The sequence below is a fragment of the Salmo salar genome, chromosome 14, assembly GCF_965601325.2.
Source record: "Salmo salar chromosome 14, fSalSal1, whole genome shotgun sequence".
NCBI classification, from domain to species: Eukaryota; Metazoa; Chordata; class Actinopteri; order Salmoniformes; family Salmonidae; genus Salmo; species Salmo salar.
Window position 1 is genome coordinate 73,692,071 of NC_138304.1, and position 62,371 is coordinate 73,754,441.

The window sequence follows — 62,371 nt, forward strand, 5'->3', positions numbered from 1 at the left end:
TTATTATTTTTTTGTATTGGCCCCCCTTGGGAATCGAACCCACAACCCTGGTGTTGCACACACCATGCTGGCGTTGCAAACACCATGCTCTACCAACTGAGCCACAGGGAAGGCCGCTTCATACTCGTCGCCAAACCCACTGGCTCCAGGTCATCTACAAGACTCTGCTAGGTAAAGTCCCCCCTTATCTCAGCTCGCTGGTCACCATAGCAGCACCCACCTGTAGCACGCGCTCCAGCAGGTATATCTCACTGGTCACCCCCAAAGCCAATTCCTCCTTCGGCCGCCTCTCCTTCCAGTTCTCTGCTGCCAATGACTGGAACGAACTACAAAAATCTCTGAAACTGGAAACACTTATCTCCCTCACTAGCTTTAAGCACCAGCTGTCAGAGCAGCTCACAGATTACTGCACCTGTACATAGCACATCTATAATTTAGCCCAAACAACTACCCCTTCCCCTACTGTATTTATTTATTTATTTTGCTCCTTTGCATCCCATTATTTCTATTTCTACTTTGCACTTATTTTTCTACTGTGTTATTGACTGTATGTTTGTTTTACTCCATGTATAACTCTGTGTTGTTGTATGTGTCAAACTGCTTTGCTTTATCTTGGCCAGGTCTCAATTGTAAATGAGAACTTGTTCTCAACTTGCCTACCTGGTTAAATAAAGGTGAAATAAAAAAAATCAGATGATGAGTTCAAGGATATTATTTGAGAGAACAGTTCCCTTCACTTTGCCTCGTAGGCAAGCACCAAATAGTTTTTCACAGTGGTCTATGGGAAAAATAAGGTGAAGACATCTCAGATAATTTGTATACTAGTGATTTTTTCCAACTCTGTCAACAAGAAACACTGCACCTAAATACTGCACAGAATTGGCAGTTTTGTACACAGTACACTATCTAGAACCCAAAAGGGTTATTTGGCTGTCCCCATACGAGAACCCTTTGAAGAAACCTTTTTGGTTCCATGTAGAACTCTTTTGGTTCCAAGAGAATCCTTTTGTGATCCATGTAGGACCCTTTCCACAAAGGGATCTACATGGAGCCAAAAAGGGTTCTCCCTGGAACCAAACAGGGTTCCCTCATATGGGGAGAGCCGAAGAACCCTTTTGTAACCCTTTTTTCTACGAGTGTAGGCTATCCATCTCTCATACACTCTTACTTATGGACTACAATAAAATAGATGCGAGAACACAACACACTGTGATCCAAGTTTATTTACAGACATGTTCATTCACATAGTCATACATGACTTTATACATAGATTGTCCTGTGGCTAGAAAAAGTTTTGATTGTCTGGTGGTCACAAGAAAAAGTAGAACTTCTGGGAACCACCATTGTACAGCTGAACAGCACAACTACATTGGTATACCACTTGTCCATTGTCACAGAGAAACAAGAGAAATACAGTGAGCTCCAAAAGTATTGGGACAGTGATACATTTTTTGTTTTGGCTCTGTACTCCAGCACTTTAACTATGAGGTTAAAGTGCAGACTGTCAGCTTTAATTTGATACTATTTTCATCCATATTGGGTGATCCCAGAAATTACAGTACTGTTTATACATAGTCCCCCCCATTTTAGGGGACCAAAAGTATTGGGACAAATTCACTTATTTGTGTAATAAAGTAGTCAAAAGTTTAGAATTTGGTCCCATATTCCTAGCACGCAATGACTACATCAAGCTTGTGACTCTACTCACTTGTTGGATGCATTTGCTGTTTGTTTTGGTTGTGTTTCAGATTATTTTGTGCCAAATAAAAATGAATGGTAAATAACATTGTGTCATTTTAAGAATAGATAATAATAAGAATAGAAGATGTTTCTGCTCGTCGAACATCTCATTCCAAAATCATGGGAATTCAAGGTGCTATTAGGAGCAACATGGAGTCACATTAAATCCCTCACGAAGTCTCTTTGGGCGCGATCCAAACATGTTCGAATCAATATAGTTATAGTCAATATAGTTCTATATAGTTATGAAGGAGCTCTGCAACAACGTTCAATGGAGGTCCTGAAGAAAGCATCCATTGGTAGGGTCATGGGTTACGGCATTATTCACCATCTAGCTGTGTGTATGCATACATTACAGTGAGGGAAAAAAGTATTTGCCCACTGACAAAGAAATGATCAGTCTATAATTGTAATGCTAGGTTTATTTGAACAGTGAGAGACAGAATAACAACAAAAAAAGCAGCTTGGTGAGAAGGTGAGAACAGTTGGTGCGATTATCCGCAAATGGAAGAAACACAAAAGAACTGTAAATCTCCCTCAGCCTGGGGCTCCATGCAAGATCTCACCTTGTGGAGTTGCAATGATCATGAGAACGGTGAGGAATCAGTCCAGAACTACACAGGAGGATCTTGTCAATGATCTAAAGGCAGCCAGGACCATAGTCACCAAGAAAACAATTGGTAACACACTACGCCGTGAAGGACTGAAATCCTGCAGCGCCTGCAAGGTCCCCCTGCTCAAGAAAGCACATATACATGCCCGTCTGAAGTTTGCCAATGAACATCTGAATGATTCAGAGGACAACTGGGTGAAAGTGTTGTGGTCAGATGAGACCAAAATGGAGCTCTTTGGCATCAACTCAACTCGCTGTGTTTGGAGGAGGAGGAATGCTGACTATGACCCCAAGAACACCATCCCCACCGTCAAACATGGAGGTGGAAACATTATGCTTTGGGGGTGTTTTTCTGCTAAGGGGACAGGACAACTTCACCGCATCAAAGGGACGATGGACGGGGTCATGTACCGTCAAATCTTGGGTGAGAACCTCCTTCCCTCAGCCAGGGCATTGAAAATGGGTCGTAGATGGGTATTCCAGTATGACAATGACCCAAAACACACGGCCAAGGCAACAAAGGAGTGGCTCAAGAAGCACATTAAGGTCCTGGAGTGGCCTAGCCAGTCTCCAGACCTTAATCTCATAGAAAATCTGTGGAGGGAGCTTAAGGTTCGAGTTGCCAAACGTCAACCTCGAAACCTTAATGACTTGGAGAAGGTCTGCAAAGAGGAGTGGGACAAAATCCCTCCTGAGATGAGTGCAAACCTGGTGGCCAAGTACAAGAAACGTCTGACCTCTGTGATTGCCAACAAGGGTTTTGCCACCAAGTACTAAGTCATGTTTTGCAGAGGGGTCAAATACTTATTTCCCTCATTAAAATGCAAATCAATGTATAACATTGTTGACATGCGGTTGTCTGGATTTTTTTGTTGTTATTCTGTCTCTCACTGTTCAAATAAACCTACCATTAAAATTATAGACTGATAATTTCTTTGTCAGTGGGCAAACGTTCAAAATCAGCAGGGGATCAAATACCTTTTTCCCCTCACTGTATGCAGAGAGTTCTCATCCTTTTAAAGGTAAACTCCAATTTTGGTATTTGTTTCATTAGTTCATTGTTTATATAGTCCCAAAATGTTTTGCATGTTTAGAAATTTAAGATATCTAACTTTCCAAATACAGCCGGTATGATGCATCATATGATTCAAAATGCATCACACCGACAGTATTTCTGTATTTTGAAATGTATATATCTTGACAACTTGATTGCTGACATGCAAAACATTTTGGGACTATATCAACAATGGACTAATGAAACAAATACCAAAAGATCATCTTTGGGTGGAATTTCCCTTTAACACAGATGTGAACAGGGGTTACAGCAGAAGGCAGAAATGACCTGCAATAGAAGCATCGATTACACAGGTTATTGTTGTGTAACCCGCATGGTGTTACAATCAAAAGCAGTTCCCATAAAAGAGTTTGCATTTATTTGATGCTTAAAAATAGTCCATACACTTCTTTTGTAATAAAAAAAAATCAAAAACAATTATACAAAACCATCCTACATTATTCATTACACAAATCCATTCTTGTGGCAAGTTCAACGTTCCTTATCTTCTCAAAATTTTCAAGAGGAAAGTCCCTAATAGTGTTCTGTTTATTTCAAATTGGGGTCTGCTGTGATGTCTGTTATCACAAAAACACTGCTTTACTGTATCCCAATAGAGAGATCTAGTAAGAATTCTGGATCAGGTATATTCTATTATAATATGCTTTGGTGAGATGCTTTATGATAAAAGTCAGACGATTAAACATTTTGAGGCTTCACAAGAGGTAACTTCACTGCAGTGCCATGAGCAGCAGTGTAACATTGCAAATCCAAAACAGTTGGAGATCTTGGCATGCACGCATCAAATGAGGGAAGTTGAAGGAAAATGACCCCGCCTAAAACTATCTGTGGTATTTGTTTCATCAGTCCATTGTTGATAGAAATACCAAAAAGGTAGTTTGAGTTGCGTTTTCCTTTAAAATGTGGCTGGGCCTTTGAACCCAAGATCCACATCGCTTGAGCTTGTATTTTATTTTCAATTATGTTATCGCGATAGAAAGTACAAATGCCATCTTACATAAATGACAACTTGCCATAGCGATAAGGGAGTTAGAAAATAAGTATTTAATAAAGCTTCAATATCACTGTGGGATACTCTACAGTTGTTCCACATTCTGTATTAGTAGCAAAACAACAGGATTGAGGGAAAGAAATATAGATATATGATCCCTGTTCAATTTCATGTCACAGACCTCAGTCTGTTAAAGTGTAGTGCCACCTGCTGGTCAACATATGGAATAATGCATAAACACGGAAATTGTACTGAGCCACGAGTTCTCCATCTCTGAGAAGACTGAGGTTATCCAACACACACGGTAAAGCACGTGGCAGATACCGGTTTAATCAAAGCAATCAATGTACACACAGTCATTCATGGCTCGGTCAAGTGGCCGCAACTGTGAGAGCAGTGGCGAAACGACAGGTAAAGCTACAACAGTCAAATCATGGTAAATATGATTATTTCATCAAATTGGTGCATTCTAAACATGTTCAACGATACAATCTGGCAAAGAGATGCTAAACGAAAGATGTGCTTATATTTCATATATAGGCAGTTTCACATCCCATAGCATTCAGATACACTTAAAAAAATACAATTTTATATGTACATAAGAAAAAGGCTTGCGGAGAGCTTATAAAATATAACTATTAGTCATGAAGAATATTGACTTCTGAATAAAGGAAGAGACAGGTCTTTGTTTACAATGGGTGAGTGGAGAGCAGAGGAACGGTATTCCAGCAAAACAGCAGGGCTAAAACAGCAGGCCTCTTCCTCCAATAACTTCAAAAGGGGCAGGAGAGGTATTGGGGCTGGTAAGTAAAGGGGTTATCTGAGGGGGTTTCAATTCTGAAACCAAAAATTCAGTGGTGTATTTCGTCCGCCCAGTTAGTCATGGTGAGAAATCAATTATACAAGATGCACGCTCCTCTCAAAAACTGACCAAGGATCAGAGTACATAAACATTTTAATGCTAAGAATTTGTGTACACACACACTACCAAAAGTATGTGGACACCTGCCTGTCGAACAGCTCATTCCAAAATCATGGGCATTAATATGGAGTTGGTCTACCCCTTTGCTACAAAGTTGGAAACACAGAATCATCTAGAATGTCACTGTAGCGTTAAGATTTCCCTTCACTGGAACTAAGGGGCCCAGTCCATCCGAGACTATTATTCCTCCTCCACCAAATTTGACAGTTGACACTATGCTGTCGGGCAGGTAGAGTCCTCCTGGCATCCGCCAAACCCAGACTGCCAGATCGTGAAGTGTGATTCATCACACCAGAGAACGCATTTCCACTGCTCCAGAGTCCAATGGCGGCGAGCTTTACACCACTCCAGCCAACGCTTGGCATTGTGCATGGTGATCTTAGGCTTGCTTGTGCGTGGCTGCTCGGCCATGGAAACCCATTTCATGAAGCTCCCGACGAACAGTTCTTGTGCTGACGTTGCTTCCAGAGGTAGTTTGGAACTCGGTAGTGAGTGCTGCAAGAGAGGACAGGCGATTTTTACACGCTACAGCACTCGGCAGTCCCGTTTTGTGAGCTTGTGTGGCCTACCACTTCACGGCTAAGCTGTTGTTGCTCCTAGATATTTTCACTTCACAATAACAGCACCTACAGTTGACCGGGACAGCTTTAGCAGGGCAGAAACTTGATGAACTGACTTGTTAAGGTGGCATCCTATGACAGTGAAGCTTTGAAAGCCACTGAGCTCTTCAGTAAGGCCATTCTACTGCCGATGTTTGTCTATGGAGACTGCATGTCTGTGTGCTCAATGTTATATCCTGTCAGCAACGGGTGTGGCTGAAGTAGCCAAATCCACTCATTTGAAGTGGCGTGCACATACTTTTGTACATAGTGTATCAACATCGTTACATTTTATGAGTTTGTTGTTTCAATAAACAAACAAAATTTTAGTGGGTCTAATGAAAAACGTACACCTGGGGAAAAGGACCTGATACACTATGGACATATCAGAACTTGATATCCACAAGCATAACCTTAATTTCCAAGTTTACATTTGGCCCTTACTGAATAGCGTGCAGAGATTACATTCCTCTCACCCGAGTGATAAACGTTAACCCAGACGTTGTCCAAGGTATGTCCATCACATTCTCATTCAGCTTGGGAGAACACTACAAAGTGTCACGGAACAGTGATAGAAACAAGTGTCGGGACATGAGAAGCAGTAATTGTCAGAAGGACACAGTCCCCTAATCTGACACCCTTATTCCTGTCCATCTCTGGGGAGTGGGGCTACTAGTGATTAAAGCCACGGGGGCATTAAAACGACGGGAAGTTCATCTTTGTATCAACATTAGCGGGAGGAGAGTTGTGGCTTGTGCAACAGTAAACCTACAATCACTACCGCACTATGGAAGTGGCAACGACGACAACTAGAGGACAAAGCTTAACGTGGTGCCGTGAAAGTCAAAACACTGCCATTCACAACTTTGAAACAATTCATTATTACACTGTGAATGATGAGCCCAATACATGCTGAGAATGACTGTTGCCAACTACATGCGCTGTCATTTGTCATGTAAGAGGATTATTTTGAAATGGGCATGCTTAAGTACCATTCCCATTGCCCATGGTGGTGGGTGGTTGGATGGAAGACTGAGGCAGACTTGAGAACTGAAGGAGTTGAACAAAACCGTGTTCTCTCCACAGACCTGTCCTCTGGTTCTATGGATGGACATGTCTATTAAACTTTGGATTTGCATCTTGGGCACCTTAGGACATGCTGTTGGAACCATGAAAAATGTATTTCCCCACACACCATTGACATGTCTCAGACACCATAGATATCCGAGACGGAGTGCCCGAGGCCCCGTTTTTCCCAGGGAGCATAGACGTTCTTCAGCTAGGCAACCTTACTGAGTCACAGGCTGAGCAGGTCCCGTTCCTGCTCCTCAAATCAATATATTCAGCTCCTCGCTTCGCTATTTGTAAAACATATAAACACAATTGAGGAAAATAAAACAGCAGAAAAAGTAAATATTGTACAAAAACAAAACATAGCAGGAAAATAATGAACAAAAGAGCTATGAAAACCCCAAAAGGCTGGCCTGTCGCCTGAGTCCACGTGTCCATTTCTCCTTCAGTCAGTGACATCAGTCTGTCTGACATTATGAGATGACCTCGGTGTGGGAGGGCGCCGAGTCCACCAGCGTCACCTGCTCCTCGACCGAGTCCAGCTCCTCCGTCTTGATGATAATGTCTCCCTCCTGGAGCATCACCTCCTCCTGCACCTCCTCCTCCTCACCCCCAACCACCTCCTCCTGCTCCGAGGTGCCGTTGGTATGGCTGTGCGACATTGCCTCCAGCTTCATGCGGTACTGCTCTGCTTCCTGCTCCTTGCACATCAGCTGCTGCCGGTACTCCTGGGCCTTCCGGTTGGCCTCCTGCAGCTGCCTCTGTAACTGCTCCTGGATAGAGGGATGGATGGATAGAGAAAAGGAGACCGAAATGTCAGACTGCAGGTCACACACACACACACACCCCCCACTTGTGCCAACTGCACAGTATCAAAGTACCAAAATAATCTAAGGGTTTCGTATAATCTATGCAAAAACATTTTCACAGCAGATTCTAGAATCTCTAGAGCAATATTAAATAAAACTGGTTAAATCAGTTAAAATGGCAAAAGCATATCAGTTCAATGTATTGCACAAGAGAAAAAAATATCTAAGTAAGATGTGGTCCGCCCCTGACCGTGTCGCCAGACTCCATGTGGTTGGCCGAGGCCTCCAGTTTCCTCTTGCGGGAGGGCGGGGGCTGGGGTTCCTCATCAACCACCTCTGTCACCTGATTGGCTGGCATCGCCAACACTGCAAATCAACAGACAACAGTTCAGAGCCTGGAGGATCATATAGTCTCAAAAGTGACTATAGGTCACTTATTAAACTAGTGCATTCGGAAAGTATTCAGACCCCTTGACCTTTACCACATTTTGTTACATTACAGCCTTATTCTAAAATGTATGCAATAATTTTTTCCCCTCAATCTACACACAATAACCCATAATGACAAAGCAAAAAATAGGTTTTTACAAATGCTTAAAAAATAAATAAAAAATAATCACATTGACACAAGTATTCAGACCCTTTACTCAGTACTTTGTTGAAGCACCTTTGGCAGCCATTACAGCCTGCAGTCTTCTTGGGTATGACGCTACAAGCTTGGCACACCTGAATTTGGGGAGTCTCTCCCATTCTTTTCTGCAGATCCTCTCCAGCTCTGTCAGGTTGGATTGGGAGCGTTGCTGCACGGCTATTTTCAGGTCTCTCCAGAGATGTTCAAATCGGGTTCAAGTCCGAGCTCTGGCTGGGCCACTCAAGGACATTCAGAGACTTGTCCCGAAGCCACTCTTGCGTTGTCTTGGCTGTGTGCTTAGGGTCGTTATCCTGTTGGAAGGGGAACCGTCGCCCCAGTCTGAGGTCCTGAGCGCTTTGGAGCAGGATCTCTCTGTACTTTGCTCCGTTCATCTTTCCCCTCGATCCTGACTAGTCTCCCAGTCCCTGCTGCTGAAAAAACACCCCCACAGCATGATGCTGCCACCATCATGCAGGCCAAATAGTTCAATCTTGGTTTCAACAGTCCAGAATCTATTTTTTACATGGTCTGAGAGTCCTTTAGGTGCCTTTTGGCAAACTCCAAGCGGGCTGTCATGTGCCTTTTACTGAGGAGTGGCTTCCGTCTGACCACTCTACCATAAAGGCCTGATTGATGGAGTCCTGCAGAGATGGTTGTCCTTCTGGAAGGAACTCTGGAGCTCTGTCAGAGTGACCATCGGGTTCTTGGTCACTTCCCTGACCAAGGCCCGTCCCCCCGATTGCTCAGTTTGGCCGGGCGGCCAGCTCTAGGAAGAGTCTTGGTGGTTCCAAACTTATTCCATTTAAGAATGGAGGCCACTGTGTTCAGGTACCCTTCCCCAGGTCTGTGCCTTGACACAATCCTGTCTCGGGGCTCTACAGACAATTCCTTCAACCTCATGGCTTGGTTTTTGCTCTGATATGCACTGCCAACTGTGGGACCTTATATAGACAGGTGCCTTCCCAAATTATGTTCAATCAATTGAATTTACCACAGGTGGACTCCAATCAAGATGTATAAACATCTCAAGGATGATCAATGGAAACAAGATGCACCTGAGCTCAATTTCGAGTCTCATAGCAAAGGGTCTGCATACTTATGTAAATAAGGTATGCTTATTTATTTATACATTTTCCCCAAAAAATCTAAAACCCTTTTCTTGCTTTGTCATTATGGGATATTGTGTGTAGATTGAATAAATAAAACATTTTCCTCATCAATTTTAGAATAAAGCTGTAACATAAAATGTGGAAAAAGGGAAGGGGTCTGAATACTTTCCGATTGCACGGTACATTAAATGATGAAGTAGAACAAAGTTCTACAAAGCAACTTGCACAGAACAACCTGCCAGAAAGCTAAAAACTGTTGTCGACAATGTGCGATATTCGTATTTGTAGACAACAATAAGGTTTCTTGTAGGTTAAGTGGACATTCCACCATATTGCTAAACTTACCGACTACTTTAATGTTGCGTTCATAACCAAGTGAGAAGGGGGTAATTACCAGTTGAGAAATCATAAATACCAGTTGGATGCATTCACGTTCTTTGAACTCGTTGAGAAACACAGATTGGCTAATGACCAACAAGCAGCGTCAACCATATTAATAGATTGCTTTTTATAAATAATGTTTTGTTGTATTTAACAGCCGAAAATGCTGTTCGAGGTAATTTCTTTAGTAGGTGACCTCAGAGGTCAGCATATGGGAGAAGTCGGTGCTCAGGGATGATGGATGAGTTTCCCATTAGTAATAGTAGTACCAGTTGGAGGGGCGATAGCGGATTCTTCCCAGTCATATGTGGTAAATACCACCTTCCCATTTGGTTATGAACACAGCATTAGAACACCAAGTGCAGGTTTCCTAGACCCAGAGAAAGCCACTGAGTGTGCTTTTTATTCCAGGAGTAGGATCTGGGAAACTGTTCCCAAATGGATAAGGGCTATGGGAAGTGGCTACAGGCTGAAATGGAACAGGGTCACTGTTAAGTGACCAAAAGGGAGACGTTCTCTTACTCTGTTGTCCGTGCTGCATGGTGACAAAGAATGGCTGACCAAGCCCTCCAGTCTGCAGGTTACCGTGTTGGTCGGTCACTATGGTGATAACCCTTTGACCTTGCTCGTTCACCATGTGCTGGATGCTGCCGGGGTCCAAAGAATTGGCTGCTATGGCTTCCTCAGATTCACCTGCTGTCAGACAAGGGGTCAGAGGGAGAGAGGAGGGAAAAGTTAAAGTTAACTGTCGACTACAGCTCTTGTATTAGGAAATAGTTCATAAGCCTATATACACTGTAGTTTGTGGCAGTCAACTCAATATTGTCATTTAAATAAGCATTACATACAGTAACATGCTGAAGCTCAAAGGAATTCAAGCTGTGAGGAAGTATTTACATCTGAACACTGAGAATTCATGTATATTTTCAGCCCGACCTTTTACTTCCACATATCGCATATTGTGGTGGTAGCTACCCGTTTGTGTGGGTCCACACAGCATCAGCAGACTTTATCAGCTTATAAGTTCAGAGTGATAAAGGCCAGGCACTAGATTAGAGGAAACAAAGGAGCTTGGGAATATTGCTGAGACAGGGGGATCCTTGAACTCTTATGCAGCTATTAACTGGAGACACCAGTTTCCATAACATAAAAGCAGTAAGATGGACACATTTCAGCCACAAAACCTTTTGAAATGACTGGTCTTCTGACAATAGTATGAATCCTAGTCTGTGTGTATAAACCCAGTAGCTACCAGAGTTGGCCTTGGCAGCGTTGTTGAGGAGGTCGGCCAGGTTGACCACGCCCCCCTGGAGCCTACCAGAGTTGGCCTTGGCAGCGTTGTTGAGGAGGTCCGCCAGGTTGACCACGCCCCCCTGGAGCCCTGGGATGCCCTGGATGATAAACTGAGGCTGGGCCGAGCTCCCCGTCATGCCAGCCTCTGCGTTCATGTTCACTTGGTTCTGCATTCCTTCCTATAGACAAACACATTGTCAACACTATCAGAGTATACATACAACGTCGCCACAGACAGGGGAGACCGTCAGGATAGAAATCATGAGAGTTCCTACAAACAAAGGAGAGGCAGTTGTGCATTGAAATAAGTAGTAATGCAAAAACGTCTATCTGGATAATTATGTAAATGCATTGTAATCCTAAAGGAGCATACTGTCAAAGAAGTTCAAAATAATGTATTTTTGGGAGAAAGTCCTTTAGGTACATTTTTTATTTTTGGAGTCCATAATAATATTGCATGGAGACCTTTCAATTAGACTCCACATGCAACTTGAGGTCTCACCTGTAGTAGGAGCATAAGGTCTGCATTCTGGATGTCTCCTGCGATGTCGAATGGAGTCTTATCGAATTTACTGAGAGCGTGAACATCTGCGCCATGTTTGACGAGCGTCTCTGCTACCCTTTGGTGGCCGTTCTGGGCTGCCCAGTGGAGAGCAGTCATCTTCAGCATGTCTTTGGCATTAATGTCTGCTCCACTCTGTAGAGAGTGACCCAGGAGAAATAAGGAGAAGGTAAGGCACCTGGCAGATTTGGATGTTTTTCTGCTTTCTTTACACATGTATTCACGTTTTCTAGTGCACTTAGATGTAAGACATTTTGGTCAGAGAAAGACTAGGTCTGCATCTGAAATTGGCATCTGGTCAAAAGCAGTGCACTATATTAGGAATAGGGTGCCAGGTCAGACCCAACCTAGATATCAGGCCTAATCACAGAACAAACAGCTAAAACCTTAGAGACGTGTGTACCCTGACTAATAGATCCACAATGACGGTGTGGCCCTCTGAAGCGGCCATATGCAGAGGGGTCCTGTCCACTTTGGTTCGGGCATCCCTGCTGACACCTGCTCTGAGCAGCACCTCGGCGGTGGAATAGTGTCCGTGTTGGGCGGCCAGGTGCAACGGAGATGTGCCCAGCTGCTCAGGGTGCCAAAGAGTAAGAGGGACAAAGAGTCAAAAGACCATATAGGTGAATTTTTTTACTTATGAACTTGCATATCTTGTTTTTCATTTAAATTACACAAACCAGCCAAAACCAGGGGTGGGTAAAAGAAGTTAAACTGAAGCAGATAATAAAAGTTGCCCAGATAGAGAAGTTAAGAGAGGATTCATTACCCAGTCTGTGGTGAAGGGAGCCCCGTTGGCCATGAGTGTCCTGACTTCATCGTCCTGGCCTTTCCGTGCAGCCTCAAGTAGCCGCTTCCCCAAATCCACCAGCGACATCTGAGACAACACAATTACAAAGGTTGCAGTATTTGTCCCTATGTGATTGTACAAGTATGCAACTGTTGCAGTATATTTTCCCTGATCTGGATTTTAACCTTTATTTGATGCTTTTTCATCAAACTGTCCCGTTTTCTTTTTATGTCAGATGGTCCAGCACCATCCTCAGAGAAATGATTTCAATTTTGGTCCAATTCTCATTTCTGGAAAAGGCTTAAAATAAAGTTTAAATCCAGGTCATGTGACATGATTAACCAAAACACAGGGCCTACTTGATAAAGTATGTACTTTTATGCCTGTTTTTGAAACTAAATAATGGGTTAGGGTTCTCTAGCTTAATCAAATGAGAGGACTCTGTCCTAGCAGATATTTACAAATGAACATAGCTAGATGTGTTTTAAAAATCATACTTCAGATCTTACATACATAAAGTGAAGTTATTAGTTACGTTAGACACACTTGGTTTAACAACAGCAGTCATCATGGAAGTATTCTAGTAGTAATGGAACTTACAACTTTGACTCCTCACATACTGCTGTTACTGTTTATCCTGCTGCTTAGTCACTTTACCCCTACCTATAACACACAAAAGTATGTGGACACCCCTTCAAATTAGTGGATACTGCTATTTCAGCCACACCCGTTGCTGACAGGTAGGGCTGGACGATATTTATAGTGTAACGATAAATTATAGACGTTTTCTAGTTCACTGTGTCGCAAATCACTCTTTACGGCAATATTTTTTAGCAATTGGATGACGCTCTGCGTGGAAATTTGCAACACAAACAAACATGGAGGAGAGTGAACGTGACACATAGCACAGAGACCGTGCCTAAGAGGGGCTACTTCGGTCGCATAGACATGGTTTGGGTATGAAAAGTCTGACACGGACCAGAAAACCGTCCTCTGCTAAATATGGCGTAGGCCGGTCCCGACAACATGCTCAAACACCACTAACCTCTTTTACCACCTACGCAAGAATCATGTGAAACAGTACGGAGAGAGTCTACGGATGGGACCCAAAAAAGTAGTGGAGTGTTCAAAACAAACCCCCGACTCAGACGTTGCAAGAGGCTTTTGCTCGCGGCACACCACATGGCAAAGAATCACGAAGATGGAAGGACAAAACAGCTTCCGTTACAACTTACATCTGCAAAGACATGGTCCCAATTTACACGGTTGAGAAATGGGGGTTTCATGAGTTGGTACTAACACCCGACCCAAACTGATATGTGACTTGTTTTAATGCCAAAATAACATGCAAAACAGGCAAGCCCCAAAAAATACATTTATTTTAGGCCTATATTTATTGTTTGCAACTATAGTTGAAGTGTTTTCTATTTACCTTTTTCGATTTGATACATACATCTTATATTTTGTTACATGCTTAATAAAAAATGTGTACAAAGGTTCTAAATAAAAGGATAAATAATCAAATATGAGTAAGTACCTTTTTGTTGAATATAATTCAAAATGTAATAAGAAATAGGCCTTTACATGTCATTTTATATAAACTATTCATTGAATTTACAGAAAATGTGCTATAATCGTGATATGCATCATAATCGGGATATGAAATGACCTATATGGGGATATGAGATTTTGGCCATATCGCCCAGCCCTACTGACAGGTGTATAAATTCAAGCACACCGCCATGCAAATTCCATAGACAACATTGGCAGTAGAATGGCCTTACTGAAGAGCTCAGTGACTTTCAATGTGGCACCGTCATAGGATGCCACCTTTCCAACAAGTCAGTTTGTCAAATTTCTGCCCTGCTAGAGCTGCCCTGGTCAACTGTAAGTGCTGTTATTGTGAAGTGGACATGTCTAGAAGCAACAACAGCTCAGCTGCAAAGTGGTAGGCCACACAAGCTCACAGAGTGCTGTAGTGCGTAGAAAGTCTGTCCTCAGTTACAACACTCAAAACCAAGTTCCAAACTACCTCTGGAAGCAACATCAGCACAAGAACTGTTCGTCTGGAGCTTCATGAAATGGGGTTCCGTGGCCGAGCACAAGCCTAAGATCACCATGCACAATGCCAAGTATCGCCTGGAGTGGTGTAAAGCTCGCCGCCATTGGACTCTGAACGTGTTCTCTGGATTGATTAATCACGCTTCACCATCTGGCAGTCCGAAGTACATATTTGGGTTTGGCGGATGCCAGGAGAACGCTACCTGCCCCAATGCATAGTGCCAACTGTAAAGTTTGGTGGAGGAGGAATAATGGTCTGGGCTGTTTTTCATGGTTCGGGCTAGGCCCCTCTTAACGCTATAGCATACAATGGCATTCTAGACGATTCTGTGCATCCAACTTTGTGGTAACAGTTTGGGGGAAGGCCCCTTCCTGTTTCAGCATGACAATGCCCCAGTGCACAAAGGGAGGTCCATACAGAAATGGTTCATCGAGATCGGTGTGGAAGAACTCGACTGGCCTGCACAGAGCCCTGTCCTCAACCCCATCGAACACCTTTGGGATGAATTGGAACAATGCGAGCCAGGCCTAATCACCCAACATCAGTGTCTGACCTCACTAATGCTTGTGGCTGAATGGAAGCAAGTTCCTGCAGCAATGTTCCAACATCTAGTGGAAAGTCTTCCCAGAAGAGTGGAGGCTGGTATAGCAGCAAAGGGTGGACAAAGTCCATATTAATGCCCATGATTTTGGAATGAGATGTTCGACGAGCTTTAGGTCATGTAGCGTTAATTTATCAACTGGGCGGTTTGAGCCCTGAATGGATTACAGGCAACAGTCGCACTGAGCTAAAGGGTAGAGCTGCCGCTTTCAAGGTGCGGGACTCTAACCCGGAAGCTTATAAGAAATCCTGCTATGCCCTCGGACGAACCATCAAACAGGCAAAGCGTCAATACAGGGCTAAGATTGAGTCGTATTACACCGGCTCCGACACTCGTCTTATGTGGCGGGGCTTGCAAACTATTACAGACTACAATGGGAAGCGCAGCCGCGAGCTGCCCAGTGACACGAGCCTACCAGACGAGCTAAATCACTCCTATGCTCGCTTCGAGGCAAGCAACACTGAGGCATGCATGAGCGCATCAGATCTTCTGGACGACTGTGTGATCATGCTCTCCGTAGCCGACATGGCTGCGGGGCCAGACGGATTACCAGGACAGGTGCTCCGGGCGTGTGCTGACCAACTGGAAGGTGTCTTCACTGACATTTTCAACATGTCCCTGATTGAGTGTGTAATACCAACATGTTTCAAGCAGACCACCATAGTCCCTGTGCCCAAGAACACGAAGGCAACCTGCCTAAATGACTACAGACCCGTAGCACTCGCGTCCATAGCCATGAAGTGCTTTGAAAGGTTGATAATGGCTCACAACACCATTATCCCAGAAACCCTAGACCCACTCCAATTTGCATACCGCCCAAACAGATCCACAGATGATGCAATCTCTATTGCACTCCACACTGCCCTTTCCCACCTGGACAAAAGGAACACCTACGTGAGAATGCTATTCATTGACTACAGCTCAGCATTCAACACCATAGTACCCTCAAAGCTCATCACTAAGCTAAGGATCCTGGGACTAAACACCCCCCTCTGCAACTGGATCTTGGACTTCCTGACAGGCCGCCCCCGGTGGTGAGGGTAGGTAGCAACACATCTGCCACGCTGATCCTCAACACTGGAGCCCCTCAGGGGTGCATGCTCAGTCCCCTCCTGTACTCCCTGTTCACCTACGACTGCATGGCCAGGCACGACTCCAACACCATCATTAAGTTTTCAGACGACACAACAGTGGTAGGCCTGATCACAGACAAGACAGCCTATAGGGAGGTCAGAGACCTGGCCGGGTGGTGCCAGAATAAGAACCTATCCCTCAACGTAACCAAGACTAAGAAGATGCTTGTGGACTACAGGAAAATTAGGACCGAGCACGCCCCCATTCTCATCGACGGGGCTGTTGTGGAGCAGGTTGAGAGCTTCAAGTTCCTTGGTGTTCACATTACCAACAAACTAGAATGGTCCAAACACACCAAGACAGACGTGAAGAGGGCACGACAAAGCCAATTCCACCTCAGGAAACTAGAAAGATTTGGTATGGGTCCTCATATCCTCAAAAGGTTCTACAGCTGCAACATCGAGAGCATCCTGACTGGTTGCATCATTGCCTGGTACGGCAATTGCTCGGCCTCCGACCGCAAGGCACTACAGAGGGTAGTGCATATGGCCTAGTACATCACTGGGGATAAGCTGCCTGCCATCCAGGACCTCTACACCAGGCGGTGTCAGAGGAAGGCCCTATAAATGGTCAAAGACCCTAACCACCCCAGTCATAGACTGTTCTCTTTACCCTCACATGGCAAGCGGTACCGGAGTGCCAAGTCTAGGGCAAAAAGGCTTCTCAACAGTTTTTACCCCCAAGCCATAAGACTCCTGAAAAGGTAATCAAATGGCTACCCGGAGTATTTGCATTGTGCTACTTTTACACTGCTGCTACTCTGTCTATCATATATGCATAGTCACTTTAACTATACATTCATGTACATACTACCTCAATTGGCCCGACCAACCAGTGCCCCTGCACATTGGCTAACCGTGCTATCTGCATTGTGTCCCGCCACCCCCTCTTTTACGCTACTGCTACTCTCTGTTTATCATATATACATAGTCACGTTAACCATATCTACATACTACCTCAATCAGCCCGACTAACCGGTACCTGTATATAGCCTCGCTACTGTTTTTTTTAATTTATTTCTTTACCTATTGTTCACCTAATACCTTTTTTGCACTCTTGGTTACAATTTGGCGTTTAATGTAAGAAATCAATAGTGAAAGACGCCCTTTCGTTCTGTGGAGTGCATGTGTGAAACGACTCCGGAGACAACACAGGTTTGTTTATATTACTCCTGCATAGACTTGTGCAATACAGGCGAATGAGTCTAGCCATTCCCGATACATGCTTATCAGACGTTCCATTTGAGCATAACACAATGAATGTTGTAAAGTATTGAAGTCAGTTATGCTACATATAACATCACTCAAAAACCCTTTATCAGTCATTGCTGACACAAGTGAAGGTAGTTATCCGTAACGTCCAACGGGTAATAGGCTAACGCTACATTTGAAAAACGTTATGATCTGTGGCATGCATGGGCCAACGATGACCCAGCACAAAGTAATATGTTCGTCAAATGTGAAGAGCAGATGTGCATTTTTTTGTTGTTGTCGTTACATAGTAGTTTGCTGATTGGTTATCGGTGACAAATTATTGCTACAATCATGAGAGCCCACTAACATAAGGCTCTCTTCATTGCAAAAGCGTGATGATGATGCCATCATTGATGGAGAAGACGAGTAGCCATCTTATGCGCCTCGGTGGTGAAAACGAACAAGAGGCGGCCATGTGTCACATTATACGTTAAATCTTTCACCCACATTATTTAACAACCACCAACAAAGACATTTAAATACATGACAGGAAACACTGATATTAAGTTGTTGTTTTTCCGGGGGAAGTCAGTAGAGAAATTCCTATTTTACACGAAGAGAAAAAACTACTTCCACATCCGGTTAACGGCATTCTTTCTCGTATGCTTCAAATGGTTTCGCGCAATTTCAAATTTGAACGTTCGATTTATTTATAATTGCTTGTTTGTCAAAGACGTGAGACGCAATGACCTTTATGTACGAGTATTTCTACCATCTATGAGCCTGATGGCGCCAGGTTTGTTATCTAACCAACCATGTAGCTAAAACCAACCATGTAGCTAGCTAGCTAAAGTTAGCAAGTAATAACTACATCTACAGTAACTACAGTAACGTTAGTTAGCAACGTTAATGACACTTTAAAAACTATGAACATGCACTTTTAAGAAATGGGAAAGTTCTACAAACTTTGTGCGCGTGATGGATGGATTTTCGCACAATGTTTCAACTTCGAAACTACCACGTTGTTGAGGTACTCTGTCTCGTTGCCAACCAGATTTAAGATATGCTCCACATAGTTAGCTAATGCCTGGCTAACTTTAATAACAGCAAACGTTAGCTAGCTAGCTGCAGGCGGAATCCCGAATGGAAGCTAGCTAACGTTGTGTAGTTCTTACCTCGATAAGGCTTCAAATGAATGCTCTTAGGCTGCGGACATAAGTTCCTATACCAAATTATTTTCTCCTCACCTTAGTGAATGAAAATAAATATTATTTTTGTATTTGAACGGATACAAAGATGGCGGCTACTCGACACCGGAGGTGGAAACTAAGCCTTTTGAACCCTCTTGTGGGCGGGCGCATGACTTGGAAAAAGTAGCAAGCCCAGATGCGAGATCAGCCTTTCCTCCTTCAATGCCCCCTTTAACTCTTTACGGTAAAAAGGCGAAACTGAATTTATATCAGAGCACATGATGAGACCTGCACCCCTTGTCCAAGCTATAATATGTAATGAGCCAAAAATATAAACGCAATAATTAACGATTTTACTGAGTTACAGTTCATGTAAGGAAATCAATCAATTAAAATAGTTTAATTATACCATCATCTATGGATTTCACATGACGGGTCCAGGCCCACCCACTGGGGAGCCAGGCACAGACAATCAGAATGAGTTTTTCCCCCACAAAACAGGCTTTATTACAGACAGAAATACTCATCAGTTTCGTCAGATGTCCGGGTGGCTGGTCTCAGACAATCCTGCAGGTGAAGAAGTCGGATGTGGAGGTCCTGGGCTGGCGTTGTTACATGTGGTCTGCGGTTGTGAGGCCTGTTGGTCGTACCGCCAAATTCTCAAAAACGAGGTTGGAGGTGGCTTATGGTAGAGAAATTAACATTAAATTATCTGGCAACAGCTCTGGTGGACATTTCTGCAGTCAACATGCCAATTGCATGCTCCCTCAACTTGAGACATCTGAGGTGTTGTTTGAATCAGCTTGATATGCCACACATGTCAGGTAGATGGATTATCTCGGCAAAGGAGAAACGCTCACTAACAGTGATGTAAACAAATGTATGTACAAAATTGGAGAGAAATAAGCTTTTTGTGCCTATGGAACATTTCTGGGATATTTTATTTCAGCTCATGAAACATGGGACCAACACATTACATGTTGTGTTTTATATTTTTATATATATATATATATATATATATATATATATATATATATATATATATATATATATATATATACACACACACACACATTGCCGGTTAAAAGTTTGGACACCTACTCATTCAAAGGTTTTTATTTATTTTACTATTTTTTTGAATAATGGTGAGGACATCAAAACTATGAAATAACACATGGGATCATGAAGTAACCAAAAAAGTGTTAAACAAATCAAAATAATGTTGTTATTTTAGATTCTTCAAAGTAGGCACCCTTTGCCTTGATGACAGCTTTGCACACTCTTGGCATTCTCTCAACCAGCTTCATGAGGAATGCTTTTCAAACAGTCTTGAAGGAGTTCCCACAAGGAGTTCTCCTTTGAACAGTTGACGTTGAGATTTGTCTGTTACTTGAACTCTATGAAGCATTTATTTGGGCTGCAATCTGAGGTGTAGTTAGCTCAAATTAACTCATCCTCTGCAGCAGAGTTAACTCTGGGTCTTTCTTTCCTGTGGCGGTCCTCATGAGAGCCAGTTTCATCATAGCTCTTGATGGTTTTAGCGACTGCACTTGAAGAAACTTTCAAAGGTCTTGAAATTTTCCGGATTGACTGACCTTCATGTCTTATAGTAATGATGGACTGTCGTTTCTCTTTGCTTAATTGAGCTGTTCTTGCCATAATATGGACTTGGTCTTTTACCAAATAGGGCTATCTTATTTATAGTCCCCTACCTTGCATAACTCAACTGATTGGCTCAAACACATTAAGGAAAGAAATTCCACAAATTACTTTTTTAGAAGGCACACCTGTTAATTGAAATGCATTCCAGGTGACTACCTCATGAAGCTGGTTGAGAGAATGCCAAGAGTGTGCAAATCTGTCATCAAGGCAAAGGGTGGCTACTTTGAAGAATCTAAAATAAAAAAATATATGTTGATTGGTTTAACACTTTTTTGGTTACTTCATGATTCCATATGTGTTATTTCATAGTTTTTATGTCTTTACTATTATTCTACAAAGTAGAAAATAGTACAAATAAAGAAAAACCCTGAAATGAGTAGATTTATCCAAACCTTTGACTGGTACTGTATATATCCAGTGGCGATTTTATAATGTAAATATTGGTGGGGCAAAAAAAAAATAATAATTGGGGATGCAACAGCAGTCCCAACACCTTACCGCTTCTATCCCTGGCTATCAGTGGAGCCTTATTTGCAGCAAAACAGTTAATTCAGCCTCATTTACTGCCTTTAAAAAAAACATAGCTGATATGGCAGACTTGTTTAAACAAATGTGGTTTCTACTGACAATTGAGATGTACTAACTATGGAATAAGGGGACGACAAGCGGATAAGAGGCAATCCATAATTTTGAGTGTTCTTCCTGTACACCAAGTCAGAACCATAGGATAAATAAAGGGCATATAAGCAGACAATGAAAGCCCTTACAATATTCAATTTCTCTAAAACAGGTTATTTTATTTAACTAGGCAAGTCAGTTAAGAACAAATTCTTATTTTCAACGACGACCTAGGAACAGTGCCTTCTTCAGGGGCAGAATGACAGATTTTTACCTTGTCCGCTTGGGGATTCGATCTTGTAGGCTTTCGGTTACTAGTCCAATGCTCTAACCACTAGGCTACCTGCCGCCCCCCATTATATGCTACATGTGCACCACCAAGTCAGAACAGTAGGCGAAATTAAGAGGGGAAAGTAGACCAAATTATTGGGGGGGGGGGTACATGGGCTACTAACAGCTTACTACACAACATACACATATAATTGCTTTCTTAGCTACAGTATACATATCTCCCTGGCATATTACATAATTTATGCAGCAGCATACAAGACATTTTTGGACTCACCTTGTTGTGCTCACTTGACAGAAAGGTGGCGCAACAGTCTTGTGGGCATAATTTGTCATCTAACTTTTATCAAAGTCTGTTATTCTCTGGATGTACAGTGCATTCAAGACAACTGGGAACTATGGGAAAAAAACAAGGTCGAATCATGATGACGTCAGTGATCTTCAGGTCGTAGCTCTAAAAAGGCCAGAGTTCCCCACTTACAATTCCGAGTTGGATGACCGTTAAAAATGTATTTACCCAGTCGGAGCTCGTTTCTTCCTGAGTTCCCAGTTGTCTTGAACTCACTGAAGTCAGATTTCCCAGTTCTGAGTTAACAGTTGTTTTGAGCAGTGCAGAAATCATGCTTGATTGACAGCATGGCCAATGTTGAATGTTTATAATTTTAAGCTTGCAAAAGAGACCCTTAAACTGAGAATTGGGACCACACTCCCACGCCACTGAATAGCAGGCTAGTGATTGCTTTGCCATGCTAGCAGATATCCACTAATTCCTTACAAACCACTCATTGTTGAATTTGTGATTTCCAAGTTGTTGCGTAATGTTTATGTCTAATGGCAGATGAGCACCGATACGTTTTATCTCTAATTTCTCTTCATTATTTCTCTTCATCTGACAAAGATTAAAAAGGATTTGCCAGTAGATTGTTGACTTGATTCATGAGGAGGACTGCAATCTAAGATTTTGAAAGTATGATGTTGACATCCGTCCAATCAAAGCTACTGTAGATATAACGGGATTTGACGTCAAGTTATCTGTGGCCAATGACATTGAGCCTTCTTGGATGGGCACTTCTAATGTAACTCTATGGCAGCACCCAAGGGGCGTGAATTTTTTTAAGTTTTAGCTCTAACCTTAGATTTGGCAGTGACATAGTCCACATGAGTGACAGAACGCTTAGTTAATCACAATGCAAATGGAGAACATTACCAACCCCTCCATATTTCCCGCTGGCTGCCCCACCACCACAGAAAACACTAAGCTAGGTTGAAACACCTGCATTTTGGAGCTGCCTTACTCAAGAAAGCAAAAAAGAGACCATGTTTGTATGGAGGCTTTATTGAGTCAAAGATATATATATTTTACATTGTTTGCCAACTGATATGTGACACCCCCCCCCCCCCCCAAAAAAAATACATGTTTTTGCTAAAAATGTGCTCAAAACAGGTGGGGCTCTGCCCCTTGACTGAACCACAGCATTTCTAAAGTCAGAGGCGCAACATTGCGAGACCTCTGAGAGCGCTTGCGAAACAGACCAGGCCGGGTTTGGGGTTAATGAAGTCATCAAGAGAAGTGAAAATGTCTTCCTTTTTAGTTGTTAATTTTCTCGAAATCAAAAGGCACAACCTAGATTCGAGCAAATGTCTTAAGTAGTTCTAGAGAAGCAGTTTTAGCCTATCTTCAATCTGTACTGTCTTTGGTTACACTTCTTTCTGTTCGGGAGTGTCTCCACGCTTCACTATACCATTTATTTTCTCCAGATAATTTATGATGTAGCACACTGTGTTCAGCCAGACACACGTCGCGTTCAGAACAACTAGGAACTTGGAAAAGTAGTAGGTCAAATCATGACGTCAGTGATCTTCAGGCCGGAATGTTGGAGCTCTAGAAAGAGTTCTGAGTTGTATGACTGTTCAAATCCATTTTTCCCAGTCGGAGCTCATTTTTTTCTCCAGATGTTTTGAAAGCTCGGAAGTCGGACATTTCCAAGCTCCCTGACTGAACAAGGCAACACTTGTAGGCATGACGTCACAGCGACGTTGGCTAGCTAAGCTCATGGCTTGAAACACAACGTTGGGTCTAATGCCGCGTTCAAAACAACTGGGAACTCGGAACTGGGAAACTCTGAAATCTGACTTTCGACTTCAGTGCATTCAAAACAACTGGCAACTCGGGGGAAAAATGAGCTCCGACGTAAAAATCGATTTGAATTGTCATCCAACGTGGAATTCCAACTCGGGAACTCTGACCTCTTTACAGAGCTCTGACTTTACGACCTGAAGATCACTGATGTCATGATTTGACCTCGTATTTTTCTGAGTTCCCAGTCATTTTGAATGTGGCACAATGGTCGTCTTGCGCCGAACTGAGAATGTGCAGGCCGTCAACTCAAACGTTTAAGAAAATATATTTAAACGTGTCAGTTTGTCACTTTCACGAGGTTTGAGTAATAACATGTTCAACTACTTAAGACATTGGCTTGAATCTAGGTAGTGCCTTTAGATTTCGAGAAAATTAACAACTAATGAATCATGTTTTACAACAAAAAAAATGTATATCTCATTGACTTCTCAAACCTCGGCCTGGTCTGTTTGACAAGCGTTCCCGGAAGTCTTGCGATGTTGCGCCTCTAGGTTTAGAAACTGGTGTACCGACACTTGCCTAGGTAGGCCTGTCAAGATCTACCAAAAGGGTTAACCTTTATTGGAGCAGTGGTTAGCAGGTCTTGCCTGCCTACGCGCTAGGAGACTCGGGTTCGAGACCTACAAGGAATATTGACATTCGCAATAATTGCTACAGTAAAAACACTGTATTCATTTATTGTACCATTGCAATTAACTAAATGCTGGTATTACTATATCTACGGTTATACAGTAACTACTGTGGATTTGAACTATGTAAAATCAATTAATAAAAACGGTTTCAACATTTTACCGATATCTGTCAGTGTAAGTGAACAGGCTACAATGAATACTAATGTGCGTGCACCTACAGTTGAAGTCAGAAGTTTACATCCACTTAGGTTGGAGTGATTAAAACTAGTTTTTCAACCACTCCACAAATTTCTTGTTAACAAACTGTAGTTTTGGCAAGTCGGTTAGGACATCTACTTTGTGCATGACACCAGTAATTTTTCCAACGATTGTTTACAGATAGATTATTTCACTTATAATTCACTGTATCACAATTCCAGTGGGTCAGAAGTTTACATACACTAAGTTGACTGTGCCGTTAAACAGCTTGGAAAATTCCAGAAAAGTATGTCATGGCTTTAGAAGCTTCTGACAGGCTAATTTACATAATTTGAGTCAATTGGAGGTGTACCTGTGGATGTATTTCAAGGCCTACCTTCAAACTCAGTGCCTCTTTGCTTGACATCATAGGAAAACCAAAAGAAATCAGCCAAGACCTCAGAATTGTTTTTGTAGACCTCCACAAGTCTGGTTCATCCTTGGGAGCAATTTCATCTGTACAAACAATAGTACTCAAGTATAAACACCATGGGACCACGCAGCCGTCATACCGCTCAGGAAGGAGATGCGTTCTGTCTCCTAGAGATGAACGTACTTTGATGCGAAAAGTACAAATCAATTATAGAACAACAGCAAAGGACCTTGCGAAGATGCTTTAGGAAACAGGTACAAAGGTAATCTATATCCACAGTAAAATGAGTCCTATATCGACATAACCTGAAAGGCCGCTCAGCAAGGAAGAAGCCACTGCTCCAAAACCGCCATAAAAAAGCCAGACTACGGTTTGCAACTGCACATGGAGACAAAGATCGTACTTTTTGGAGAAATGTCCTCTAGTCTGATGAAACAAAAATAGAACTGGCCATAATGACCGTCGTTATGACTGGAGGAAAAAGGGGGAGGCTTGCAAGCCGAAGAACACCATCCCAACGGTGAAGCACGTGGGTGGCAGCATCATGTTGTGGGGGTGCTTTTTTGCAGGAGGGACTAGTGCACTTCACAAAATAGATGGCATCATGAGGATGGAAAATTATGTGGATATATTGAAGCAACATCTCAAGACATCAGTCAAGAAGTTAAAGCTTGGTCGCAAATGGGTCTCCCAAATGGACAATGACCCCAAGCATATTTCCAAAGTTGTGGCAAAATGGCTTAAGGACAACAAAGTCAAGGTATTGGAGTGGCCATCACCAAGCCCTGACCTCAATCCTATAGAACATTTGTGGGCAGAACTGAAAAAGTGTGTGCGAGCAAGGAGGCCTACAAACCTGACTCAGTTACACCACCTCTGTCAGGAGGAATGGGCCAAAATTCACCCAACTTATTGTGGAAGGCTACCCGAAACATTTGACCCAAGTTAAACAATTTAAAGGCAATGCTACCAAATACTAATTGAGTGTATGTAAACTTCTGACACACTGGGAATGTGATGAAAGAAATAAAAGCTGAAATAAATCATTCTCTCTACTATTATCCTGACATTCTTAAAATAAAGTGGTGATCCTAACTGACCTAAGACAAGGAATTTTTACTAGGATTAAATATCAGGAATTGTGAAAAACTGAGTTTAAATATATTTGGCTAAGATGCATGTAAACTTCCAACTTCAACTGTAGGTATTTTAATGAAAGTGTAATGGTCCCATGTACTGTTATAGGCAGAGCTTTTAATTCACATAGTCTACTATTGTACGAAACCTGTACCGTTGTTGTATACCAAATGCCCCAAAGGAAGTGGTTTCGTATTATTCCAATGAGAATCCTGAAAAAGCTAATAGTTATCCAGTAAACCATATATTTTATTGGGTGTCTGAAGGACAAAACAGGAGTCCATAGCCTACTCTGGAAGTTGGAAGTGTTCAAGAAGCCTCTAAAAGATTGACCTATTTAACAAGACCTTCTGTTCACAAACTGTCAATTTTAGGCATATAATGTGCATGGTCATTTTTACACTGAAGCCGGTTTGATGAGACAACCTCACCTATGACATGTTTTTGTAAGTGTAATGTGAAATGAAACCTTAACTTCTCAATTTATTTCAAAAGGTGTAAATATTGTTTAATGCTTATGTACGTACAGTGCATTCGGAAATTATTCAGACCCCTTGACTTTATCCACATTTTGTAAAATTGATTAAATCGTTTTTTCCCCTCAATCTACACACAATACTCCATAATGACAAAGCAAAAACACGTTTTTAGACATTTTTGCAAATGTATTTAAAAAAAAAAATGGAAATATCACATTTACATAAGTACTTTGTTGAAGCACCTTTGGCAGAGATTACAGCCTCAAATCTTCTTGGGTATGACGATACAAGCTTGGCACACCTGAATTTGTGGAGTTTATCCTATTCTTCTCTGCATATCCTCTCAACCTCTGTCAGGTTGGATGGGGAGCGTCGCTGTACAGATATTTTCAGGTCTCTCCAGAGATGTTTGATCAGGTTCAAGTCCGGGCCACACAAGGACATTCACAGACTTGTCCCGAAGCCACTCCTGCATTGTTTTAGCTGTGTGCTTAGGGTCGTTGTCCTGTTGGAAAGTGAACCTTCTCCCCAGTCTGAGGTCCTGAGCGTTCTGGAGCATATTTTCATCAAGGATCTCTGTACTTTGCTTCATTCATCTTTCCCTCGATCCTGACTAGCCTCCCAGTCCCTGCCACAGAAAAACATCCCCACAGCATGATGCTGACCCCATGCTTCACACTAGGGATGGTGCCAGGTTTCCTCCAAAGGTGACAATTGGAATTCAGGCCGAAGAGTTCAATCTTGGTTTCATCAGACCAAAGAATCTTGTTTCTCATGGTCTGAGAGTCTTTAGGTGCCTTTTGGCAAACTCCAAGAGGAGTGGCATGCAAACTCCAAACTCCTTTTACTGAGGAGTGGCATGTCTGGCCATTCCACCATAAAGGCCTGATTGGTGGAGTGCTGCAGAGATAGTTGTCCTTCTGGAAGGTTCTCCCATCTCCACAGAGGAAGTTTATCACAGTCACTATCAGGTTCTTGGTCACCTCCCTGACCAAGGCCCGTTTCCCCCGATTGCCCAGTTTGGCCAGGAGGCCAGCTCTAGGAAGAGTTTGGTTATTCCATACTTCTTCCATTTAAGAATGGAGGCCACTGTGGTCTTGGGGACCTTCAATGCGGCAGACATTTTTTAGTACCCTTCCCCAGCTCTTTGCCTCGGCACAATCCTGTCTCGGAGTTCTACAGACAATTCCTTCGACCTCATGGCTTGGTTTTTCCTCTGACATGCGCTGTCAAGTGTGGGACCTCACATAGACAGGTGTGTGCCTTTCCAAATCATGTCCAATCAATTTAATTTACCACAGGTGGACTCCAATCAAGTTGTAGAAACATCTGAAGCATGATCAATGGAAACAGGATGCACCTGATCTCAATTGAGAGTCTCATAGCAAAGTGTCTGAATACTTATGTAAATAAGCCTGTTTTCACTTTGTCATTATGGGGTAGTGTGTGTAGAGGATTTTTTATTTAATCAATTTTAGAATAAGGCTGTAATGTAACAAAATGTGGAAAAAGTCTAGGGGTCTGAATACTTTCCGAAGGCACTGTATCTCCTCAAAAAATGCTGCGTGTTCTAGCCCTTTAGTTTGAGATGATTTCTCACAGTAAACAAAGTAGATTGATATCCTGTGCATATCTTAATCTCCATTTATTTCAGAAAAGTCAGACCAAGTACAATGAGTCACGTTTGGGAATTTACTGCTCATTGCACAAGTTATCTTTATGATTAAAAGTATCCAAAATTAGAATGTGTACTACCGTACTTTCAAGACCATGTGCAACATCACTCTGACACAATTAAAAACATTCCTTTCCCTTCTTTCATTGAACATTTCAATCCATTCTTTCCTTGACATTCAGACGGTACAGTGGTCTATGCAGAAAGTAAATAAAACAGTTGACCAGCTCTGCATTGGAATCTCTAACATTTATCCTCAGTCATTGCACTCTGTTGAGGCCTACTTAGGGAAGACTAAAAGCAGCATACTAAATTAATTCATTGGGTGGGTTTGAGCCAGTCAGTTCAGTGTCTGAAACAAATCAAAAAGGCAATCAATACAAAGCGCAAGAGACAGTCATGCTTGTGGCTCCCTAAGAGCTTCTAACATATCTGTTCTGTGTGGAGGTGCTTTACTTTCTACTACTTATAAATAACTACTTGTAAATACAACATGCGGACACTCTCCAAGGCTCGGGTTGGCACTACCCTTCAAGCCTGTTTTAGGTGAGGCTAAAAATGAGACAGCACTTTGCATTTGTTAAAAAATGTGATGTAGCATACTCAAGTTATCTCACAAATTATGAATGTGTAAGTCCTTACTGTGAGACAGGAGCCTTGCAGTCAGTGTGCAATTTAACTATTTATAATAATTTAAAAGGCTCACCTTATTGCCATTTCTACTTAGTTATGTTTGTTGAAATTAGTGATCGAGTCATGTAGCCTGCATGTGGAGAAAACCTAAGCAGAACTCACTAGAATGTCATTCACAGTGCCAGTCACCTGCAAGTTAAAACATTTACCCCTCATCCTTTCAGTATTATTTGGAGGTTATCCTCTACGGGATCGGTGTCTCCCCCACGGGGTGGTTGAGCTAAGTAGGCTAATGTGATTAGCATGAGGTTGTAAGTAACAACAAACAAAAAAATACCAGGACATAGACATATCTGATATGGGCAGAAAGCTTACATTCTTGTTAATCTAACTGCACTGTCCAATTTACAGTAGCTATTACAGTGAAAGAATACCATGCTATTGTTTGAGGAGAGTGCACAATTATAAACTTGATTAGGCACATTTTGGCAGTCTTGATACAACATTTTGAACAGATATGTGATTGTTCATTGGATCAGTCTAAAACGTTGCACATACACTGCTGCCATCTAGTGGCCAAAATCTAAATTGTGTTTGGGCTGGAATAATGCATTATGACCTTTCTCTTGCATTTCAAAGATAATACAAAGAAGGGAAAAAAAAGCTTTTCTTGTACCATCTTTTACCAGATCTAATGTGTTATTCTCCTACATTCATGTCACATTTCCACAAACTTTAAAGTGTTTCCCTTTCAAATGGCATCAAGAATATGCATCGCCTTGCTTCAGGTCAGGCAGTTAGATTTGGCTATGTCATTTTAGGCAAAAACTTTCAAAAAGGGGTCGGATCCTAAACAAAAATGCACAGTACAGACTAATACAGATTCAGTACTTCTTCTTGGGACCAGAAACGTAACAAAATCCATGGTTATCCAGATGGGTCAGTGTGAGGAGAGGGAGGGTCTTATGACTAAGAGGCTGAGATGGGGATGGTTCTCACAGAAGCAGGTTGAAGTCGAGGAGGTCGATGCTGGGGATAGGCTCTCTCCAGTAGTTGAAGGTGGTGTACTCTGACAATTCAGCCTCCTGTGCCTCTTGCTGCTTCCTTGTCTTGGCTAAGGCAGCATTCTGTTTCTTGGTGGCCTTCTTGCTCTTCTTGGTTGGCTTGCTGTTGGTCACACCCAGGTCTTCCAGCTCTGACAGGTCCGGGGCTGAGATGGGCTGTCTCCAGTAGAGGAAGGAGTCATACTCACTGTTTGATTTCACCAGCATTTTTACCTGAATGTAAAAGAGGAATGAGGGCAAATTAAAATGAGATTTGGAATCATAGTTTAAAATAGATTAGACATACATACTGCTCTAATCTTAGTCCCCACATATAGTACTTGAATGAAATACTGTATGTCTCTATAATTTCAAATGGCTACCTCATATTTTTTCTTTATTCCAAAAGGACCCCTATACAGTAGATGCCATGGTTAGGAGAACGTTTTGTCTTGACTGACTTTCTCCCATAGCAGAGTTCAGGTTAAGAGAAGTCTATGCCATTACATAAGAACAAATGGGCACAGGATCAAGCCGTTTTTTCTTGAGATACAGATTTAGGTCAATCCTTGTTGCTTATTTAAACCTGTTAGCAAACTAGGTTACATAAGCTTTCTGGTGATAGGTTTTAAAACACAGAACACTAACGTTAAAGTTGTAGGCCTAGATTGCAATAATGTTGAGTCGCACATTTGTGAACATGACCTGATTTGGCATTCCTCATAATCTGATCTAATCTTGAAATGTTTGTGATATACACTATCAGTCAAAAGTTTGGACACACCTATTCATGCAAGGGTTTTTCTTTATTTTTTATACATTGTAGAATAATAGTGAAGAATCATGTAGTAACCAAAAAAGTGTTAACCAAATCAAAATATATTTTGAGATCCTTCAAAGTAACCACATACATTTACATTTACATTTTAGTCATTTAGCAGACGCTCTTATCCAGAGCGACTTACAGTAGTGAATGCATACATTTCTTCTTTTTTTTGTGCTGGCCCCCCGTGGGAATCGAACCCACAACCCTGGCGTTGCACACACAACCCTGGCGTTGCACACACCCTTTGCCTTGATGACAGCTTTGCAAACTCTTGGTATTCTCTCAACCAGCTTCACCTGGAATGCTTTTACAACAGTATTGAAGGAGGGCCTACATATGCTGAGCACTTGTTGGCTGCGTTTCCTTCACTCTGCATTCCAACTCAAACGCAAACCAAATGGGATGGCGTATTGCTGCAGCATGCTGTGGTAGCCATGCTGGTGTGCCTTGAATTTTAAATAAAATCACAGACAGTGTCACCAGCAAAGCACCCCTTCACCATCACACCTCCTCATCCATGCTTCACGGTGAGAACCACACATGCAGATATCATCTGGTCACCTACTCTGCGTCTCACAAAAGACACGGCGGTTGGAACCAAAAATCTCACATTTCGACTAGTCAGACCAAAGGACGAATTTCCACCGGTCTAATGTCCATTGCTAATTTTTCTTGCTCCAAGCAAGTCTCTTCTTCTTCTTATTGGTGTCCTTTAGTAGTGGTTTCTTTGCAGCAATTCGACCATGAAGGCCTGATTCATGCAATCTCTGAACAGTTGATGTTGAGAAGTGTCTGTTACTTGAATTCTGTCAAGCATTTATTTGGCCTGCAATTTCTGAGGCTGGTAACTCTAATGAACTTATCCTCTGCAGCAGAGGTATCTCTGGGTCTTCCATTCCTGTGGTGGTCCTCCTGAGAACCAGTTTTGTCAGTGGTTGATGGTTTTTGCGACTGCACTTGAAGAAACGTTCAAAGTTCTTGAAATTTTCCAGATTGACTGACCTTCATGTCTTTACGTAATGATGGACTGTCGTTTCTCTTTGCTTATTTCAGCTGTTCTTGCCATAATATGGACTTGGTCTTTTACCAAATAGTGCTATCTTCTGTATTCCACCCCTACCTTGTCACAACACAACTGAATGGCACAAAAGCATTAAGGAAAGAAATTCCACAAAGTAACTTTTAACAAGGCACACCTGTTAATTGAAATACATTCCAGGTGACTTCCTCGTGAAGCTGGTTGAGAGAATGCCAAGAGTTTGCAAAGCTGTCATCAAGACAAACGGTGGCTACTTTGAAGAATCTGAAATATATTTTGATTTGTTACTAAAATGATTCCATATGTGTTATTTCATAGTTTTGATGTCTTCACTATTATTCTACTATGTAGAAAATAGTAAAAATAAAGAAAAACCCTGGAATGAGTAGTTGTGTCCAAACTTTTGACTGGTACTGTAAGCATAATACTCTTTGAACATTACTAAGTTAATTGTGACCACATAAATATAGGTTCCCCAAGAGTAAGAGTGCAAACAAGGGCACATTTATGCTATTTTGAAACATCTTATTTTTAGGCTTTGGGGCACCCTCAACATTATATTTCCAGTAATGGGCTACCTGTTTACAACTGCAAAACAGATCTGAAAGAAAATGTGAATGGTGCAAATGTGAATTTCCTAAACCAAATGATAACACAATAAAGTCTAACATTGTTATACAATAACAAGGCTACACACTTCTGTGGTTAAACACACATTTAAACACTCAAAATGATACAGCAATTTAATGTAAAATGCACATAGTGAAAATGGACAACTGAGACAAGATCCTGTTGTGAAAATGCCATTACTGTAGCATGAAATCAATTGTTAAAATACAAGTACTGTAGCATGAAATCAACATTTAGGGCAGAAATGACCCCACCCTGTCAGTAGGTTATGCCATTTTAAATCGGTTAAGGATGATAGTCTATTGGTGGATAAAGGTCCCTGTATCAAGATACTCTATACATTATTTTTTTTATCCTATTAAACAAATCGTTCTTATCCATTAGGTCATAATTTTATGTAGAACGGTCAAATACTGACTAAGAGCGTCACCCGTCCTCAATACGACACCCATGTATATCATATCAAGAGATACAGTAGTACGCTACAGATAAAATTCACCATATGAAGTAGACATAAAAGCCTCAATGGAGTGGTTGACGCCTATGGGGCTTGAGAAATTACAAGCGATTTTTACATTAGTTATTCTTTAATCATGTAAATATAGATTCACACATGACACCTCCGTTTTTGACGGCATGTCATCTGTGCGAATGATGGAGACTATTCCAGAAACTGGGTCATGCAGTCCTAAAAATATCTTAGATAATGTGCCAAGCATAAAATAAAACACGGTAGAGCGTTATCTATCTATCTACCATTGACACTCAGTTCGGAAGCTTACCCGTTTTTAATTGTGCATTTATGATTTTTATTTAACAGGCTAGCCGGCCTTGCCAGCCTAATAGGCAAAATTAGGTTATAGGCTATTGTTTTTAGTTTCTTTCTTATGCCTACTGGGAAAGATAAATTGTTAATTCTAACATTACTATTACAGGAGATATATATATATATATATATATATAATATAAAAATTATATATATAAAAATTAAACATTCAGTATTGTTAGTTTAGTCTACATGTAATTTTGTATCCACTATCCAGCACAGGTGCACTAAATGCAACACCATATCACTAATGTAGGTCACCGACAAGCAGGCAAAATTATGAAAATGCAATTAAAAAACAAATCAATTTACATTTCAACAAGACAATGAAAAGAAAATATTATCTTACGTCTTGAGAAATCTTGGCTGACAAGGCTCCTCTTTGTTTGTCGCTGGGTACGCTCCACTGGGGTATAATAAAACCCGTACGCTCGTGTGAGTGCTGTGGCGATGCTGTAAAATATTCGCGCACAATCTCGCTTTTTCAGAACCAGCCACGCCCACACTCTGTGACGACATACTGCGCGTGCAGTGGGTTTTTGTGACGTAAAATCAAATAGGCTTACTGTTTTATTAACTTAAAATCAAATAGGCCTACTGTTTTATTGACTTAAAATCAAATAGTCCTACTGTTTTATTAACTTAAAATCAAATAGGCCTACTGTTTTATTAATCAAATAGGCCTACTGTTTTACTAACTTAAAATCAAATAGACCTACTGTTTTATTAACTTAAAATCAAATAGGCCTACTGTTTATTAACTAATTATTGTGCAGAAAACATTTTTGCAATTCTTGTACATAAAAAAATAATGTGGGTTGCTATTTAATTATTGCAAAATACAGTCATTTTTGCGAAAGTCGACCAATAATGATTAAGGCTATACCGATAATGTAATAATAATAATGTGATGTAATATAATGATAGGCTAATAAAGTTGGACAATTTACTGATAAATGTTGGGCTATATCATCATCTGATATTATGAAAAGCATAAATAGGCACATCTTGGGTCCATGTTCAGTCCAATACATACGGCGTATGTTTATTGAAAATGGGAATGGATTGAATAGTAAGAATAGGCCTATACCTGCAGTTGCCCTGTAGGTTGCAGTGTTGACCTTATGATGATACGAAGTAATTCATCTAATTTCAAAAACGCAAAGTGCGTTTATGTCCATAAGGGGTGCTGTTTGACTTTACCGGCAAAAATAAGCTTTTGAACAAGTATTTTAAAACATCTGAATTTCCTGATTGAACAACTTGGAACCACACCTCAAAAACGGAGAGAAACAGCAAACGTGCGGTCGGTGCTATACGTTGGTATTTGAAAAGCCATCAAACGGATACTTTTGCTACTGGCTATCCAATTTGTTTGGGCACATTTAAGAACGGAGGTAAGATAGCTCCAAACGTATGCCGCTATTGAGAGTTTCCTCTTCATGTATGCTAGCCTACTAACTAATTCTGTCAATGAAAGTGGGTACGTGGTCATTGTTACTCTAACTGATTAAGGTTGTAGTTGGCCAAACCCAGAGACAATTTTGTTAATGTTGCCTAGAATCTAGATCTGCCTGCACTTTGACATTTTCAACATTGATTCATTGTTTTAAAATACCTGACTCTATCAAACTCACGTCGTTACTATTTGAAGGGTAAATTATGCTTTCCATGGGGAAGGAAGTGTTGGTAAAGTTCATCAGAAACTTCCTCCACCATGGAGTTTAGTCGCCTAACCCAAGATGTACACTTAAAGAGCCTACCGTTACTCGATAAGGTCAAAGGACATAATGTTATTTTCAGAGGCAGACTGGCTCTGGTAGGCAAAACAGCCAAATACTCCATCTCTAAACGTGAATCGATTCTCAATTGTGATACGGTTCTAGAAACATAAAGCCTTTACTTTTTATATCACTTCAAAATAATTTAACACATTCAAAATATACACTTCCTGTACCCTGTTTAAACTGCCTTTATCACAGTTGCAACTGACAGTATTATTCAGTGACAACACGTTTCTGGCTGGCTTCTTCCATTACGCACACAGGTGTTAGGAGCATGCTAGATAGCTAATTAGCATAGGTGGTCTTCTTTAAAACGCGCTGTAACATGGAGATTTAGCTGTGTGGGAACACTAACCCCCCCAAAATATATACACTCCAGTCAAACGTTTTAGAACACCTACTCATTCAAGTGTTTTTCTTTTCTTTTTTACTATTTTCTACATTGTAGAGATTCTTCAAATAGCCTTGATGACAGCTTTGCACACTCTTGGCATTCTCTCAACCAACTTCATGAGGTAGTCACCTGGTATGTATTTCAATGAACAGGTGTGGAGACATAAGTTAATTTGTGGAATTTCCTTCCTTCCTTAATGTATTAGAGCCAATCAGTTGTGTTGTGACAGTATACAGAAGATATCCCTATTTGGTAAAAGACCAAGTCCATATTATGGCAAGAACAGCTGAAATAAGCATAGAGAAATGACAGTCCATGAAGGTCAGTCAATCTGTTTCTTCAAATGCAGTCGCAAAAACCATCAAGCGCTATGATGAAACTGGCTCTCATGAGGACCACCCCGAGTTACCTCTGCTGCAGAGGATAACTTCATTAGAGTTACCAGCCTCAGAAATTGCAGGCCAAATAAATGCTTGACAGAGTTCAAGTAACAGACACTTCTCAACATCAACTGTTTTTATTATTTTATTTTACTAGGCAAGTCAGTTAAGAACAAATTCTTATTTTCAATGACAGCCTAGGAACTGTGGGTTAACTGCTTTGTTCAGGGGCAGAACGACAGATTTGTACCTTGGGGATTTGAACTTGCAACCTTTCGGTTACTAGTCCTACACTCTAACCACTAGGTTACCCTGCTGCCCCAGGGAGACTGCGTGATTCAGGCCTTCATGGTCGAATTGCTGCAAAGTAACCACTACTAAAGAAGAGACTTGCTTGGGCCAAGAAACCTGAGCAATGGACATTAGACTGGTGGAAATTTGTCCTTTGGTCTGGAGTCCAAATTGGAGACTTTTGGTTCTAACCGCTGTGTCTTTGTGAGATGTGGTGTGGGTGAACAGATGATCTCTGCATATGTTTTTTCCACCGTAAAGTATGGGGAGGAGGTGTTATGATGTGGGGGTGCTTTGCTGGTGACACTGTCTGAGTTATTTAGAATTCAAGGCACACTTAACCAACATGGCTACCACAGCATTCTGCATCGATACGCCATCCCATCTGGTTTGCGCTTAGTGGGACTATCATTTGTTTTTCAACAAGACAATGACCCAAAACACACCCCCAGGCTGTGTAAGGGCTATTTAACCAAGAAGGAGAGCGATGGAGTGCTGCATCAGATGACCTGGCCTCCACAATCCCGCAACCTCAAACAAATTAAGATGGTTTGGAATGAGTTGGACCACAGAGTGAAGGAAAAGCTGCCAACAAGTGCTTAGCATATGTTGGAACTCCTTCACCTGGAAAAGCATTCCAGGTGAAGCTGGTTGAGAGATGCCAAGAGTGTGCAAAGCTGTCCTCAAGGCAAATTGTGGCTATTTGAAGAATCTCAAATCTGAAATACATTTTGATTTTAACACTTTTTTGCTTACTACATGACTCCATATGTTATTTAATAGTTTTGATGTCTTCACTATTATTGTACAATGTAGAAAATGGTGAAAATAAAGAAAAACCCTTGATGAAGTAGGTGTTCTAAAACTTTTGACCAATAGTGTAGTTTAATATTATTATTATTTGTCGCTGATATGAAAGATAAGGTCCTTTTATGCTTCCAAAACCGTACCACAAACGATGCGTGGTAATGTTCAGACCGAGTGTCAGGGCGCTTAACAAAACTCCCCCATACAGAAGACGCCTTCGTCCAATGACTCTTATGTGTAATGGAACGGAGTAATGATCCAGGGCTAGAGTAATTCAAGCCCTCTCTCAGCTTTCATTCAATGTTCTGTTGTGTATTGTTCACTTACATTAATGTTTTAAACTAGACACTGAGTATTCATTCCTTGAAAAGAAGAGTGCTTGACAAATTGCATAGCCTGTGCATGACTAGACAAAACATTTTTGGGCAGTCCCAAATTAGAGGTCTAAGCCTTAAGGAAGTCAGGCTGGCGACAGTGGCTCAAAGTTGGTTGAATGCATGGGGTAAAGTAAGCCATTGTGGTCTATTTTCAGGAGGGCATAGTTTTGGGATGAGACTGGAAATGGTCTCATACTCCCTCAGACTATTGCTTCTCCATTATGGGAAAGCCCGTTGGTCAGTGCTGGATTTGGCTCCCCTTCAGTACTCTCTGCTCCAACCTCAATGTTGAGTTCTTCAGCTTGATAATATTGTAGCGAACGGCAGGAAAGCGAACCAGGGTTGCTGCCGTGAAAAACAAACACCCTGCGCATCGCGCCAATAGGGTTAATCCACTTGGTGGGAATTGTAACGTGGCTCATATAGCGAGGATTGCTAGACTGTGGATGATCGTAAAAATCTCTTAATCAATCCATGCATAATCCAGTTTTGTTTACTATTTCTCAGATCTCTAGTTTACCTCACTTTACATCACCTCAAATTCCAACAACTGGATTTGGAGGTTGTCTCTACTGCCGGTTTTTGGTATACTAGGAAACTATAAGTATGTGTAACATATGTTAGCAGTAAAGTATAAAGAGTGTATATAAACTTTATGCAAGGCCATGAGAATTCTGTCTTTGGTTTGTTAGGGTTTTCAGTTCATGTCTGAGGTGATCCGAACAGCCAACATGCACAGCTGAGCCTGGCATATGGGGAGTGTACTTTAGCCCTGCTAGTGTGGAACTCTGTGGTGTAACCTATGACCTGTCACACACTGGGTTGATAATTTCAACAAAGATGGCAGGAAATGTCAAACTAGCTGTATTGAGTCATGGAGGTCGAGGATCCCACTGTGACATTAACTGCATTCTTTCCGGTACATTCTACTTTGTCCTTGTTGCAGATAGGAATGCTTAAAGTTCGAAGTTGCTCCTACTTTAGAAGGACACCCTAATGTACACTGTCACATTAGCGACATAAGTAGTGGGGGTGAAGAGAGAACATTTAGCATTTTTCTGTATTATAATTGATTTGAAGCTCAATGTTAAATTCAAATCTCCATACCATCATATCATATCTGAGCAGTAGCACAAAAAAAAAAGATGTATCTACATTTCATGGTGTACAAGACATCGGTCTGATTCGCGCCTGTTTGAGTGTACTAATCCATTGTGGAGGCTGTGGGGATGGCACAGTCCATCACTCCAAGACGTGCTACTGAAATTGTATATGGTTATATTACACACAATGGTGCAACACTAATAAAAAATATAATTTTATAACAAAGGTGCTCTCTCCTAAGTTGGATAGCCGTCGCTGTCCGCGGTTATGAAACATCAGCGCGCTGTTTAATTGGCGCCTTTTCCTAGACCATGTTGCTATGTGCATAATAGCGAAGTTACTTAGCATATTGATTTTGAGAACAATGCGGTGGAGGCAGCAGTGGAGGCAGGAGACGAGAAAACAGCCGTTGCCTTAATTGTTTAAGAAAAGCGAGCATGAGGAAACCCCAGCTTAATTAGGTCTATAATCAACAGCATAACTGTTAAATGTTCCTGGCTATCTATCTATTTATCTCTACAGAAATAAGACGGATCCAGCTTGTGTTGCCTCTTTGAGTGTTCAATTAATGTGGGATAAACAATTTCACAAATGTCTGTTTTTGATATTTTCTCAGCTGTAATATACTTTACACTTGTATTTCTCTAGTTAGAACAGCCTCTGGTATTACTTCAAATTAATTTAGTGTTTACACTGTTCCAAATTGTAAAAGTAATTATATTTATAACAATAACCCTCCTTTTTCTTCATCTCTTTTGTATTGTTATTATTATGGTCATCATCATAATAAGTAATGTCATTATCATTAGTAGGCTTAGTATAGCAGCCTTGTAAAACTACCATTGAGCTGTAGGCCTAAGAGCGCATCCTGTTTAGTCTTAATACCGTAACTTACTTAGGCCTATATTTCAATACTTATATATATATATATAGGCTACAGTATCAATCCATCATTCATTCGTTCATATCATACAGCATACGAATCATTCGTGATTTGATATGCGATCAAGCATTTTAGTTTTAAAATAAAATAACAGACCCTTGAATAATTATCGTAAACAATATATAGCTGTTCCATGTCGGCAATTGCATTAACGAATGCATGCAACTGTTTTTAGTCTTTGCTGTAGTAAAGGCTTTCCCTCCCCCCAAAAAAAACATTTTAATAAGACTCTCTGGTGCGCTTATAATTTATTTAGTGTTTACATTGTTACAAACGGTAAAAAAAATATTGTAATCTAAACAGCACCTGTTTGGCACACATAATATACACGCAGCGCTTGCTCCTTCTTTTTCTTGATCTCCAATATTTTCCACAACCTAATACAGTAACTATGTTGGTCTATTGTACTTCAAACAATGTGTAGGCATGTTTCTTAGGATTCAAACCTCATCAAACAGCCCGAATTAATACTCTTCAGCAGGATAATTTACTTTAGTGTCCTGATATTAAAATAATGTATTTCTATCATTAGGCAGTATGTATTTTTAGATATATGCCTATTGTAGTCCTAAATGTGTGTTTATTGTAGTGTCACCATCTTTACTTCAAAAATAAGTACAAATACAAACATTAAGATGCATATTTATTTGACAGAGGGAATGAATTGTCCATTGATCAGCACAGCAATTGATAAAACAGGACTAGGTTTGCAAAACAAGTGGTTTTGAGCCTAAATCAATATTACACAGATTAGCTAATGGTTACAGAAATCAGGGATGCAGATAGTCACTCATAGTTCTATTCGCCTCTATGTCCAACACACCACCTCTTGTTATGTTGCACACGTTTTGACCGTAAATGGATGGGATTATGAAATCTATATTTTTCTCAGTGACATGTATTGCTTAAATAAATGACCATTTAAATGGCAAATAACAGGCACGTACCACATACATTACTACAAGACAAAACAGCTCACTCACTCAATCAAGCCAGATGGTCTTGTAAGTATAGAAGCAAAGCTTGCTTTCATATAATCAAATAAATAAAAAAAACTTGAAAAAGTAGAGGAAGAATCCAATACTTTATCTTTTATGCAGTACAAATCACATTATTGTGGGAGCACCTCCTCTAAGAGTATGAAGTAGGCTGTTTTGAGAAGGTTTGAATCCTAAGCAACTTGCGTACACATTGTTTGAATTACAATATATCAGCATATCTACTGTTGTAAGTAAAAGCTGTTTGCTGGAAAACCTTGGTAGAGCATGGGTGAAGTAGGCAATGTAGTTCTCATGTGACTTATATTTTTGGCTTCAGACCAATACCTGCTTCTTACTTAATTTTTTGTTGTTGTTTCTAATTATATGTACATTGACCATACTTAACCTTTCATGAGGGGAGTGTCTTACTTTGGAGACCTATTTCAGTAGGCCTACCGGTAACTCATTCTGGGTGGACAGAACACTATGTGAACTCCTGGTATGGACTAACGGTTCTCTCCCCATTCATTTGAAATTGAAACATATTTGCACACTACACAACAGGTGATGTGGACAATGGACACATCAACACGAGACCTCTTTCAGACCTGAAAACATCTAACTTGATTTTGAAGAGACCTATCATCACCTACTATATCAATTTAGGCCTACCTGCTTTTAATTTAGTGCCAGGCAGGCATCACTACACAGATGCATTTCGATTAAAAACAAATAAAAAAAATATATATATTTTTCTTTTAAAGCAACCGTGCCAAAGACCTCAGCGTTCCAAAGCAAATATAAACACCTGAACCATCCATCTAATCGTGGATGGCAGTGCACTGGATTCCGTGAAAGGGCCATGTTGTTCTTAAGCCGTTGCTTGAAAACTGACGTCGGACAATTTTTAAAGGTGCCGTTAACCAGTTGGAAAGTTTTAACCAGACCCCATGAAAAGGCCTCATTGTAATTCCTCCGTCAAAGACCACTCCCCTCCTTTTCCACTTCTCTTGACAGTGAGCCACTGACCGACATCCAAGATTTGACCCAGTTGGTAGGTAGGTAGCTGGCAGGACTATTTCATTTGCAAACGTTTATTTTATAGGGGTGTAGATATTGAGCATGTCATCTGTTTGTGACCATTAAAGGGGCAATCTGGAGTTGCTACATACACTACGGTTCAAAAGTTTGGGGTCACTTAGAAATGTCCTTGTTTTTGAAAGAAAAGCACTTTTGTCCATTTTTAAAATAACATCAAATTGATCAGAAATACAGTGTAGACAATGTTAATGTTGTAAATGATTATTTTAGCTAGAAACGGCAGAATTGTCATGGAATATCTACATAGGCGTACAGAGGCCCATTATCAGCAACCGTCACTCTTGTGTTCCAATAGCACGTTGGGTTAGCTAATCCAAGTTTAGCATTTTAAAAGGCTAATTGATCATTAGAAAACCCTTTTGCAATTGTTAGCACAGCTGAAAACTGCTGTGATGATTAAAGAAGTAATAAAACTGGCCTTCTTTAGACTAGTTGAGTATCTGGAGCATCAGCATTTGGGGGTTCAATTACAGGCTCAAAATGGCCAGAAACAAAACTTTCTTCTGAAACTCGTCAGTCTATTCTTGTTCTGAGAAATGAAGGCTATTCCATGCGATAAACTGAAGACCTCGTACAACGCTGTGTACTACTCCCTTCACAGAGCAGCGCAAACTGTCTCCAACCAGAATAGAAAGAGTGGTAGGCCCCGGTGCACAACTGAGCAAGAGGACAAGTAAATTAGTATCTAGTTTGAGAAACAGATGCCTCTTGAGTCCTCAACTGGTAGCTTCATTAAATAGTACCCGCAAAACACCAGTCTCAACGTCAACAGTGAAGACTCCGGGATGCTGGCCTTCTAGTTCCTCTGTCCAGTGTCTGTGTTCTTTTGCCCATCTTAATCTTTTCTTTTTATTGGCCCGTCTGAGATATGGCTTTTTCTTTGCAACTCTGCCTAGAAGGCCAGTATCCCAGAGTCGCCTCTTCACTGGGCTGCCATAATCGATATCCACATCTTCAGCGCCCGGGGAACAGTGGGTTACCTGCCTTGCTCATGGGCAGAACGACAGATTTTTACCTGTGGATATCATGGATGCTCTGTCTATGAAATTTGAGTGTTTACATTACTCCAGCCCCATCCCTCAGCTTTTTACTGAAAAAGTGGCAGGTAGTACGCTTTGTTTCAACTGCAGATTGCCACTTTAAAACAGAGAACCTGCTAACAAGGGCGTAATACTGAGCATTTTAGTCTCAATGTTGTTGTTGCCAATAAGTCTTGTTCGCATTGGCAGTTTGAAGTAACTCAAATCCAATTTTTTGTGCATATTCAAATCTGTTCTTTTTCCTGCAATCTGAACAGCCAAAAGCCACATGGAATCAGATATTTCAAGACACATTTCAAACCACCTTCGTAGGTGGTTTTAAGTCCGAATTTTAAATATCTGATTCCTGGCCATGCGACTTGTCTGAACAGTCAAATGTGGTTTTAGAGTTATTTGGCATATTTTGTTGCATGCTTGCTAGCTAGCTACTCTGTTGACAGTTTGACAAGAATATGAGATGGTAGCTAACTAGCTTGTTAATTGTTTACAAACAAATTAGTGCATGTACTACAAAGCTAAACAGCTAGCTAGTTGTCTGCTGTTGTTAGCCAAAAAGGACTCGTTTTGAAAGTTAGATGATCTTATCCTTTTTGAGGCTTTAAAGTTGTTCTTACACAATGATTTTGAACATTCAAAGCAACTGGTAAACGTCCATGACAGGCATTGGTGTCACCTTAGCTTGCTACATAACTTCTGAATGATAGGAAGCACGAGCACCACCACCAATCAGCCTACACCACTGCGCACACACCTGTTACTACACTGAACACATATAAATGCAACATGTAAAGTGTTGGTCCCATGTTTCATGAGCTGGAAGAAAAGATCCCAGCAATTATTTCTCTTAAAAGTTGTGCACAAAGTTGTTTACATCCCTGTTAGTGAGCATTTCTCATTTTCCAAGATAATCCATCCACCTGACGTGTGGCATATCAAGTAACTGATTGATTAAACGGCATGATCATTACACAGGTGCACTTTGTGCTGGGGACATTAAAACGACACTCTAAAATGTGCGGTTTTGTCACACAATGCCACATGTCTTGAGGGAAGGTGCAATTGGCATGCTGACTGCAGGAATGTCCACCAGAGCTGTTACCAGAGAATTTAATGTTAATCTCTACCATAAGCTGCCTCAATGTCATTTTCAAGAATTTGGCAGTATGTCCATCTGCCCTCACCACCGCAGACCATATGTAACCACGCCAGCCCAGGACCTCCACATCCGGCTTCTTCACCTGCGGGATCGTCTGAGACCAGCCACCTGGACAGCTGAAGAAATACTCCTAAATTTCATTCTGTAATAAAGCCCTTTTGTGGGGAAAAACTCATTCTGATTGGCTGGGCCTGCCTCCCAAGTGGGTGGCCCTTTGCTCTCCCAGGCCCACCCATGGCTGTGCCTCTGCCCAGTCATGTGACATTCATAGATTAGGACCTAATGAATTTCCTCATATGAACTGTAACTCAGTAAAATCATGGAAATTGTTGCATGTTGCCTTTTTTAATATTTTTGTTCAGTATATGACAACTAGCATAGCCATGTCAGCTAACGACTGCTGTTTGAACACACACATCCGATTTGGTCACTTGTAACTTGCTGTTTTTATTTAACTGTTTGGACAGTCAGTATTCCAAAACTGATTTGAGCATTAAGGCTTGCAGTTTGAACAAGGCTTTAGATATCGTTGAACGAGTTGCGGTTCGAGGGTCACAACCAGTGTATGAAACCCTACAGTACCTTTGCCAGCTCACATGTAGCGCTATTAGAGCTGGATCTATTCATTGGTTATCGCATTGTTGGGTTACTCTCTACTAGCCTTGGTGTGTGTTGGGTTACTCTCTACTAGCCTTGGTGTGTGTTGTGTGCTGGTCTTTAGTCAGGGTTCAACATCCTTTTTCATCAGTATCTCTTGTCTGTTGTATTGTTTCTCAATTAACTAAATCCCAGCAAGTTATAGCAGGATCTCTTTTGAATACAGACTGAGGGTAGCCGTTGATGTGTTTATATAAATCTGCTGTTCATTCTGACTATTTGGGAGAGGGGGGCTGTAATGAAATGTGTTTAGCCACATATATCTCACAGGGGGAGTATGTTGGCAGGTCTGAGGAATTTTTAGCCACGTCAGTGTTGTTCGCAGGAAGTAGCATCACTGTCAGTCTACCCATGGAGAAATGAAATGAACAAACCCATACTGAGAATAGCGGTTATGCTAACTGCCTTAGAAAGGTCAGGTTGTTGACTTGTCTGAATGCAATTTCTTGAAGGCAATAATTTAATCAATTTCCCCCTTCACGAGAGAAACTGGGTTAGGTGAGAACTTTGAAAATGGGATTCATGATGCATCACATGCTACTGTAGCTATATTGTGGTGTTTGTCATGTCACGCTTAGTGTCATTTAATGAGGTTAGTCTCACAGTGCTTCTTTTGTCATCCTTCTTGTTTTTGGCTTTTCTGCCTGTTCAGCACAGATAACAGGGAAGCCTCGGCTGCGCTGAGGATCATGTTAATGTAGACTGACACGGAGTCCAGTGAGTGAGGGCAGGAGGATTCCATCGTGTGTTTTGTACAGAGTTGACTTTGAAATCCACTAAGGTAATACACTCTCAGACAACCTCAGTTTTCACTGTACTTTGAGTTCTCACTCTGTCAATACAAAGACACACATGCGTTCGTAGAAGGTCGGCCGCTGGATGGTTTTGGCACAGAGGCATTGTCTCAAGGGATCCTGGCAGGGTTAAGAACTATTTTAAACTGTCAACCATTTATACATTTTTGTATGGTCTGAAAAAACACCTTGGCCATTTGTAATGATAAGAAGACAAGAAGTTGGGTGGGGGGGAAATAATCCCTTCTGGGGACCCAGAAGGATTCTTCCCAGTTCCCACGTGGTTGCCAGTGGTAGTTGAACAAATAAACGGCTCCAGACTTAGAAGACATCTACAATTGGCACCATCTTATCAAGGTCTCTCCAGCACTTTAACAGATAGTACTGTAATTCAACAGAACTGGACTGCTTCTGAAGAGGTTAGGCTGCTCCTCATTGCTCTTCGGGGGAAACCTCAAATTAGAACGAGATGGGCCCCAGATCTCTGGAGAGCCGATTTTTATTTATACAAGATGATGAGCATGCCGTCAGAGTCCAGATGAGCCCAAAGCGGGAGTTTCCGTTAATCCTTACCTCACGGGACAAGTATTTCAACTGCACTGAGTTTGTCCCCCCTCGAACCACCCCCCTTCCTCTGTTCTTGTCGTGCTGTGAATCATGGGAAGCTTGGTCATGAGGTTACTCTCCTTTAAATAGTGTGCCACAGGAGATATTCTGAGCCCCAGCTCTGTCCTACAGACAGTTCAGTTCTAGCCCTCCTTCCGAGTACGGTGTTCTCACAACGCCGTGTGTGTGTCCCCTCACTATAATCACTTTAAGTGCACCTGCTCCGGGGGAAAACGGTAAGAGGTCAACGCAGAGAGAAGTTCGACCCAGACTTTGCCTGTCTGAACCCCACAGAGCAAGGATGGCTCAACTAGTGTCTACTCTACAGACGCCTGTGTCCTGTTTGACTTGTGCCAGCCTGAAGGGCCTTGGTGATATAATGATGGGCCAGTGTTTTTGGCACTGCCTGCCTTGCCATCCATCCACGCCCCTTATATCATCATAAGTGTGTGTGCAGACTTCCACCTCATCCCAAGGGGCCATGGGGGTTGACAACTTCTCCACATCCACTGACACCCATCTTCTACAACCCCGACGCTTTTACTGTACACCAGGATGCTAGCTTTCTGACTGCCCTGATGACTGTTAACCAAATACACTTTTTAGTAAGTGAACTATACAGTGAGCGGCCAGTTGACTCGAAGTGGTGTCAGGCTAGTAGCTTACCTGTTAAAACCACGGTGGTGCCCATTTGCCAGCAATGTGCTTGTGCTATCAAGCAACCCAGACTGTGTGTGGTGCTTTAGTTTTAATCTTACTTTGCCCCACCCAAATGTTTTCCAGAACAATGTGCTAATTTTAATGTCTGAAGGGGGTTATTTCTACAGTATTTTTGTATCGGGTTTGAGAGAGTGTGTGTGTGAGAGAGAGCGAGAGACTCCACCACACACATTCCTTAACAGTTTCCTCCCTGTCTCACACAGCCTCTGGGCATGATAAAACAGAGCTGGAAGAGAGCCATGTCATTATGAAAAATGTAATCAAACGATCGGCAGCGGGCCCAAAGGAAACTGAAGTCCAAACCCAGTGGTGGAAAACAACCTGTAGAAGCAGAATCGTCGGAGCAGGCGGTAACCAAGTTACCACTACTCTCAAAAAAAGCTGCAGCTCTAATTTGGCTTAACGGATCATCAGTGACAATCTTAAGCATAGCAATAAACGACGACACTAAGTAGTATAAACCAACTTTATGAAGTGTAATGGTCTTGGCAGAACTTTCTTTCACACTGCAGAGGGAATATAAATGGCTTCAGAGATGGACCTCCGGTGTGTTTTGGCTTTTTCATGGGACGAGACAGGAACAACCTAGAGGTGAATGGAGGATGCTTAGGTCCTTACAAGGGCAATTGGTCCTTACTGTTTGCAGATGTTTTCCACCCTTGGAATGTCTTTCCCATGTCTAATGTGCTTGTCACTTGTTTGTGACGCAATATGTTAGACATGTTATGCCTGTTTGTGTTCCCTTCGGTTGGAACCTGGAACCCCCCCACTGTGTTCTGTGGTCAGACCACACACTTGAATCTTTGCCCCGTCGTCCAGGTCTATGTGACTCAATGTGTCATCAGCACAATTCATCCCTTTGAATAGGAAGAAGACTTACTCACAAAGAATTGCATTATTTTAAAATGGTGCAAGCAAAACACTGTTCAAGACAAGACGCTGGTTTGGGCAGAATCAAGTAAAAAGTATGCCGGTAAGGCGCTACCTAGTAGGTTTTCAGTGATATGTTGCATCAAAATAAAATGAACTAGTAGGACTATATTCACATTACATTGGCTATTATTTTAATAAACTCCTGTCTCAACAGATTAAACCCTAAGGACTTTAATCTGACTGGATACCCGAAGAAGGATTAAGACACCGGGAGGCTTGAGAGAATCAGGACCTGATATTTGCAGGTGCTGGGTTTGGGGATTGACCAACTTTGGCTATCTGATGCAAGGGATCTGGATGCACCAGGACTATCCCAAGATTGAGCGTCACAGGGGCTACCTGTCTTCACCAGCCTGCAAGGCGGCGACAGAGAGCAGGGCGCTGAACCGGCGGAGCCCAGGAATGAGCGAGTTCTGGCACAAGATGGGCTGCTGCGTGGTGGCCAAACCCCCACCGGTGAGTCTGGGCCAGCTGCCTCTTATTCACTCATGTAGAGTTTTATATACAACGTTCTCTATGTCAGGTTTCACAAAATTCCCCATCTAATAGTTGTATTAGACTAGAATAGAGACTAGTAATAGACTATGGACTATACTCTACAAGCATGCTCTATATTAGACCCTAACTACTTCTATTCAACCCTCTCATGCCACAATATGTTTCAGAGGTTGTGGAGGTCCCTGGCAAGTCTTGCAAGTATAGTACCCAAAGGCAAGGTTTGGGCATTCCAGGCAGCCAAGCAAGCTTACTCTGACCACACTAGAACTTGAAAACAAACATTTGGAGTCCTAAATGCATGCTTAGAACAGCCTAAAGTGAACCACTACCCGAAAGACCTCTTTACCCATTAGATTTTACGCCAAGATGTTATGGGGGACCCTTTTTTAAATGCATCCAAGTCCAATAAATCTGTTGGGAAAGGCTGCTGTATTTATGGTGTTTTTCAGACTCCATCTGCAATCACTTACCGGCTGATGTCTTTAAACGGGTGATGTTTTATAGCTTGCAGTTCAGTGGCATCCACATCATGACCGATATCTTGAAAGAGTGCCATCTTTGATTTATTGCACACTCACTATACTTAGGGTGAATTACAGCCATTTAAAATTCACTGACCATCTGACCCATAGCACATGTTCAACAAAGAGATGTTGCCTGTGCATTTGGAAAGTATTCAGACCCCTTGACTTTTTCCACATTTTCTTACGTTACAGCCTTATTCTAAAATGGATTAAATAGTTTCCCCCCCCTCAATCTACACACAATACCCAATAATGAAAAAGCAAATGTATATTAAAAAAAAAAGATTAAGTTTACATTTAAGTATTCAGACCCTTTACTCAGTACTTTTTTGAAGCAACTTTGGCAGCGACTGCAGCCTCGAGTTTTCGCGAACACCTGTGTTTTGGGGAGTTTCTCTCCCTTTCACCTGTGTTTTGGGGAGTTTCTCTCCCTTTCACCTGTGTTTTGGGGAGTTTCTCTCCCTTTCACCTGTGTTTTGGGGAGTTTCTCTCCCTTTCACCTGTGTTTTGGGGAGTTTCTCTCCCTTTCACCTGTGTTTTGGGGAGTTTCTCTCCCTTTCACCTGTGTTTTGGGGAGTTTCTCTCAAGCTCTTTCAGGTTGGATGTGGAGCGTCGCTGCACAGCTATTTTCAGGTCTCTCCGGAGATGTTCAAGTCCGGGCTCTGGCTGGGCCACTCAAGGACAATCAGAGACTTGGCCCGAAGCCACTCCTGCGTTGTCTTGGCTGTGTGCTTAGGGTTGTTCTCCTGTTGGAAGGTGAACCTTCGGTACAGAGCGATCTTCATCAAGGAACCCTCTTTCCCTTGATCTTGACTAGTCTCCCAGTCCCTCCGCTTGAAAACATCCCCACATCATGATTCTGCCACCACCATGCTTCACCGTAGAGATGGTGCCAGGTTTCCTCCAGATGTGATGCTCTGCATTCAGGCCAAGAAGTTCAATCTTGGTTTCATCAGACCAGGGAATCTTGTTTCTCATGGTCTGAGAGTCCTTTAGGTGCGTTTTTGCAAACTCCAAGCAAGCTGTCTTGTGCCTTTTACTGAGGAGTGGCTTCTGTCTGGCCACTTTACCATAAAGGCCTGATTGGTGGAGTGCTGCAGAGATGGTTGTCCTTCTAGAAGGTTCTCCACAGAGGAACTCTGGAGCTCTGTCAGTGACCATCTGATCAAGGCCCTTCTCCCCGGATTGCTCAGTTTGGCCGGGCGGCCAGCTCTAAGAGGATTGTTGGTGGTTCCAAACTTCTTCCATTTAAGAATGATGGAGGCTGCTATATTCTTGGGGACCTTCAATGCTGCAGACATGTTTTGGTACCCTTTCCCATATCTGTGCCTCGACACAATCCTGTCTCGGAGTTCTACAGACAATTCCTTTGACCTCATGGCTTGGTTTTTGCTCTGACATGCACTGTCAACTGTAGGACCTTTATATAGACAAGTGTGTTCCTTTCGAAATCATGTCCAATCAGTTGAATTTACAACAGGTGGACTCCAATCAAGTTGTAGAAACGTCTCAAGGATGATCAATGGAAACAGGATGCACCTGAGCTCAATTTCGAGTCTCATAGCAAAGGATCTGAATACTTATGTAAATAAGGTATTTCTGTTTTTTTGTTTTTGCCAACATTTCAAAAACCTGTTTTCGCTTCGTCATTATGGGGAATTGTGTGTAGGTTGATGAGGATTTTTTTTTTTTTATTTAATCCATTTTAGTATAAGGCTGTAACGTAACAAAATGTGGAAAAAGTCAAGGGGTCTGAATACTTTCCGAATGCACTGTATCTACTGACCGTGCATAGTTCGGTGTCCATCAGTAATGTAGGCATCATATGGGGACGCACTGTATAGATAAGCATGTCCTTACATTCTTGTCTGATGTGGAGACCCTAACAATTGTATTGATCTGTCCAGGGAAGTTTAATGCCTGGACCTATAGTAGCTTGATGTTGTTTCAAACCAAAACATTTTATGGAATCCTAGCGAGCATTATAGGGGTGAATAGAGGTCCTATTGATGACGCAAAATATCAGTGTGTCAACGGAAAGTGGAAGAACTTCCCTTTTGCTCTCCAGAAGCGACCGCTGACCCTTGACCTCCTCAGGGCGGTACCCTTCCTGACCCTCACTCTTTCCTGGCCCAGGTTTTGCAGGGAGAGTTGCGTAATGGCGGGTTGTGTCCGTCCGTTCCCGCTCACCAACAATGAAACCCAGCGGCTCAGGAGAGAGGATGCGGTCTGGGCCTCTGTCCCATGGGAGGGCATTTTCCCTCTCTCCTTCCGCTTTTATTTTTAGGGCCTGTGTTTGTTCTATTGTGGGGGGAGGACAATACAGAGACATCGCTTTCAATAAACACAGGCAAGGATTTAAATGTAACTGTCTCGAAAGGGTAGGGGCTTGTGTGGCGTGTTAATTTTGGAAGAAGACTGTATTGAGACCCTTTTTTACTGATGTTCTCATGAGATGTTGGGAGTATGCCTAACTTCCTATATGTAAGTCATGTAATTGCTACCCACTTTTCTAGGCATAGCCTATGCCAAAGGGTTACTGACACCAAATGGTTCCTATACACAACATATACTGAAGGCGTCCCCTAAAATAAGTTGCTAAGTGACTTTCTCTTTTGCAGCACACACAGCTGACCAATTAGCTAGACCTTCCATCAATCAGCCACGGGATGGCATTCCTCCCAATTAAGCGACATTATAGTCCAGGGATTATTTCTGAGTTTGGTATGACTCATGGCCTGCATGGCTGCAACATCAGAGTGGATGCCAACCAGCTGGGTATTTGCTTAGGTTGGGTATGCCTTTTTAATGTTGCCGTATTGATACTCAGAAGTCGATATACACAGATGTTCCTACTTGATTTAACATAGAATGTCAAAAGTGTAAAGATTTACCTTATGCGGCCTTAGATTTGATCACATATGTTCATTGATTACAATTCCTGGCATCTTACATTTCTGCTGACTCAATTTGGTAGCAAAATATGCTTGCTAAAATGGTCATAAGGCTGTCTTTATGAGTCTGTGGGAATGACCTGGTTTTCCTCTGCAATGACGATGTAGAAACAAGAATGGGTGGGTAAAATGCCTGATTCATTGGGTATGTATGCATGCGCCAACAGATCCTCAGAATTCAAGATGACGTCAAGAAGAAAAGTCACCCACGCACACAGTGGTCTACCTTGTTTTAGTTACATCGCTAGCTCATAGAATACTGTATGACCGGGTTTAACCTTTGGTCAGCAGCATGTTTTTGTTTCTTTTGATGTAAACATCGGTCAAAGTTGCTTATGTAACACTTAAAATAGCCAAAGTTTGCTGGTCAATGGATATGGCATCTGCCAGTCTGCATCAGGAGACGATAAACTAATAATATAGTGGAACATTTTAAAAGCCTTTATTTTTTTGTGAAAAAAATTAAATAATTCTTCGCAAGAAGATTTATTTAATTTATTCTTGTTATACATAAGCCACATTATTTTTGTAATTTTTTGAAAATGGCTTTTTAATTTACCCACTAGATGATTACTTCTGGAAGTTTTTCCTCAGAGGCTTTTTCGACATGGTTTACTATCCAGCATAAACTTCTGTTTGTTCTATAGTATTTCATCCCATGAGCAAAAACCACCACCTCATGGTATACATATATAACCAAATAAGCGTTCCTCTCCTGTGTCTCTAATAGTACAAGCTGCTTATTTGGAGACAGAAAAATGGTGGATCATTGTTCGGTTAAGTGCATGTTTATGTTGTAATTTCAGAGCATCTTCTGAATGAAATTCACATTTTGGTTGCACAGCCACTGTCCAATGCAGTTGTCTAGCCATATTTGAATTACTATAGGTCACTGGCCACTGACCTCCTGCATTTTGCATTTGTTTCAGAAGAAGAGGAGGAGGAAGATTGACCGCAGCATGATCGGAGAGCCCACGAACTTTATGCACCTCACACACATTGGCTCTGGGGAGATGGCAGAAGGTCTGCCGCCGGTATGTATAAGGTTTTGGCTACTTTAATGAAAACACATTTCCACATTTCGTAATCATTGTTTAGAAGAATGATGCGTCAGTCAGTAATCATGACAGATCAATCTCTTAACAATTGCCGTTGGGCTACTCATAGTGAATACTTCTGTTATTTGTTCTTTGCTTTACACTTAAATTGCATGTCAAATTAGTTTAATTTGCACCACACCTGAACTGTTATTTCAACACTTGGATCAAGTCTTGTCTGCAGTAAAATTGTATCATTGAGTGAAATAGAGGATATTGCGTATAACATATCATTGCAATATGGTACAATCCAGGTAACTGGTATCGTCCAGAGGTTTTCTTTGGACAAAAATGAATACAAAAACACTAATGAAGCTTTGATACATTAACTGCTACACTAGTCCCACCGCCTTTCGTTGGCTAATAGACATTCAGTTAACTGGCCCATCGCCAGCCAGCCACCTGCAGCCCACTTTTGAACAAGGCTCAGCCTGTGCAAGAGGCGGAAGTGTTCCTACCACTTCATGCCATGATGTTCCCTAGGTTCTATTGCTCAGTCCCTCCTCCCTCCCTGGGAGGGATTCCAGAGGGCACACAGAGAAGGGACAGTGACAGGGGACACAGCTGGAAGGCCTTGGCTGCTATATGAAAGGCCCCCTCTGTGTCCCGCGACACTGGTAAATGATTCCCCCAATCGTCTAGCACAGGAACCCAAAACGAGCTACTTCCTGTGCCTGGATGAAATGGAACTCTGACATCCCGCTGAAAATCAAATCAACTCACCAGTGACCAAGTCTTGTTTGCTTAGCATTGATGACCTTTAAACGCATTAATGAGCTTTTAATGCCAAATGAGAGACATGTATATGTTTTGTGTTTGCACTAAGCCGGCGGCTCCATTGCAAACAATGACAAAACCCTGATAATAATACAAGGCCCATTTTAATTGGAGTCAATGCACTGGAACAGAGCAAACAGGCGTGGTAGACAAACACTGCTGCCTTTTTGTTTAAGCTGGGCTAAAGTGCGTTTGGGTATACCTTTTTTCCCCTGCTGCCTATATCTTATTGTGCAGAATGATTACATAACGCCATTACGAAACATCTCTGTGTAATCTTGACACGGCCTCACCTTCTGTGCCGTCAGTGTTCCCACTACAGGTTTGTTTTAAGGTCTAATGTTGCAAAGTTAGTTTGTATTTACACATGGACACTAGTTTATCCATCAACTATTTACTTCCGCTAGGAATTGTGGGGCTACAGTGTGTTCCCATTCGGGATATGAAATATCAACATATCACACCGTTGTGAGTGAGCAAAGGGCACTTACTTAACGACCACAGTGTTGTCACAGTATCATGCAGGTGCTGTCAACCAACGCTTTAATAGCACTTTTGTGACACGACTGACTACATGTCAGATAATACCAGAAAGCAGGTCAGATTGTCAATATCCCCGATTCTTGCTGGCTGATACTCCACTGTATTTGACATAATTCTACCAGGGAGTGATGTTTGTGTGACTGTTTGTCCCCTCTGCAGTCAGGGTCAGTCCAGGAACAGATGAGGTCCAAAGGACCCAGCACCAATGGCAGAAGCAGCCTCTTATAGCCAGTAAGTACCATCTATATACTTCAGTACACACACTTGTGCGCACACACTCACTCTGGATAATACTCAAGGGTTAAATAAATGATGAAATTCTGGGGAAAGTTTGGAAAGTCCAGCTGAAAGTTTATTTTAGATGGGGGAATTGTTTGTCAAGCAATGTGAATGGATGGCTTTCACTATCTTTTGTACTTCCCCAAAAGTTGACAATGAACTTAGCCTAAGTTCTAGGAAAACGTTTTTTAAACACTTAACTACATACTCTGTGGATTTAAGATTTGTAAAAAGAAATTCTATCTGATATTATTCAGCAAGGTTAAACTTTTTATTCAGAAACTGCTGCTGTCCAATGACATGAGGTTTTGTTATGGTTTCAGACATATGGACCAATCCAGAGACTCCATGTGAGTTCCTCATTTCCCCCTTCCTCGGACCCAGCCTCAAGCCAACCTGCATGGACCAACTCTGCATATTGCACTTAGGCCCACAATGACCACTGCAAAATGGCAGAATAAAAAAAGATCTAAAACAATGAATTTATTTCCCAGAATCCCTTTCAGCCCTCATCACCAGTTTCAAATGGAACATGACTCCTGCCATGAAGAGGGAAAGTACCCTGGATTCTCACTCAGCAATGGGGACTGGATGGGATTATTTGTAGGCTTTTAGGTTGCTTTGATAAAACGTAGGAGGTATCAGCTACTGGCGGATACGGATTTTCCCATTTTTGTCTCGGTCTCAAGCAAGGGATTGTCCGACCATTTCATATTTCTCTAACAAGACCGTCTCACAAGTGTGATACTTCTCCTGCAATAACACAAACAAACAGGTCTTCTTTATTCTTGACTCGGAAGTGGTGCGTTTGCCCTTTAAAAGTGTTGTGCCGTTAACGATTATGATGCCTTATAAGTAGTGCATGGTGGAAATTGAGCCCATCTGTTTCCTGACAAGCACGCATTTTTCATATGTATTGCTAAAGTGCAGTGGCCAAATTGTTATTTTTGGTTTTGGAAGTGGAGTTCAGGCGTGGGAGTGGTCACTTGTAGGCCTACAGTGCTAATGTTTTGGCACTTTGCCTGTTTCACATTGACAGTTCTTAGACATCATCTCACACATTCCACCATTAGTCACTGTCTTTCTTACAAACACGCCAAGTTTCTCATAAACACCCCCTCGTGTACATACTTCTACCTTAAGTGTTATTGCCAAAGTTATGCCTTTATATATTAGGTGCTTTTTTTACTACCATGCATGATTTAACACCAGCCAATCTGAACACTGGATAGCACTGGCAGGTAGCCTAGCCGTTAGGGAGTTGTGGCACTAACCGAAAGGTTGCTGGTTTGAATACCCGAGCCAACAAGGGGGGGAAAAAATCTAGCGATATGCCCTTGAGCAAGGCACTTAACTCGAATTTGTTCCAGGGATGCTGTACTACTATGGCTGACCCTGTAAAAACAACACATTTCACTGCACCTATCCGGTATGTGACAAAACATGTATTTATGTTTTTCATTACCTTCTGTAGTGTCCCATAGACTCACTCTCTTGGTGTTTAAAGAAAATGTGTGTGGTGTGCACAATTCCACACTGAATGCTTTTAGAATTGACCCATCCCAAATTCTACTTTTTATTTGGGGGGGGGGTAGTAGTCTTGTTGAGCAGTCCACTTCTAAGCATTTGCAAGCTGAATGTAAGATGCAGTAACTAATCTCGATCTCAATTGGCTTTATCTAAAAACTCTCAGCCAGTTGGACTGTCAGTTCAGCAGGGTTATGTCAACAACACCTCAAATTGATCAAAAACCATGGCAACTTGGCTTTGGATCTCCTGTTGCACAGTGTTAGTCTTAGAATTGGCCCCTGTCATTCTAAGCTGAGACATGCTCATTAGCTTTTTAGCTATTCTGAAAGGGGACCTTATGGGCTTTCTGTTTCAATGACAATCTACAATTCAGGTTAGAGGAAATGGCAGAGCCTATAATACTGCAGAGAGAAAGTGATGGCTGATTTTTGTTATATGATAAATGGAAAAATAACAGGTCACAAGTTGCCTTGCCTCATGACTGCTAAATGGACCAACTGTTGTCATATTCTATTTAGATGCTAGCCTACTACAGTTCAAACGCTTGCAGTATGAGTGAGTTTGCAAAGAAATGATTGTAATTATTTGTTTTTAATGTTTTACGACTGCCCTCATTTTATTTTATCAGCTTTGGAGCCAGATTCTTAAGTTCCTCGTTTACGTTTTGCTTCATATGCTTAAGATTTCTAATCTCAGACAGTAGAAATTCCAGGATGCAATGTACACACTTTACAGTCTCTGTTAATGTTGCAGTGTTTTCCTGGGTCTCCCTCTTTGCTCTGTTTTTAATTGGTCATGTGTTACACAGTCCTCCGATGAGGACGTTGGTGTACAGATGTGTGAAAGGAGAGTAAGTGTTTCGCAAACCTTTTGAGTGTTTTCTCTGCTTCTGGCCTTTTTTCCCTCCTGAAAATGGTCAATATTTTATGTAAGTGTTTCTGGTGTTTGTTTACTTGAAAGAGCCATTTAGTTTTGAAGGTGCACGTCGTCAAGTGTATATATGAAAAAGTAATTTTGTGTCTGTCACTTAAGGAATCCTGCACAGACAAATTATACCCAGTTGAAATATTTTTCTGAGTTTAGGGAAATCAAACATTTTCAAGTGTGAATTAGTCTTCAGACCCAGATTGACAGCAAACATTTCTAAAGAAGTCACTGTTGATAACAACTTCTGTTACATTTGCTGTGAGGAACTAGACTCAAATTGAAGTTCCCCTGTTTCAGGCTGAGCGAATCTCACTGTGCAAAGTTGCAGGAAGATACTGTTACTAGAGGTTTCATCCAGCCTCTGCACATCTCATCCTCCATCTTGTGTTTTTATTACAAGCAGCTGTTTCTGAGACCACAGTAATCTCAACAACCTATAATAATGCGTTTAGTCTGTGAGCAGCCCAGAGTCTAACCATGGGGCAGAGCCCAGGATAACACATTCATTACCTACTTCACTAGGGAGGGGGGGGACGGGGGCCATGGAAGAACTGAAGATGTGGTAGGTGTAGTAGTTTGGTGTAAACAACATGTGGGAAAAGTCTGAAGCTATTGTCTTTGCAATGACTAGTGTAAACTTGACACGGCAAGGATGACTGCATAAACAAACTACTAGCTGGCCAGAGTTAGCTATTTGTAATTTATCACAATGGACTAGAAATATATTTCACTTCAAAGTAAATTCGTTTGGGAACCATAAAGTATCACTTACTATTTCCAGTTTGTCCAATAAAGACGGACAAAATAGATTTAAAAATCATCGTTAAAGGTTATTGAATGTTGAGAGCATTCTAAACTTCCAACTGAACCATCTGAGACTAAATGTAGACCGACTATACGTCACTACGTGTCCCTTTGCTCAGCATTACCCCTTTTACTATGGGCCCAATATATTGGAACCTCTTTTGCACCCAAGAAATTGAAAATTCTATCTACCCTACAATACTGTTTTTTTTTTGTTTTGCCCAGTGATTTCTCTCCTGTCCTCACCATGAGCTATTCAGCTTCTCTCGCCAGTCACTCTTCAAGGGGTTTCTAGAGGATATTTAAACCTTCAACAACACTCCCTCTTTCACAATGGACTCTGTTCCTATATAAAACATTGAGTATAGGCAACAGTCTCAGGCCTTGGCTACATGCATACCACTGTACACACACACACACACACACACACTCTCTCCCTCAGAGCCTGTCCTTGGCAGAGCTCAGCAAAAGCCCATCGCCTGAATTAAGGAAATCTATGGCCCATTGTGCTTCTTGATTACACTAAGGGCCGCCGGCAGATCGGATCGGGCCTGGAACAAGATAACAGCACCTTTTTCAATGTTTTTCAGCTTGAGAAGTTGGAGCTGTTGGTTAATATGTAACATGGGGCTGTTTTTTATATCGGGCCTCCAGATAATGACTTCTGTAATGAATCTTACACAATGACTGATGGTAATCATCAGACTACTGAGCCACTGCGGCACTTACTGTACTGCAGGTCCTGCTTCAGAGCCCAAGTAATGGAACATGCTGTATTGATGGATGAAGTTATCACAAAATTATATTGCATTAAACTAGGGATTAAAGGATCCAAAATGTATGTACATTCGTTTGACTCATGCAGAGACGTTTATCGTGTGTGTGTGTGTTTGTTTGTGAATGTGTGTTTTAATATACCACATATGGTCATTGAAAACGCAAGCCAAGGGGATACTATCTGAAACTAACCATCTAAGCCGTATACAACCAAGAACAGTATTCCATGTTCTTCTAATCAAGGGCTTGAAAACAAATATTGATGCATGCTAAGTAAAGAAAGTGGCAACATCAGTACATTCTCTCTAGATTCAAAACACTTTTTTTAAAGGCTGAATCAATCAAACTTTGGACTTGTTTTTCCTAGATGGGATCTGTCAAGCCTGATTTCCCTAAAAAACGGCAATTCTCTGTCACTTTTCGTACTCAACTCTGTAAACATCAGCCTCGTCCCAATCTCACACTACTTCATACACTGTTCTCTGTTCCTGTTTGTTTCCCCACAGCTACCTCACTTCCTTTTCACTGTCAGGTTCCATTTCCTGTGCGTCCGGTGAATTCGCACAGCCAGTCTCACCTTCTGCGCTTTGGGCCAAATCCTCCTTTCCCTCCCTCTTTCTCCCTCCCCCCTGTGTTCCTTTATTAAGTTCTGTGTGGAAGGAGAGGAAGCGGGTAGAGGCCAAACACCCTCCCTCCGTACCCAACAGCGCTCCTAAAAACAACCCATTCACTCATGTACTGGAAAACAAGTCCCCATGTATAAGGAGTTCTATTGAGAGAATGATGTTGAACACTAGACAATCGGGTTCATTCATAAACGTGTCTATCACATGGACTAGTTTCCTATTTATAGGAAAATACAGCATACTTTGGCCAAATACAATTTGGTAAACTTAGTATTTAAAGTGTTAAAGTATAATCTATAGAAGTGCTGTAGTTGTACTTCTAATAGATTTGATGAGGTGTGTGTGTATATATATATATATATATATATATATATTATTTTTTAACTAGGCAAGTCAGTTAAGAACAAATTCTTATTTACAATGACGGCCTACCCCAGCCAAACCCTAACCCTGACGACGTCCCTATGGGACTCCTGCTCACGGCCGGTTGTGATACAGCCTGGAATTGAACCAGGGTCTGTAGTGATGCCTCTAGCACTGAGATGCAGTGCCTTAGACGGCTGCGAAACTCGGGAGCCATATTGTTTTTTCTTGGTAGACAAACATTTCAGAAAGTTATGCTATTGGGACAAAAATGAAAATAGAAAAGGATGAAATGAAAATCACATTTGAAAAGAAACATCCCAGCCGATGCTTCCGTCATAAATTCAGTCAACTAATTGTCAATGATGAGTCATATGACAGCTTGCTTATCTATCCATCCCTGATACACCAGCTTTGTAGACGATTTGTCTGATACACGCTTTCTCAGTTAATTTCGTATTATTGAAGATGAAGGAATCAATAAAGACATAATTTAAGCACACATCCTTATCAATGTTGACTTGGGCATACATTATTTATTTATAATCCAATAACATCATGAGTGGATCACAATTGATCTGATCAACTATTCACTGGTGTAAAGTGAGATGAAAGATCAATGTCGCCAGAGGAATTAAAGCCAGTGAAGTCATAGGTTTTTACATTGTAGTTGAGCCAGAGCTTTGGCAGAAAGTCATTGTCAATCTGCCCAGTAACAGTAATGAGAGCCATACTGTATCTGATGCCAGTGTAGTTGAACTACAGTATAAAATCCTTCCAATATTATGCAATAGTTGGGAGTGAATCTGTGATTCAGAACTGTGTTTAAAAAGGGTCCACCCTTTATACATTGATGACAGTAAGAAAGGGGACCACAAGGAGTGATGTCAATCTATAACATTTATTTTGTGACAGAAAAAGATGTGAAAAGGAGGCCCCACTTTACAGTGTCCTAAAACCGATGTACACTGCTCAAAAAAATAAAGGGAACACTTAAACAACACAATGTAACTCCAAGTCAATCACACTTCTGTGAAATCAAACTGTCCACTTAGGAAGCAACACTGATTGACAATAAATTTCACATGCTGTTGTGCAAATGGAATAGACAACAGGTGGAAATTATAGGCAATTAGCAAGACACCCCCAATAAAGGAGAGGTTCTGCAGGTGGTGACCACAGACCACTTCTCAGTTCCTATGCTTCCTGGCTGATGTTTTGGTCACTTTTGAATGCTGGCGGTGCTTTCACTCTAGTGGTAGCATGAGACGGAGTCTACAACCCACACAAGTGGCTCAGGTAGTGCAGCTCATCCAGGATGGCACATCAATGCGAGCTGTGGCAAGAAGGTTTGCTGTGGCAAGAAGGTTTGCTGTGGCAAGGTTTGCTGTGTCTGTCAGCGTAGTGTCCAGAGCATGGAGGCGCTACCAGGAGACAGGCCAGTACATCAGGAGATGTGGAGGAGGCCGTAGGAGGGCAACAACCTAGCAGCAGGACCGCTACCTCCGCCTTTGTGCAAGGAGGAGCAGGAGAAGCACTGCCAGAGCCCTGCAAAATGACCTCCAGCAGGCCACAAATGTGCATGTGTCTGCTCAAACGGTCAGAAACAGACTGCATGAGGGTGGTATGAGGGCCCGACGTCCACAGGTGGGGGTTGTGCTTACAGCCCAACACCGTGCAGGACGTTTGGCATTTGCCAGAGAACACCAAGATTGGCAAATTCGTCACTGGCGCCCTGTGCTCTTCACAGATGAAAGCAGGTTCACACTGAGCACATGTGACAGACGTGACAGAGTCTGGAGACGCCGTGGAGAACGTTCTGCTGCCTGCAACATCCTCCAGCATGACCGGTTTGGCGGTGGGTCAGTCATGGTGTGGGGTGGCATTTCTTTGGGGGGCCGCACAGCCCTCCATGTGCTCGCCAGAGGTAGCCTGACTGCCATTAGGTACCGAGATGAGCTCCTCAGACCCCTTGTGAGACCATATGCTGGTGCGGTTGGCCCTGGGTTCCTCCTAATGCAAGACAATGCTAGACCTCATGTGGCTGGAGTGTGTCAGCAGTTCTTGCAAGAGGAAGGCATTGATGCTATGGACTGGCCCGCCCGTTCCCCAGACCTGAATCCAATTGAGCACATCTGGGACATCATGTCTCACTCCATCCACCAACGCCACGTTGCACCACAGACTGTCCAGGAGTTGGCGGATGCTTTAGTCCAGGTCTGGGAGGAGATCCTTCAGATGACCATCCGCCACCTCATCAGGAGCATGCCCAGGCGTTGTAGGGAGGCCACACACACTACTGAGCCTCATTTTGACTTGTTTTAAGGACATTACATCAAAGTTGGATCAGCCTGTAGTGTGGTTTTCCACTTTAATTTTGAGTGTGACTCCAAATCCAGACCTCCATGGGTTGATAAAATGGATTTCCATTGATTATTTTTGTGTGATTTTGTTGTCAGCACATTCAACTATGTAAAAAAAAAAGAGTATTTAATAAGATAATTTCTTTCATTCAGATCTAGGATGTGTTGTTTAAGTGTTCCCTTTATTTTTTTGAGCAGTATATTTACATGGTCAGTGGCGATTTTAGCACGTCACTTTTGGTGGGGCAAAAAAACAAACAAGTGGGATGAATGCCAGCTAAGCCACTTCACAAGACTAAACAATACATTAATTGCACTATAACAGTGATAAACGGTGCCCACAAACTGTTAGGGCCTACATAAAGCTGTCTTAACAGCAGAGTCCCAACACCTTACCACCACATCAGAGGAGCCTTGTCTGGCAGCGAAACAGTTCATTCAGCCTCATTTACTGCCTTAGCTGATATGGCTGACTTGCTTAAACAAATGTGGTTTCTACTGACAATTGAGATGTACAAACTATAGCATAATGGGACGACAAGCAGATAAGAGGCAATCTGTAATTTTGATTAAGACATTAATGACCAAGCTAGGATGGATGTAGTCAATATAACTATTTGTTCAGCACTTTTGAAATGTACCGCAACATAATTCAGAACATGGGCCATTCTTAGTGTTCTCCCTGTACACCAAGTCAGAACCGTAGGATAAATAAAGGGGGCATATAAGCAGAATGAAAGCTCTTACAATAATCAATGATTATATTTCTCAACAACACTTAGGCTACATATGCACCACCAAATCAGAACAGTTGGTGAAATAAAAAGGTGAAAATAGACCAAATTATTAGGGTGAGGCACATGGGCTACTAACAGCTTACTACACAACATACACTTCGTATTACTTTCTTAGCTACAGTATACATATCTCCCTGGCATATTACATCATTTATGCAGCAGCATACAAGACATTTTTGGACTCACCTTGCTGTGCTGTGCTCACTTAAACAGGAAGGTGGTGCGGCGGTCCTCCATGGGCAAATTTTGTCATCAAACTTTATCATTAAAGTCTGGCATTCTCTGGATTTATGGTGCTTTCAAGACAACCGGGAACTCCAACAAAAAGTTGAATCATGATGACGTCAGTGATCTTCAGGTCGTAGCTCTAGAAAGAGGCCT

General features: G+C 41.8%; 3 protein-coding genes across 13 annotated transcripts; 1 reads left to right on the forward strand and 2 right to left on the reverse strand.

Annotated features, from left to right (window-relative positions):
- Positions 1-3,763: 3,763 nt before the first annotated feature.
- Positions 3,764-19,094, reverse strand: LOC106569910 (GA-binding protein subunit beta-1). 7 transcript variants are annotated; one of them, XM_014141640.3, is made up of 8 exons: positions 18,812-19,094; positions 12,626-12,733; positions 12,260-12,427; positions 11,797-11,991; positions 11,254-11,473; positions 10,524-10,694; positions 8,131-8,246; positions 3,764-7,844 (listed from the first exon to the last, which is right to left on the reverse strand). In XM_014141640.3, exons 2-8 carry the CDS (start codon positions 12,731-12,733, stop codon positions 7,545-7,547), a joined length of 1,278 nt encoding a protein of 425 aa, XP_013997115.1. In that variant the 5' UTR covers positions 18,812-19,094; the 3' UTR covers positions 3,764-7,544. The 7 variants fall into 7 exon arrangements, with proteins under 7 accessions (XP_013997115.1, XP_013997112.1, XP_013997117.1 ...); XM_014141637.3 differs by having other exon boundaries at positions 10,524-10,697; positions 18,884-19,093; XM_014141642.3 differs by having other exon boundaries at positions 11,320-11,473; positions 18,812-19,092.
- A 10,219-nt stretch (positions 19,095-29,313) lies between these two features.
- Positions 29,314-33,540, reverse strand: LOC106569913 (protein AF1q). Its single transcript, XM_014141647.3, has 2 exons — positions 33,414-33,540; positions 29,314-29,977 (listed from the first exon to the last, which is right to left on the reverse strand). The coding sequence occupies exon 2, from the start codon at positions 29,969-29,971 to the stop codon at positions 29,696-29,698; it is 276 nt and encodes a 91-aa protein (XP_013997122.1). The 5' UTR covers positions 29,972-29,977; positions 33,414-33,540; the 3' UTR covers positions 29,314-29,695.
- Positions 33,541-34,237: 697 nt separating this feature from the next.
- LOC106569912 (CDC42 small effector protein 1) lies at positions 34,238-57,905 on the forward strand. Of its 5 annotated transcripts, XM_045694703.2 has the most exons (7): positions 34,278-34,461; positions 35,297-35,374; positions 44,731-44,859; positions 47,286-47,587; positions 52,037-52,141; positions 53,684-53,755; positions 54,127-57,905. In XM_045694703.2, exons 4-6 carry the CDS (start codon positions 47,414-47,416, stop codon positions 53,750-53,752), a joined length of 348 nt encoding a protein of 115 aa, XP_045550659.1. In that variant the 5' UTR covers positions 34,278-34,461; positions 35,297-35,374; positions 44,731-44,859; positions 47,286-47,413; the 3' UTR covers positions 53,753-53,755; positions 54,127-57,905. The 5 variants fall into 5 exon arrangements, with proteins under 5 accessions (XP_013997119.1, XP_082817305.1, XP_045550659.1 ...); XM_014141646.3 differs by lacking the exon at positions 44,731-44,859; XM_014141645.3 differs by lacking the exon at positions 35,297-35,374.
- The last annotated feature ends 4,466 nt before the right edge of the window (positions 57,906-62,371 follow it).

Excerpts from the sequence above, each read along its gene's own strand:
- LOC106569910 (XM_014141637.3), bottom strand. The coding sequence starts at position 12,733 with ATGTCGCTGGTGGATTTGGGGAAGCGGCTACTTGAGGCTGCACGGAAA. Across the intron at positions 12,428-12,625 it reads CTCCCTTCACCACAGACTGG|CTGGGCACATCTCCGTTGCA; the intron begins GTAATGAATCCT and ends CACCCTGAGCAG. Across the intron at positions 11,992-12,259 it reads TTGTGGATCTATTAGTCAGG|AGTGGAGCAGACATTAATGC; the intron begins GTACACACGTCT and ends CACTCTCTACAG.
- LOC106569912 (XM_014141644.3), top strand. The coding sequence starts at position 47,414 with ATGCAAGGGATCTGGATGCACCAGGACTATCCCAAGATTGAGCGTCAC. Across the intron at positions 47,588-52,036 it reads TGGTGGCCAAACCCCCACCG|AAGAAGAGGAGGAGGAAGAT; the intron begins GTGAGTCTGGGC and ends CATTTGTTTCAG. Across the intron at positions 52,142-53,683 it reads TGGCAGAAGGTCTGCCGCCG|TCAGGGTCAGTCCAGGAACA; the intron begins GTATGTATAAGG and ends TCCCCTCTGCAG.
- LOC106569913 (XM_014141647.3), bottom strand. The coding sequence starts at position 29,971 with ATGCTGGTGAAATCAAACAGTGAGTATGACTCCTTCCTCTACTGGAGA.